This window comes from Caloenas nicobarica, chromosome 5 (assembly GCF_036013445.1).
Source record: "Caloenas nicobarica isolate bCalNic1 chromosome 5, bCalNic1.hap1, whole genome shotgun sequence".
Taxonomy (NCBI): domain Eukaryota; kingdom Metazoa; phylum Chordata; class Aves; order Columbiformes; family Columbidae; genus Caloenas; species Caloenas nicobarica.
The window spans coordinates 10,674,922-10,740,743 of record NC_088249.1 but is presented as its reverse complement, the minus strand read 5'-3'; the positions used below and the strand labels follow the sequence as shown (position 1 = coordinate 10,740,743).

Genomic DNA, 65,822 nt, shown 5'->3' with positions numbered 1-65,822 from the left:
CTTTAATATATATCCAGGCATACAGCAAACATGATATGAAGCAAAGGTCTGCAGAGAATTAATGTTCCAGATAAACACCTGTTTTTTGCCTGATGCAGCACCAGGACGAATGGACTGTTGTTAGGTTGAATTATTTTCTTGTTATCAAGCAGGCCTCCCAGTAGCACTTGCAAAGGTAAGGAGATCAGATCTCCAGATTCAGGGTAAAAGCTGATCACTAGATCACAATGGAAATGATGCTCTTGCTTCATTGGTATCAGGTAGTGACCATTACTGCAAGCTATTGTGTTAGTTTGGAGACATATAAAATACTCTGTTTTCTTCATCCCTAATACTGAGATTGTTGCCATCCCATTAATACGCCCTTCCTATCTTTTCTCCCTTTTCTTAATTTTATATGTAACTTTACACTTTGCTTTGCTTGACACTTTGCTGTGTAACCTATATCCTGAGAAGAACAGAAGGGGCTCGGGGTCATATTTGTTTGGTAGCAGGTTGCAGATGATTGCCTTCCATGTCGTCCATACAGGATACCTAGCTGGTTGGCATATACCGATCTGTACCTTGTAAATCTGAGGTTTCCTCCTTTATCACATTGCTTCACAACAGAGATAAGTGTGTCCTGCAACCACATTTCTGTTCCTCTGAATCTTTTTATGGATTTGCTTTGACTGTGTTCCTTCCTTTTTCATGTTTGCTTTCGACAGTTATCACAGGGAAAACATTTTCTTGTAGGAATACTCGCCGAGTGTGAATTTAGCGTGAAAACACATTTCAAACTCATAATAACAACCACTCACATCACAAAATGATTCCAGAAAGTTACACTCACCCACTTGGGAACAGAGACATATCACATCATCAGAATATCAACATCTCCCAAGAAACTGGCCATGAATGAGACATAGAGCACAGATTATTCCAATAAATCATTTAGCAAATAAGCCTGAACAATAGGTCCATATGTAAATATTGTGATCTCTTCTCAGATAAACTATGAAGAGAAATTATTTAGTTATGTGTCAGATGAATTATTCAGCTGAATACTTGGAAAATAAGTGGGACACAAAACATTTGCTCTTAGAGAAGTCCTCCTTTTAGTTAGCAAGTTGGCTTCTGACATAGGAAAAATGGAAAGAGAACGATGTAGAACAGTTTCTTCCTGAAGAGCATTGATTATATGTCAACAACATCCTTGTTTTAAATCTGAAGTAGTAGTCTTTGAATGCTACCTTAAGTCTTTCTTCAAGTTTGTAAAGTTATGCCTAGGATCCAGATGCTACATATCAAAACTTCTGCAGAGATGCTCAAGGTCACAGTTAACATGTTTCTCAAAGAGATGCATGAAATTAGCAAAAAAGTTTCTTCATGCAGCTCCATTTGTTTCCTCTGTTGGATCACAAACTGCATTTCCCTCTTCCTGCACCTCTCCTGAGTTATATCACAGCTCCCCACTAAGGAAAAGATTAATACATCTAGTGACTCTCTCTTTCAAAACCACATTGAAATGCTTCTTCGAGAAAAGCAGCCTGCATCCCCCTTGAGCAACAAAGTTTGCCATCTGCTAGGTTTGTTCTTTATAGTCATTTAGAGGATATTAAATCTTCTTTTGTATGCAGAGAATTAGGTGGTGGAGGGGCTTAGTGTTCTGTTTAAGAAAAAAAAAATATAAGAAAATCCAGTTCAGAAACTCATTGTGTCCAGAGAAGAATATTAGAGAGGCATTAAGCAGAAAGACAAAACACAAGCTAGCATCAGCACCTTTGAAAGCTGTAAATCATTCTGACTCCTCGGGTGGTTGGTTAAGTTCATTGTTAGTTGGGTAATTGTTGTCCTTCATTAGAACCTGAGCTTCTAAACAGATTTTGAAACAAAATCATCCAAAACGAGCAGCCACGAAGACCCAAAGGTGTCAAGGGAGAGTCACGGAAAAAATATGTTCAAACAGAGCCTTTAAAGGAACCCATAACTTTCCATTTACATAGTTGAATTGCTTTTCTTTGGAAAATTAGGGCTTTTTCAAGCTGTTTTTCTTAGATCACCGAGGAAGTATTGAAGGTCTCTGGTTCCTAAGGGAGAAAAAGCCTCCAGAAAAGGTTTTTGGTTTATCTTGGGGACTTAAAATGACCCTCTCACCTGGAGACTAATGGAGCAGGCTAGTGCTTCCAAATCTGTTGTTTTAGCAGATGCCAGGAGCATTCACCTGAGGTGGAATGCCCCTTCCATGGAGACGGTTTGCAGACTCTTCCAAATGGAGGGATCAGGTAAATCCAAACAGAGAGCAAGGAACTAGCAAGTCTATGGGCATGCTAGAAATTCAGGGGACTTGTGCAAGGTTTGATAATCTAAAGCAAATGAGACAGAGTGATTGATTGCGTGCTATTGATTGATTGTGAAGACATAGACCAGCAGCTTCCAAAACAGGTTTCACAACCCTAGAAGGTTTAAGCAGGGCCATAAACCTAAGTTAGATCCAGGTTAATTTTATTTTAATGCTGATATTTGGGGGTGTTTTAAGCATTCTGTCTCTATGTGAGGATTCAAGAAAAAGAAAAATTGAGAACATTGAGCTAGACAGTGTCACCATGAAATGCAGAAGAGCCCTGAAATTGAAACCCACTGTAGCACCTGCACCAGTAAAGAGTCCAGTGCCACACAGAGCAGCCCTGGGCTAAGTTCTGTAGAAATGTGGGTAACAGTAGCAGCAATCAGGAGTGTCGTTTTGTGCTATCCTATACCCTCACACTGCCAAAACTCATCCAGACTTGCAGGACATGGCTGGCCCAGCTACTCACCTGGGGCTACATAGTCACCTCAGGGCTTGTGTAAGTCCAAAACTCTCAAATGGGAATTCAACTGTTCTTAAATCATGGCAAAAATAAAAGAAGCCCTCAGAAAAATGGTATTCATCCATTTGAAGAGATGACCCAACGTAGGGCAGTACCTACGCCACAAAGTAGGTCCTTGTAAGCCAGCTGGAAGAACCGGATATAAATTGGAGGAGCCCTCCAGCTCACATCACTAGCTGCAGGAAAAATAACTCTGTAACTAGCAGCAGCAGATCTCCAGATCCTTCCACTATTCCTCTGGATTCACAGACAGATTCCTACCAGGCTCATGTGTCAGCGAGTCGTAAAAAGTTTGAAGTCACCTTTTTTTTTTCTGGCGTTCTGAAGAAGTTGTATTAACAATGAGCCATTGCTTGACAGCTCCAAATCCCAAGCTGTTGGGATACAGTGTGACTTCCAACATATTGCTTCCAGCCCCCACCACCCACAGGGAATGGCCTGGCAGGGGGAACAGCACAGCCTGTTTGGAGGAGCCTCGAACAAAGAGATCCCTTATTCCCTGCGCTCAGCTAAAGGGCAGCACCCACATCACTCAATGCAAGGCAGCCAGTTCAGCTGCTTGCAGGTCAAGAGATCAGAAGAGTGGTGATTACTTTATACATTTTTTTTTCTGCATGGCCCAAATTAAAGGATGCGCAATGAAAGATGCCACATCCAGAAAGGATGGAGGGTTGTTTTGTTTTGTTTTGTTTTGTTTTTCACCTTGAACTGCAGCTTCAAACCCATGCAAGAAAGCTAACCCTAGAGGGCTGGAGAAGGAAGAAAACAATTAAACACCACTGACTGCTGTCAATGGACCTGGCTTCACTCCAAGGACTGTCAGAGCTGAGATTGATTAGGATATATGGTATCCTGGAAACAGTTGGTACCTTCAGCTGGTTATAAAGCCATTTTGATTGTCTTGCTACCACCATGGCAACCATACTCCCATACAGCCCTGTGCCTATAGACCACATCTGATGATGCAGTGATTCAGACAGACAAAACCTTGCTCCAATGCCAGAAGGGAACAAATTTGGAGAAGGAAACAAATATGTAGTAACTCATTATCATGGCCAACATTAAGCATAGTAATTTAAAATGAACCTTTGGTATCATACAGTGAGGCCCCTGTTATGGCAATCTCTGCAGGTCTTATCCCATGAACTACCCCTGCAACGTTGCACACCCACGTGTGGGGTTTGCAGGGCTCCAGTACATTTTTGTATGTTTATACATTTAATCAGAAAGCTTTGTGTGATCCCAGCCCAAAGCCCTGGCATCTGAAGCCTCTGTGATTCTCAAGCTCAGTGCACATTAATACACCTTACCTTCTCCGGTTCAAGCAGCACCATGACGTGACTGATTTTCTGACCTTTGTACCAGGCTGGAATTGTTCCCTTTTGCTGCTGCCTGATTTGTGTGAGGGCTAAGCCTGCTGTTGGCCAGTTTGCCCATGGCTGCATGGACCAAGGAGCTATGTTGCCTGGGTTTTTATTCGAGATATGTAGCCATGGGACTTTACATATTACGAGATGTTTCACAAAAACACCTTTTAAAATAATCAAATATCTGCAAATGGATTGGAAACTCTTCTCTCCCGTCTCTGCAAGGATGTTACTCAGTCAAATGCAACTAGAAAATTGAAGGACTGGGAATTTTCAATCAGGACTGGGGTGATTAATTGTCTTGGAGCACTCACAAAGTGACCTACAGAGCAAATAATAAGGCACGACATCACCCAGGTTGAGAATGAGAGGTGTGTCCAGGAGGGTCAGCAGGGATCCACACAGAGGAAAGAGATGGAAAAAGAAAGATCAAATTTGCAACACTAAATTCACAAGGTTAATAATGCCTTAGCATCGTTCATGTTTATCCGATTCCTTTACTTCGTCTGAGCCAGCACGGCTGTTCCTTCTTCTGACTTTACCCTGCAACAGAAGCAAAAGAAATTGGTTTCTTTTAATCTAATCTGTGCAGGGGGGCAGTTGCCACCACTCGGCTGATGCACTGGCTTATTAAGGCAAGTGAAAAAAGCAGCATATACACCCTGAAGAAGCAAGGTGACAGCTGCATCTCTTGCACACAGATCTACAGGCAGGTACAGGAGACAGACACAGACACTTGCAAGCACCGCTGTAGACACCCACCTTGTGGAAAATGCACGTCTAACCTGGGTGCCTTTGGCCATAATAGCAAGTCAGACTTTGGCAGAGGCCAAGAGGCTTCTCTGATGCAGCAGGGCTGGCACCAGGAGCTTGCATGTGGTCTTCTCCTGACAAAACGGAGGTGGCACATGCAGCTGGTGTCACCCAGGGCCTCAGCACCAGCATGTTTCACCGAGCCTCCTGACCATGGGTTTCTGTCTTAACTTCGTGTGCAGGATGAGTGCTCTTCCCACACCAGTGTTCCTCCAGATCTGCAAAGGCAAACTCTTTCTCATGGAGCCAAGAATTATTTTCATTATATTTATATGATAAAGGCATCTAACCTGTACTTGGGGGCTCTTGGCATAATTAATCACAAAATTCAACTCAGTTTTTGCAGTGTTCAAATGCATTCTGCAGCAATAACATTGCCTGACTGGCGCTTACTTTGTTCATCATCTAGAGAGCCTTTGCCATGCAGCCTATTTTAGAAACTGTGGTGGGCTTCAGAAGCCACCAGTATGGGTCTTCCAGGAGCCCATGCAGAGGATATCCCAGAGAGATCCTCTGCTTTCCAAGCTGGTGTCTTATCAACTTGCCAATGGGGGAAGGTGAATTCCCAACTCGGAGACTCAAAGGTTGCAAACACAACTCCAAAGCCCACCTGGGGAGCACCAGGCAGATGCTGGTTGCTTCATCTGAATGTTCTCACTAACTGCCACAGACACATCTGGCAGAGGCATGAGCTGTATCACAAGTGTTTATGTGAGAAAAGAAGGGTCACATTTCCTCACCAGATACATGGTAAACACCCAGTTGAGGTATTGCTACAAGAGGACCATCAAACAACGTCAGAGGATTTCTCATGATTCCAAAGGATGTCAGCCATCTGCTCTGGTTGTCTGCATCGTACCTCACCATCCCTGTTGCCCTGTCCGGGCTGCGTCCCAGCCACCTGCGCTGTCTGAGCTAGCAGTTGCCTGTTGTCCCATGACATCCAAAGAAGGGGAGAGAGCCCTCGACCAGTGCCCAGCCCTCAAAGTCCCCGACATACTAGTGGGGAGGAAGGACAGAGAGGCTCTGAGCTGCATTTGTTACCTGAAAGCCCCTCAGGAAGAAACACAACTGCACACTTCTCTGCCACGATCTCTGAGAGGAGCAGAGCCCCACCGCACTCTGCAGGGCACCCGTGGGGCTGAGCGCAGACAGCACATCCCGCAGCACCCAGAGCGCTGGGTGCAGCACCTCGTGTGCCGCCAAGGCTCGCCTGCCACCCGGGACTATACAGATTCTGTGGTGGAGACAGAAGCTTGTTCTTCTCTTCCTTGTGGCCAACAAAAAAAAAAAACAACCCACAAAAAAACCCCGAAACCAACCAAACACCCCCCTCCCAAAAATAAAAAACCAAAACCACAAACAAAAAATCTGCAAAACTAAAAAAATTTTTTTTTTTTTCTGGACAGCAGTTACCCCCTATCCCTGGTCTCCACCTTGTCTTTTGCAACTCCTGGTGATGCAAGTCAGGAAAAAGTGCACGCAGGAACCTGCTCATGGGGAGTGGAGAGGAGAAATGGCAGCAGAGGGAAAGGTCCTGCAGTGGCACCACACTGTCCCCACCAAACTCCCTGCAAGATTTTGGTGCCATTACATACAGAGAGCAGCAGCAGCATTTTCTCTGTTTGACCCAGGAGAGCAGCTTGCCCAGCCCCTTGGCTGGACCCTGGCACATCCCAGTCATCACCTGCACTGCATAAGGGCCTGATAGGGCACAGGCTCCCTAATATCACCTTGGGTTCTACAGGGACACCCTCCTAAAGACTTCCTGCAACTCCCAATGTCACTGCGAAGTCAGTTTTAATACCCACTCTATAAATCTACCCTTACAGCTGTTCTGTCCTCAGACAAGAATAACTCTCTATTATGACTCTGGAAACAAAACTGCCATGAACAAATGGCCAGCCCATTGCCACAGCAGAGTTCATTCTCATCACACCATGTCTTTATACACCAAAGCTATATATTGCCCATATAGGTTTAAACACATAGTTACATTTTATATACACTTGCAAAAGGAGCATGTAAAAGCCACACAATGTGTAAAAGCTCACAGGTCAGGAGCGGCTCCTGAAGGAGAACTGATACAATCCGTTCTTGGATGGCTGTTGCATGGAAGTCCATATCCATAACCTTGGCACTGGAAAACATCCTGGTAGATACACTCTCTTTATAGAGACTGTACATGTATTTATATATATCCTTTGGGAAGGAGCTGCCTTCACTCTCAAGTGGTTTCACTGGGCATGGACACAGATCCTTCCCATCCACCGTCCTGGGTGCATGAGCAGCTGAAGGCAGCTGTTCCAGCACTGTCCCACTGCTGTAATTCAGTTACCTTTCAGCATTGCACATAGAAACAGGCAGGTGTTTTCCCTTCAATCATCTGCAGCTGACATTAATCTCCCCACCAGCCCAGCACAAATCGCTCTGAAATGGGGGCTGAGCTCCTTGTTTCCTGAAAACTCAATGTTAGTCTGAGCAGGGGCAATTGAAGTGGAGGCTACACTTTGTGTCCTCTTCCCCTGCGTGCTGCTGGCTGGGCAGAGACTGCAGCTGTGACATCCCTGGGGGCTCCACATGCTCAGTGCCATCCGTGCACATGTCCCCAGCCCTGCTCCTGGTTACATGACCCAAATGCTGAAATGGCCCTTCCCTGGTCTGCGCCCATCTCAGTGCTCGTGCTGCTCCATCATGCTCTTGTGTGCTTGTGCTGGAAGCACTGCTCTTGGAAAAGGCGTGGAAGGAAAGGCCTGTTCTGGCAGCCACAGTGCAGTCCCTCCACGGAGCCCCCCTGCCCCTGGGGCCAAGTGAAGAGGGGACCCCAGGGGCTGCATCTCCGCAGGCTGAACCCACAGCTCCAACTGCTGGATGTGCAGAGGGAGAAAGGGAGGTCTCAGCCCACCCCGCACCACTCAGTGTGTGCACTTGAGCTGCTTCCCGGAGGGACAGGCAAGAGCGGGGAGGACCATGCTCCTTTTTACAGCCCTCCAGGACCACATTCCCCTGCCATTGCTCCCCAGCCTCCTGCCACGACACTGCCTCACCCCACTGTGGGTGTTTTCTGCCTCTCTCCCCAGTGTCACAAATAGGAGCAGAGCAGCAAATACTCCCCTGACAGCCTCCCTCCTGTGGGTTTGAGGCAGTGGCAGCCCTCTGATACAGTCTCCCTGCCAGCCCCAGCTCCGTGGCCCCTCTGGACAGGGCAGTGATGGGATGCTGCCCACAGGAGAACGTGTCCCAGCTGTGGGCTGAGCATGCAGCTGGGAAACTCACTCTGGGGGGAATACCCCCTCCCCAAGAAACCCACCAAAAGAGCAAAAAAAGTTTATGCCTCCTAAACTTAGCGTTTTCTCAGCAGGGACTGCTGCAAGGAGAGCTCGGGAGCCCTATGTCAGCTCCACAACCCTGAGCAGGTCAAAGGTGGGGACCGTTCCCCTCCCGGGCCCCTCTGTCCCGCGCGTGGGGCGCTGCGTGGGCCGGGCCCGTGCTGTTCCACGCGTGTCCACGGAAAGCGCCGGGACCACGACGGCTGCCCCTCCTCCCTCCCCCGCGGGGCGGCCCGGGGCGCGGCGAGGGGCCGTGCCGTGCCGTGCCGTGCCGTGCCGGGGGGCCGTGGCTGCGCGCCGCCCCGCTGGCGCTGCCGGGGGAGTGGTTTCCCCGCGCCGGCAGCGGCGGGGCCGGTCTGCGGGCGGGGAGGTACCGCGGCGGCGGCGGTGCCAGCGCTCGGCCCGGGAGGATGCGGACGCGCTGACGGAGCTGCCGGCTCCCCTCTGCCGCCGTGCATGGGCGGCGGGCGGCTGCCGCCTCGCCTCGCCTGCCCCGCCGGTGAGCCGGGCCGGGAGTCGGGGGTGTCTCCGCCGGCCTCGGGGGAGGTGCGGGTGGCGGGGTGCGGGGGGCAGCCGCCCCTGGGTCGCCTGAGTCCGGCGGCAGCCTAGGAAGGAGCCGCCACCTGTAAGTCCTGCGCTTGCAGCCCCGCGGCGGCAGCCCGGGCACCGGGAAGCTGCTGCCGGTCTCCGTGGGGCAGCGGGGCCGGCGGCCCGAGCCGGGCGGTGCGGCGGGTCGGAGCGGAGCGGGGCGGGCGGCGGGAGGGACCCGGGCGCTGGGGCGGTCGAGCGCGGTTCGGGGAAAAGTGTCTCAAATTCCACGCCTGGCTGCGGGGAGTTGCGGGGAAAGGAAAGGCAGAAGGTGCACCACTGCGTCGCCTTGTTTCTCCAGAGGCTTTTGTTGTTGTTGTTAAGGGGAATTCACTGAAGAACAGGTTCTCCTTTGGAAAAAAACCCAACAACTTGTGCGGCAGCCGAAAGGGCTCTGTGAAGGAATCCTGATGAATGAGCGTAGCGCTGAGGGAGTTGGTGGTTTGTGGTCTGCGATCGCCTCAGCTGTTCGTTTATTCCAGGTTTTTTTTTTTTTTTCAAGGTAACTTTTGAGGCGAGGAAGCAGGTGACAAAGCACAAGTTTAAGACAATAATGCTTTTTCTTGCAGCCTAGCTGAACTGGGTAAAAGAACACTGAAATCCTGCTTTTCCCATCGGGTAGCAAATAGCATAAATACGATCACTTGAAGAGAAATAAAGAACCTACTTTGCTCTGTAAATGAGGACTATGTTTCACTCTGAGCAAAGGGTGTGAATATTTTCCTACTGCCAAATGAACATACCACAAAAATTTTCTTTTCATCTGGGACAGAGCCGTGTTTGTAGATCTCTGAATGTAGCTACAGTCGCGGAGGGGAGTTGGGTTCGGCTGGATGTAGCATTAACCCCTCAAGCCACAATAAGCAATATACAGAGAGAAATTTGTTTCCATGAGTCTTTTCCTGACTGAGTCTTTACTGGAGTCGTATAGTCAGTGGTACAGCAATGGAAGCTGTCCTGGCTATAGGTTCAAATCTTAATGAAGGACCCAGAAGCTGGTCTTCATGCCCGTCCTGTAGCCTGTCTCTCTGCACAATGTGTCCTTATGAGTAGTCTGAAAATGAAGGTGAAGCGGGGAAATCTGCCTACACACAACCAGGCTCAAGCCAGTGTTTTCCATCTCTTAGATTTAATGAGCAACAAATTTTGTGCCCAGAAAAGAATCCAACTCAGGATTTCAATAATTAATATTCCATTTAAAAAACATGTTTTTGGAGTCAACATTATGATTACAGTGAGAAAACAAGCAAACAGGGAATGACTTGACCTGCTTTCCTTGCTTTCCCCATCTAGCTTGACAATTTGTCAATCAAGTGGAATTTCTTCTAACATCTCTGGTACATTACTTTAGCAGAAGAAATGAATGTGCAAATACAGTCACTACATTCCCTCCCTTCTCACAATGATCTCTTTGTATTAAGCAACAGGCTTTTGCATAGATCTGATACCAACCCCACAGTGTCACAGGCTGAAATTGCTCCTTCTCTCATTTCTGAAAATATGTCCCTGTGTTTGAGCCTATTTAACCACATCTGTCTATTTTGGAGGAGCCAGCCAGAGAAGCCTTGATCTGGGGTGGATCCTATGTCTTGTAAGGCAGGAGAAGCCCTGCTGTGCCTTCAAGGAGACCAGCATCTGCCTCTCAGCAACAGCCCTTCCCTTTGCTCATCAGACGGGTACCTTCTCTGGAAAAATCTGTAAATTAATCAATTTCCTGAATTTAGTGTCATCAAAGGAAGGCTCTATTACAAACCCCAGGAAAACTGCAAACCAATAACAATGAGGTAGAATGAAAAAGACTGATAGATACCAACAGGTCCTTAAAACCTCATCTCAGCCCTCTGTTTCAGCCTTTGTCCCTCTTTGATCACAAGTCCTTAGGGGTGGGATCACCTTTGCTTTATGGCTCAGAGAGCATGACCAGTGCCGTCCCCTGCAGAGCAGATACCAGTGCTGGAAGAAGCTGTGGTCCAGCAGGACAAGCCCCTGCTCTTGTCAGGGTGCACTGACTTATCCTGCAGCGTTTTGCCCCATAGTGCCCATGTCTCCATAGGCCTGGGAGAGAATAGTCCAAGTCCAGCTCTTCTATTGAGACCACTGCAACTTCTGTAAAATACAACCTGAATTTTCAGCTGAGTTTTTTCTCTGACATGCACACATGTAAATGGCCTGTGTGCAAATATTTAGGAGACCTCTAGATCTGGAAGGTGCTTGTTAATTGCTTGGCAGACTCAAAGCCCTGTTAGTCCATATCCGCTTTCAGTGTTAATGACTTATTCCAAAAAAAAAGTACTGCATTTTTTAAAAAAATAATTTATTTTTAGCTGTGTGTTGTCCTCACCCTCCATCATGCCCATCCCTACTGTGATAGCACACCGTGTTCTCATATCCTCCATCTCAGTCTGGGGAAACTTCCCATACTTGGAAATTCAATTAGAGTGATGGAGTTTTAATTCCTAGAGAAGACCAGCTGCATCTCTGTTGTTAGGTTGTGCTGCTGTGACACCTGTGGTTATGCTTTTAATTACCAATAGGGAACATTAAAAGTCTCTTCGTTGTCTTTTTTTAAATTATTTTTTAAAAAATTTTTATTAGGAGTGTCTGGTGGGTTTTTGTTTGCTTGTTTTTAAAATCTAACACTTCTGCTGCTTTGGCTTTACTAAATTCTCTACTAAATGCTCAATATTGCATCATATTACAGCATGGATAGCACTGTATTCCAATTTCCCCAAAGTTACAGGGAAATAATTAGTTTATCTTTCCAGTTTATCTTTCTTATCTAACTGTACCTACCTCTTATTCTATTCTGTTACCTAGAAATAAGCCCAGTGTGACAGACTATCCCGAGTATTCTTTCATGGTGCCAGAAAGACATCAGACATTTTGCAATCCATTTCTCATGGCATTTCCATCTAACAATCACCGACTCTGTGTTGATGTTCTAAGATACCCCACTCATCTCCTGCTCATGGGACTGTGGCCTGAATTCAGGACCACCCAGAAATACCCAGGGAATAGTAGAAAGAAACACAGGGAGCCAATTTTCATCTGTCACGAGTTCCCATGGGTGCTGTAAGGTGAGGGAAAATTGTGGCTTGAAATCTGAGGGATGAAAGAATCGTCATCTTCCAGGGAATATCCCAGAAAAAAACCCATGTCTTTCTGAGACCCTTTAGCAACAGTTGCTCTGAATTAGAAGGAAAGATATACTTCTTTGTAAGGTACTCGCTTCATAAGGTTTTTTTGGGAAACTGAAGTCAGTGCGAGGTTCACTGCATGAGCAGAGCTCAGAAACGCTCAGCACAAGCATTTCCGATCCCAACAGCAAGTTCTTGGTTGAGAGTATTTGCACGGTGAGTACCAGAAGCCATACCTCCAAAAACATTTAACAGCTTGTTGAGGCTTATCTCTAATTTTGATGGGGCTGTTTTCATAATGAGGTCCTTCCACATCAATTAGCTACTGAATCCGATGTTAAAAAAAAATAAATCCAGACTTTCTCTTGGCACATGGTTCCATGAGGACTCTGTGGAGATTTCCATGATACTGAGGTCTACCAGCATTCAGAGAAGCTGGCTTAGTCACGCTTCCCATATGCTCTGCTTCTTCCTCTCTCCACTGCTCTGCACAGGCTTCCTGGCTGTCTGCTCCTCATCCCTATCTCCGAGCATCCTGGCTGGCTGCCCCCTCTCCTCCCTTGCTGCACCCATCCCTTGTGGCATCTTCTGCAAGGAAGTTCAGGTAGTTTAGTGCTAAGATCAAAGAACTGGAAAATTGAGCTTCTCTAAAGCAGCAAGGAAAAAGAAAAAGACGAAAACCCGCCAAGGAATCACCCGTAGCAAGCAGCACTTCGAACATCATTTGTGAAAAACTTCCAGTTAAATCACCCTCAAATCATGGGATTGCTTTAAAAATTGTGATAGTTAATCACAGGCACATTTTAGTTATTTTTTCTTCTTCTTTGACCATTTATAAGTCAAGTTTCTAGCTCCTTTTTGCAAACAGGGCCAGCAGGAATTTGGACAACTACAACGAAGTGGAAGTTGAGGTTTGTGTGTGGTCAGGGTGCTCCAGGAGCTGGGCTCCCCAGTGCCTTGCTGCGCAGCACCAGGAGTCAAGGACGCTGGCTTAGAGCAATCTGCCAGTACCGTGCCCTGTGCAAGCCTGTATCTTCTGGTGTTGGTAGTCCATAGATGAGTGTTTGATAAATTCCCCAGGATGATATTTACCCCAGTAGCTTCGCTGGAGCAGGAACAGTAAAAACTGCAGCTTGCCGCGAAGTTAGCGGCGAGAGGCAGCACGGTCTGGAAATAGCAGCCTCCTACCCCTTTTCGCTCTCCCAAACTATGTGCTGTGTCTCATGCTGAAATGCCTGCTCCTCCACATCGAGAATCATTTCGTCTCACTGCTTCCTGAGAGAGACCGACATCTTCTGCAGAGCACACGCCGCTGAGGAGGGGAAGGCAGCTTTGGCCTGCGGAGAGCAGAACTCAAGTACTGCGTGGGTGGCCGAAGACAAGAGCTTCTGAAATGCGGGAACAGAACAGATCTCTAATCTCCAGACTCTGACACATATCGCACTTTTCTCAGTTGCTTAGGAAAGAGATTTGCATCCAAAAAGAAGTGGGAGGTTTAAATAGGAGTTCATACACACGCGCATTTATCCTCTGTGGTCCCTGTGGTAGTCCCATGGAACCCACAACACTTCATAAAACGCATCCAGTACAAATGGCAACCAGGGGAAACAAAGAAGCTCTCCAAGTTCCTATCCATAGTGTCCAAAAGCTGAGCTCAGCAGGCAGTTATGGACATGGGAGGCTGCAGAGTGTCACTGAGGTAAGCCTTTGTTTTGTGTTGTGCCAAGATGCCGAAGCTCGTGTCCCACCCTCAGTAGAGCTGTACCAGGCATGGTCCTATTTCTGGATGGCCCAGGCCACCTCTGTGGCCTGCAGCACTGCAGGGCATAAGCTGTAGCTCCAGCCTCCTAGGACACTGACATAAGACCAAGGCATAGAAGATTTGGATCCACAGAGGCACATGGCCATAGAAGACACTGACTGGCATGTTTCTTTGCAGGGATATGCACCTTCTGGTACTGTGTGAGCAGCCCCTTCATGACTTCATCTACCACAGCAACGATAGCTCTGTCCTAGATCGCCCACACACCTGCCCTGGCTGAACTGACAGCCTGATCTGCTGCAGAAATGTGGCCCAAGTCAGTCACCCTTTCTTCTTCTGGGTGGAAAAAACACCTATTTATTGGGAATTGCTGAACAGGGTTCACTGTGGCTCATCAAATTTTCTCCTTTGCAAAAATGAAGCAGTAGACCATTGCTTCTCCTGCCTAACACCATTCTTATGCATGCCCTGTCCCAGTTTTCCTTGTAATCAATAGCAGGGGTTTCTTTTTGTAGCACACAAAAAGACCGGACTCCCTGAATGAAGAAAAGTTTGCATTTACCCAGAGGCTTTAGTGGGGTGAAGCACGGGGAGCGGATGCCCAAGGCTGAACTCCTGGTTTGTTTGAGGTGCTATCTGCCATCAGTGGGAACTGTGTGTGCGCTGTGATTGCAGGGGCAAGCTCCTGGAGCTTGGTGTTTACAGTCTGAGGCTGAGCTTGCACAGCTGTGCAGGGCACGTCTCTCCAGCACAATTTAAATATGGGGCTGGTAAAGCCCCTGGGATTATCCCATTGAAATAAGAAAGGGAGGGCTCCTGTTTCTGCAGTGCCAGAAAAATGATAAATTTGCAGGCAGAGCAGTGGTTCAAGGCCAATTTTTGCTGCCTATATTTGTTACAAGGTGCACCTTCAATGTGGCATTGTTAGGCTGTTATCATAGTATTTCCATGAGTGTTCAGTGGCAGAATGATTAACTCAGAAAGCCCAGGAGAGCTGGGTTTGTCCCACAGCCCCTGCTAACCTAGCGGCAGCCCTGGCGCCTTGAGGTCAGGTCTCCTTCTGCCAGCCAGTTGTGTCCAACACTGGGGCAGCTGGAAGAGGAAGGCCGATGCTTTCAGGTTGGAATGCATCTTGAAATAAAAAGTGACCTGATGTTGGAGGTGCTGCTGCATCTGGGGGAAGCGTTTGGGGCCTGGTGCCTCTGAAACACAGGGCTCCTTTATCAAGAGGCCGATCTGCAGGCCGCTAGGGTTGCAACCTGTGGCCAGTTCCTATTTCTGTTTTGCTGATGAAGTGTGCTCACCTTAAAAACATGTACTTTGCAATTCACGGTGGATTTATTCTAAGGAAAGGTCTCCACTCCTGTGCATGGTGGAGTTGTCCCTCCCCATGGCAAGGCCAGGCACAACGCAGGAGAGACAGGCAGGCTGGGCTTCCCACACACCCATCTGGCCAGAACTGTTGCACAACATCCTGCTTCTGCTCCCTGCCACTGGTTGTCCTCCCATGGGAGGTGAGATCACCCCACCGGGATAGGCCATGTCCTTGTGGTGTAGAAACTCCAGGCACACAGTGTGTCCGAGATGCTTTCCAAAGTGGAACAGAAGCCTGGAGAGCACCTTTTAGTGCCTGGGCTTTTGGCCCGTGCCAGGCAGCACAGGTGGAAATCCATCCCTTTGTCTGGGGTGGGAGGCGGAGGGCCCTTGATCTGGGGAAAGACACCACCACTGAGGCGTTGCTTGATCTCACTAGTGGAACCAGCTGTCTTGTCATTCACTTGGTTGTATCTCCTGACACTTCACTTGGTGCTGCGGCTCCTGAAGAGGCAGGACATGACCAGCTCATTTGAGTAGTGCCTAAATCAACTGTTCTTTACTAGGAGGTATAGAAGGGCTCCCCAAACCCAGGTGAGGGGTGGCCAGGCAGTGTTACCGGTCTCTGAGACTTGAGACTTCTTTGTCACTGTTAACAGCAGCACATGCACACACCATTGGATGGGTCTGCTTGGCAATGCCTCAGGGGCTGTGTGAAAATGGCTGTTACTTCAGTTGTGGTCAGGCACAAACACTCCTAGATCCCAGCCCCAACATGCAACACATCGCGGTGTGCTTTCCTCAAAGAGGTCCTGCATCAGCCCAGGCTGAGGACTTGTGACAAATGAGAGGAGAAGGAGGATACAGTGACAGCGTGGTGCCCAGCTGACCCATTTCAGGTGATTTAAGGGGTTTTGGGCTCCTCTCAGAGAAATCATGCAAGAGGGCCTGTACAGTTGTGTTGGCACTCCTGAAGCCAGAGAAGAGGTTGGTTATCAAGCTGAGGCAAAGAAGGGCCAGTTAATTTGGGGGGTACAAGAGTGGTAGGTTGGGAGAGAGTGCGTGAAGCAAGTGGGCTCCAGGCTAGACTAATCAGCAAAGCAGCAAGGGTGGGTAAAAGTAAGAAGTGACAAGAAGAGAAAGGCTTTACTCAAGTGATTTCCAGACTGTTTCCATGGCAGTAATGGTTTGTTGCATGATCTCAGTAGCCATGCCTTGTTTTCAAAAGACTAAGCAGTACTGTGGAAGGAAGGTTATTAGTTTATGTTTCCTCTAGTGTCAGCCAAAGAAGATAATCACATCTATTAGGTAGATAAAGTGAGTGTTTCCTCTTCTGAGAATAAATGCATTCTGGTGGTTTTATACACTGGAAACACTCAACTCTGCAACAATCTTGACTGGGAAGAAGTTTTTCTGGTTTTAAATACAGCTGTGTGGAGCTGGGAGAAGGGACTTGTTCCACACTGCAGTCCTCAAGTGATTTTCTTTTTATTACAGCTTACAAGTAGCTCAGCCCCAGGGGCTGACATCCCCTCTCAGGCATTGCACACAACATAGGACAGAGTTTCTCAAAAGTTTGTAGAGGAGATTGCTCTTGGGTCAGTTCAGTTCAGAATCAGAGGGGTGGACGCATCTTCTTGCAGGACATCAAGAAGCCAGATCGTGATGACTGGGAGAATGGCCTCACTGCAATGGAGTGCACCCTGCACCTGGAGAAGAATGTGAACCAGTCACTGCTGGAGCTGCACAAACTGGCAACTGAAAAGAATGATCCACACTTGTGCGACTTCATTGAGTCCTTTTCTGAGACTGAAAAATGCTACGGATGTGGGTTTAATTCATTCAGTACTGTGTGGATCCTTATATACCACTAACCCAGCATCTGAAGATCCCTCTAAGTAACAACTGGCCTGGCTTGGATTCCAACCAGTGGCCATGTGGTGTCCAGTTTGTTATTTCTTGCACCATTTTGTCTCTCCTTGAGACATGACTCAGTGTAATAACTGTTCTTATTACACCCAGTCTTTTCTAAAGGAGAGGCTGGAGGTATGTGAGTTCTCAATGAATTTTCATGGGGTTAATAGCAGCGATTTTGTAATGGGTAGTGGGATAAAAATCTTCTTCCCAGAGTATTAGATGACGCAGTATCGGTTGCTCTCTGGTTTCCATACAAGAGACAAGCACTGAGTATAGCAATGAATTTTTAAGGGATAAAACATTAGCCTCTCTGAAGTCAGTTTGATCATTGGTTAGGAAGGAAAATTGCCAGACAAGAATTAAACCTTCTGAATTGAATCCTGGGGATGGAGATGTGAGTTCCTGCTTCCCTAATTTGCAATAAGTGTGGCCTGTGGCATGAGAAGAAGCTCCAGAATGCAATGCACAATTTTTCCACTGTCACTGTTTCTGAATAAAATCAGTGTGTAGTCAATCCAGTGTTATAAATCTTGGTAGGAAGGCCTTCAGAGCAGGTAGAGTCGTTTACTCACTTGGGCTGGAATCCAAACCACTGGAGGATAAAAAACATACACTAGTGCCATTCACTTCACTGAAAACACCTTTTTCCTATGCAAGGAAATAGCTGTGGCTGGCATGAATGTATATTTGGCAAGCTGTAGGGCTAAACAAATTTCTCAGAAAATAATCTTTGGCCAAGATACTGACTACATTTCAGCACTGCAACTCCTCAAGCTCTTCAGCTAAGACTCGCTTGGCAGAGAAGTCATAAGAAATCGGTGATTCACACTTTGAAATGATGGGATCCTCACCTTTGCTCACCAGGCTCCCTGTCCTGATACCAGGCAAAATAATACCTTCACTTTGGAGTAGACCTTTTCAAAAATAACTTCTTCTTTGATATCTGTAAGAAATGTGCAGTAATGCAATCCTAAGGTATGCTTCTTTCAGCATATTCTGTCTTCTTTGTATCTTGACTGGTAGCTTCTTGAGCAGGCATCTTGTTCTTTGATGTTTTGAACCATGTCTCACTAAGCACACAGATCCTGCCAAATAAGGTATACATTTTTATTTTCTGATTTTCCAACTATCATCAAAGTTCCTGTATGGAAGAATTTCAGTGTCCAATTTTCAGCAGTTTTTATGTAGCTTACGCTAAGGAATAAGGTCAGATTGCAAGGTATTTCAGCTAAGAGCTTTGGGTGGTTTTGGAACGTTAATTGCCTCTGGAATTCACAAGGTATGCTACAAGCTGCATCCTTAGTGAGATCAAATTCTATCTGGTGTAGAAAATTATATAGACCTTCACAATACGAGTTTCTGCAGCAAGGTTTTGGGAGTACTCTTTCACACTGGTTGCTGCCAGCATTGTCATTTTGGTTGCACACTCCGAATCTTGTATTGTCTCTTTCAGGCACTTTTAGGATTTGACAGAGTTTGTACGATACTTCATCAACAACGTGAACACCTGCAGCAAGGACGGTTTTTGGAAGTGACATCCATTGACGTGATTGAAGGTAAGGCACTCTCTTCTGTTGTTGATAGAGACAGACTTTTTAGAAGGACATGTTACGACAGGACAAGAGGTAATGGCTTTAAACTAGAAGAGGGGACATTTAGGTTAGACATGAGGAAGAAATCTTTTACAGTGAGGGTGGTGAAACACTGGCACAGGTTGCCCAGAGGGGTGGTAGATGCCCCATCCCTGGAAACACTCAAGGCCAGGCTGGACGGGGCTCTGAGCAACCTGATCTGGTTGGAGATGTCCCTGCTCATTGCAGGGGGGTTGGACTAGATGAGCTTTGAAGGTCCCTTCCAACCCAAACTGTTCTATGATTCTATGATTGCCCTGTGCTCACTGTTTGTCCCCCATGGAGCCTCATGCTCTGGCCGGGCATCTCCTCTGCTGCCCATCCTGGTTGGTGAGGTGAGAGCAGGACCAGGCCTCAGCTTGGGGCATGTCTGAACATCCTCCAGGCTGATCCTTGCTTCAGGTAATGGCTGTTCCCAATCATGGCTCAGCCTGTCCCATAAAATGTGCTTTTGCCCCTTTTCTTAAGGAAATCTCTGCTTGTGTGGTGCAACCTGCCCGTTTTCCAGAGCCACAGAAGTGCTTCACATTTTCGAATCCTGAAGGTGGTCCGTATTCAAATACTGTTTTACCACCAGGAACTTCACAGGTCCTTTTTGCCCTCTGTTCCAAAACTGAAATAAAAATGCATGCATTGTTTCTGAGCACTTTCTCATGGTAGTTTAGCACTTGTCAACCTATATATTGCTCTGTATGTTACTGGCCTTGTTAACGCCATCACAAGCAGCAGAAAGTGGGCTGTGCATTTGTTCCATGCCCCTGGAAAAAGATCAACGTAGTGTGGTCCTGCAACTGTAACAGTTGCATTTAAGATAATCTTCTCTAGATGTAGTATTCGCACAGAAAAGCCAGAAGCAATCTTTCTTTTCTTTTTTTTCCCTAATTGGTATATTTGAGCTTAATTAAACCAAGGGGAAGTAAATGCATCTCTTAATTCACTGCTACAAGAATTTTAAGGTTCAGAATAGGTGACTCATCTACCAGAACAGAATTTATTTGTTTGTAAATGCTATTTATTGCCTTGTTTTGCATCACTATGGCTACTGTATGTCATTGGTGATATCATCACTTACTGTACATAAAATGAATGCAAGACCCAATTTAAAAGAGATATAATTCTTACAATAATTTGCTTGTATCAGCCACTTTTCTGTTGTATGTAAGTACTTCTCACATAAAAGCAGGAGTAAAATTGACTCAATATTTTTCCATCAAAACTGGCTGAAAAGTAAAAAATTCTCCTGCGCATAAATCATATCAAAGTAAAAAATCCCTAAGCAGCAACCAAACCCCCTTTTCAGGTTCTGTGCCTTTTTAAACAATTCAGTGATGTCCTACAAGTGTTTTTAAGTTTCAGATTAACTGATTTGCAGTGGCATTCTCAGTTTTTTTACTTCTAGATTTTGTTAGTGTTAAATACCTAGTTAAGCTTGTTAGAAGCACCACTGCTTTCACAACCCATATAGATTCTTCTATTTGCCTTTATTGTTTTTAAGTGGTGACTGAGAACAATTAATCTATTCCAGTTAAAGCCTAATTCTTTTGCCAATTGCATGGTCCCATGTTCTTTTCTGAAACACAGCAAGTACAATCACTTCTGCCATCCTATTCAATCAAACCCTTAAGTTGCACAGATTTTGTGAAACGGCCTGGGCTTCAACAGCTTGGGAACTGATTCACTGAGGCATCTGCTGTAACACTAACAGGACTGTCACCATTTTCGTAGCCAGAATCATGTCTTTGTCATTTAGAAATAATCTGCGGGGTGTAATGTGGTCTTAGGGAAGCACGGAGTCTGTTATTGCTCAATAATAGAATTTCATGAGGTCTTAACAACATGTTTGAGCTCATATGACACATTTGACAGTGCATGTTTGGACGCATCTCTCTAATGTCCTGTGGAACAAGGACAGAGGAGTGTTTTAAACACTTGGTATGTATTGAAAAGCTGCTAAAATAAACCAACCAGCTGTGGGCAGCTGCAGAGATCTCCTGCTGGCTAGTGGGTACCAGCCCCCAGGACACACAGCACTGGGACATGTCTTCTTCGTGGTAGCAAAGCCCAAGACTACATAAATCCCGGCCCCACACAAAGCCACCAAGATTATTTTCAGCCAGACACAAGCTTTCTCATTTCCCTCTCCCTGCAATCCAGGACATCTGGGGATGGAGCACTGAACCTCAAAATGGATCTGAACAAAGGATGTTCATCTTGGACATGGTCAGAGAGTGGGGTCCAGCTGTGGCCTGGTGTGGTGGCTCACAGAGGTAGTGCTGGGGGCAGCAGGAGGGACACAAAAGGGTCCCTCTGGCACCAAGGCCAGGACAGGGAAAAAAGGCAAGAACTGCATGAGCATCAGGGGTGATCAAAAGGAGGAGGCAACGGAGGGAGTTCTGCTTTCCTTTTGGGCAGGGAGGGGTCCAGGGGCACAGCTCTGTTCTTTTAAGTGCTGCCTTGGAGTGTAGGAACAGCTGGCACAGCTGGGCCCACAGTCACCACTCCAGGAAAGAGTCTCCCCTTTCCAGGTAATCAGTCCCGCAGTGTTGTTGTCCATGGGTGCCCAATGGTATGGTCCACTGGATGCTGCAGGAATCCAAGCATGTGTCCAGAAAATAAATGCATTTTACTGATAAGGTGGATTGTGGTGTCCTGCTCCTTCCTGCTAGGGAAGGATATGGGGCCAAGTGAAGGCAAGGAGCTCAAAACTCTCTTCCTAGCAGGCAGAATCTGTTCCTCTTCTACTGTGCTGTGGCTCTGCAAGGATTCAGGCTGGGATCAGGGGTTTGGTTCAGCCTCTTGCTGAGTTTCAGAGCCTGAAACACAACAGCCTCTCCTGTTGTGTGAGTGTGTACCAGGAACATGCAGTTTAATTCAGCATTGGTTGGGTCCAGGGCTGGTGCTTCAGGGCTTTTCCCTAAGATGATGAATGCTTGTGGGGTTGGGTCCTGTCCCACAGCTGAGCTCAAGTGTCTCCTGGGTCTGCCATGCTCTTTTTTAAATATGAGGCAGTGGGAGTGAAAGTCTCTGCGATATCACGCTGCTCTGTGCTACAGCTAATTAAAGTCATTGTGAAGGGTTTCGTAGTAATTGCAGATATTGTAAAATTTAGTTTTGTGGGGTAATTGGTAATGTAAAGCCTGAAACAAGTTATCCTTAAGATGTTTTAGTTTGCATTTCTTAGTAGGAGCAGCCTTTACAAAGGAGGCTTTTGTGTGTGAAGCAGGGCCAGAATTAATGGCATCATTTAGTCGTGTCTAAAGGGGTGCTTGCTGTGGCAGGGTGGTGGAGTTGGTGATGCCTACATGCTGCAGGAGGCTGCAGCAGCCAGAAGCTGCTGTACCTGATGAATGCCAGCTAGGGAGAGTGAAATGCCTGGGGCCAAACCCATCCAGGGCTGATGTGTTCCCATCCAAAATGAACGAGGCTCCTTCAGTCAGACAGAGTGGTTCAGGCTCTGTTTGCTCCTACGCGCTTAATACGCATTATGAAGTTTTCAGGCATCCTCAATTTTTTCAGCAGAATGCTGTATCTATAAATCTCAAACATGAGGCAAATCCTTGCACTAGAGATGTGCAGCTGCCCTGCCACGGGCTGGGCTGAGGCTCTCGACCCTCTGCCCCGGGCTGCCAAAGTGCCCTGTGGAACAAGGAGATGTCAAGGGCCAGTGCTGTAGTGCTTCAGGTGCCAAACAGCACAGAGGATGGTTAATGGACACATAAGCTGCTTAGGTTCCTCAGTCTCTGATTTAAATGAGATTTAGGTGCCAAACCTTCCCCGATGCATTTGAAAATCCTACTCAACACCTCTCTGAACACTCAGGCAAGTAAAGACTACTGAAAATCTGGCTTTTAGACATCAATACAGCTGGTGTGTCTGAAATTAACCGTTTAAAAAGAAGTGCTGGCTCATGACTAAATGGAAGAGACATCTGGGAAGAGCAAATATTGAAGATGTTATGGAGAATCAGAATCGGAATATAATTCAAGGCTTATATTTCCATGAGTAACTTTTTTGGTCAACAGACGCAATTTCTGAGCTCATATATTAGTAATGAACTGGTTGCTGATAACATGGGAGGGCTCGTATTTTCCTGCTGATGACTCTGGGACTCTGCGGGGGTCCTCTCTGCTGTCCTGAGGGGGCAGGTGGGGTTGATGCCCTGCTCGGCATCACAGCATGCAGTGGTAGTGGTTGGCTTGGAGAGTGAAGGAAACATGTATTGGGGGGCTGTTTGGAAAGGACAGTCTGTAACACAATTATTTTAGCAAATGTGAAAAGCCAATGTCTTTTGTTAAATTAACTACGGGGCCAAAGCTCGGAGCTGAGTTTTCCGATTCCGATTTAATATTCACAGCATGACAGAGGTGATGAACACACGGGAACCAGTGATGGAGGAATTTGCACTCAGCCAGACTCCTGAAGAAGAAGGAGGCCCTTCAAGCCAGGTAACTTCAGAAAAGCTAGAAAGTATCCTGAGCTGCTTTTCAAAAGTGATGTAATGCAACCAATACCTTTCATGCACGTAGATGTAGAATTTTAGAGCGCAGCTGCCAGAAGAACAAGCCCTGAAATAGATGTTTGGTCCTACTTAGGTTTTATTTTTGAAAGGCAGGAGTTTTGGCAGGAGGGTTTTGCTGGATGCCAGGCTTTGGGGCACAGTGACAGTCATGTTCAGCCCCTGCAGGGATGCAGGCAGATAGGGTGTTTGTCACCAAGAGTTCAGATCTGAGCAACCATGATGAAGACATCCAGCCAGTACTGCACCACAGCTTCTATACAACCACCCTTGTAATGAGCTAAGTTTCCTCAGGCTCAAAGGGAGCTTCCATTTTAGCAGAGAGACCATTTGAAACCATTGTGTAATTCACATAAACAGCTGTGGCTTTGTATAAGCAGTGCTGGCCAGGGCCATTTGCTGGCAGGTGCAAGAGCATTTTCTGTCCCCAGGCGGTCTCAGACACCCACTTGCACACCCGCCTGTGGTGCTGTTGCCAGCAGGAGGGATCACGATGTCCCAATTTCCCCCTGTGACAACCCCCACGCCCCGGTTTGTGCTCTGTGGTTTTGCTCATGACTCTCGGTGTCACTGCCAGTAGGGACAAACCACCTGAACGTGTCCTGGTGGACTTGAGTTGCTTCTCAACACAGAGTGTTTTATTGCAAGCTGACTCAGAAAACTGCTGTTGCAGGTTAAAGTCAAGCATTTGGAAGCCTGAGAAGTCAGAGATGAAATTTTGCAAATTCCTTTCAGATCATTTGTGCGTATAATGAAAGGCTGTATGCAATTAAAGAGCATACCATAGGCCTTCCTGTGCCTCCTCAGCCACGCAGGATAGCTGCTGCTCATACAAAGAGCACATTTTCAATATTGTCTTTCCTCTTTTTCACTGAGTTTTCATTTTGTGTTAGTGTATACTGCCCGAACTCTCTGCCAGCTCTGACTCCACGTATGTCTTGAGGGCTTTTCTATGATGTCTATGATCATATGCTCCAGAGGTTTTCCCCCAGCTCCTTTACCCTACGCCTCTAGGGAAAGGTGATACCATCCATATTTTAGTGATGGCCAACTGAGGCGAAAAAGCAAAAAGAAACGAGAGGCAGCACAAAGTTGGTGACTCAGCAGGAAAGCTAGGTTTCTTCCAGCAACTTCCAAGCACTCTGTCCAAGAGACCAGTCCTTCTCTTCCTGCAGTCTCCTGCCCACTCGTCACACGCTCCCGCTTCCGCGGAAAAACACAGCGAGACCCGACAGGCAGCTCTGCTTCCTGCCAGTCCTGACTCATTCCTGGAGGGACGTGGTAAATACTGGGCTCCGGTGGAAAGAAACGTTATGTGACTGGTGTGAGAAATGGCCAGATGAGAATGACACAAACAAAAATAGCCAAGCTGAGGCTGCACAGGTGCCTTTCCTAAGTTTTTTTGCAGCTGTAATAATCTGTCTTTAGCACATTTTTAGATCAGTGTGTGTCATTTCCTAGGGCTTCAGAAAGCAGACGGAAAAAGCAGAAATTCTGTTGCATTGGATCCCCCTGCCAAGGTTTGCCGGCAGGCCTGGGGACGGGGTGGCTGTCACGCAGCCCTCTGCCACCCGAGCAGGCTGAGCAGCCGAGGGAACAGGTCACTGGGACCTGTGCACGCTGCCCTGGGAGGAAATAAGGCATTTTGCCCACAATTTTATGGCTATTTTCTGCCAGCCGAGCTATGGGGCTCAGGAAACTGGGCTCCACCATGGGTCTGAAGAGCGTTCACTGCTGCTCAGGGGTGTCTCTGGACCTGTCCTGGCCAAGGAGATTTTACCTTGTCTCATATTTGGAAACAGCAGAATCATATTAGCAACTTCTTAAAAATTCCTCCCAGTCAAGACAGCTGCCACGGAAATTTCTTTCCAAATTATAAACAGCTCAGGAGGAGGCTGTGTAATGGGAAGTTGGGGGAAACTTTTCTGACAGGCAGCACAAGCAGCGTTACTTGATCAGGACAAGTTATGCCCATGTGGGTGCAGCTCAGGGAGGCATTAGGAAGGTTTACCTTCAGTGAGTCACTTGGTCTAGCTGCACTGAAGGGGCTTTCTCACTTAGAAAATTCCTTCTTAATTGTGTCTCACTTTGCAACAATAACAACAATATACGTTTTTTACCTTCATATTGGTTCGCAAAGAGTAACGGATTCCTGCAACAATACTATGGAGAGTGAGGGCATGAAGATGAGAATTATGGTCCTTCCCCATCTCCAGAAGTCAGATACAGGCATCACAGCAATGATAAATATGTGCTTGTTGCTTCCCAGACGTGTAGGAAGAGAATTACCCCTTCCCGAGGGTTTGCCTCCCCATGCCAGCTCTGATGCCAAGTGGGACAACTAAACCCTAAGCTCTTAGAGAAAGCAGCTAATGGGATGAAGCAAGGTTGCAAAAGCCATGGAGCAAACACTTCCAGTGGGTTATGACACCGCCAGGTCCCTGGCAACATCCTGGGGCTATGCCTGCTTTTTTGGTGTTTAGGGAATATATGAGTGTTTCTGCCTGTACTCATAGCAGGAGCTGTGCTGAGACTGGATCACGTAACAGCAGTGTTCAGTCTCACCAGAGACGCCAGATCAGTGGTGAACGTATTGCAGATCTGCAGGAGGTTCTCACCAGCACACAGCAAACCTGCGGCAGCACCTGGAATTAAACTGGGATGGTTCTTGCTCTCAACCCCTAGTTCAGTCCCCTAGTCTGTACCTTGCTTTTATTGTTACATATAAAATAAAATAACTCATGTAGCATGGAGAAATTTAGAGCTCGTTAGTGCAGGTATGCAGATGTTTAAGGAGCCAACAGGTATGGTTTCAGCAAAGCAGCAACAGAGTTTGTCTTGTGTTAACATCCTGGAGGAGCTGGAATGATTTTTCCTCAAAAAAAAAAACAACCCACCAGTCCAAAACAAAGTACCCTGAGAGATTTAAATGAACCAGTTTTGTTGAAAACAAGAAAGCACTTTCATGTGTTACAGTATCCTTCACTAAAAAGATGTAGTTCAGCTTCAAGCTCTAATCGCTGTGTACTGTTTGACCTGCAGTTTCAATGCAACAAATGAAAATAATAGCTGGCACCATCCTCCGTGTAAAGATGAACCCCATCTCTGGGGCTACCTGTTTTGCATGAATGCATCATAAAATACAGTGTTTCACATTACAGGAAGTAAGTCTGCAGAATGGTGGCTTCTTAATAAACTGTCACTGCAAGAAAATAAATATATCAGAGTGAAAGGACAGCAGCTAGGAGGGCTGCAGCAGCCATTTAGCTTAGCATTGCAGCAATGACCTTTGCGTCCTAAAAACCCACCAGAACCGAAACATGAGTGTTTGGCAACATAATGAATTTTGTCGCCTGAGTTTCCATTTTACTAGGCGTGTCATATCACACAAGTCAACACAATTGTCTGCCTGACACACTGGCAAGAAAAGGCAGTTCTTTGCCCAGTGAGGGACAGCAAGTGCAGAGGAGGCTGTGCTGAGGCATCTTAGCCCCTCTGCGTCCATGTTTGGCTGGCAAGGAGCTGGATGTAGCAGCTTTTGAGATCCTACCTGTGCAGGACTTCTTGCCCTGCACCGGTTTGAAGGGTTTTTTTGGTGGACATGGGAACACATGTCAGATGTAGAAAGGATGCTGAGATAGAGCATGTACTCTGCTTGCTCTGAATATGTGGCCCTGGGCAAGGCTTTGACCGGCATGTCCCCACATGTCTCACCAGGCCTTCCCAGACTCACGTGAGAAGTACCCCAAGCTGTCCAAAAGACTGCCGTCGATTGTGGTGGAGCCGACCGAGTCCGGGGAGGTGGAGAGCGGGGAGCTGCGCTGGCCTCCTGAGGACCTGAAATCAGCCGAAGACAAAGGTCTTCATGGTGACCAAAGAGTCTGTGTCCAGCAGCAGCAGCAGCAGATGGATCTGGAAGGTACGAAAGAGTAATTTTCGTCCTTGTTCCCCATAGGAAAATCACAGTTTCAGCCATGCCATGCACTGAAGTTAACAGGATACCAAAGAGCAGTAGGTGCTTGAAGATGCCCAGAAACACCTGCACCGGAGAGGGAGTCCCGTGGACTAAAAATTTCCTTCTAGCTTCTCAGCACATGGTGCTTTCATCTGCATGAGGCTCAGTCCTAGCCACTCCATGGCGCACAGGCAGTTTACTGCACATTAGCAGTTCACTCTAGCAAACAGTGATCCTGTTCAATAGCTTGTGTCTGCCTCCCTGTCTCCTAGCCTAGAAGTGAAGTGTTTTAACAGCTGCACATTTTCAAAGCATCCTGGTGTCCTAGGAGTGCATTAGTATAGCAGGAGCTCACAAATATATAGATACAACTAGTAGTGTCACTATGGGGTAAATATGGCTAAAGATAAGAGCTTGTTGGAGTGTAGCTTACACAGGGAATGCTCCAGTATGGAACTGGTCTATTTATTTGTTTGTTTGTTTTTCATCTCAGTGCTCTCTTTAAGAGCACTACAGTTCCCATTTCAGTGCACCAACATTTGCCACGCAAATACCCAGAGACAGCAGCCAGGATGGGGCGCAAGCTGCACCTTCCCTTATCTTAAAAGGGGTGATGACAAATGGTCTGCTCTTGAAGTGTCAAATCACCTGCTATTCCAATTGGTATTTCTGGGTGGTGGCAACCACGGAGTTTGATCGTTCAAGAGGGAATATGAGCCACCCAATCTATGGCTTGACCACCAGGCTGCACATTTTGGCCTAACGTATCAGCAAGGAATCAAATGAAGGCTGTTGTACCTGTATAGGGAAATAAATACTGATGAACATTTCCTTGCAGATACCTTAGTGCACCCAGCTCAAGAAGTGGAAGACAGTACAGATACTCTGGAAAGCAGAACTGAAGAGGACGAGTAGGGACTCCATGGCCTCCGAAGTGAAACTTCATTGTGAATGTTGTTGGAAAGCTAACACACTCTGAAGACATGTCAAAGTAATCTGTATTTAAATCCGCAAGGTTTTTATTTAGTTAGTACCTGGTAAGAAGTGTCTGGGCTTTAGAACTGTTCTTTTCAACATTTTGATTTTCAGGCTGGGATTCATGTTATTGGTTTAATTTTTCCTTGGGAAACAGTGGGACGTGTTAGGAAATATGAGATTATCAAGGAAAAAATGCTCCTAATTTCAATTAGCACATTTCATTGAATTTACCTTTTTCAAGCAAGGCTGCTTTCAGGTATCAACAGCAGGACAAAGGGGTTACATTTCTACAGGAGGGACGTCTTAAATCTAAAACCTTTCTTGTTTTTAGCCATTTAAAACTAGCACTGTGATATTATGGACAATAGATGTAATATAATGTCACCATTTGATTTTGTAACTTTTGTATAGAGACACAAGTGTAAGATTTGCCTCCAGGCTGCTGCCCTGGGGTGGCCCGGAGCAGTTCTCTCCCTTTGGCTTAACCTGTGCAAATTTGAATGAACCAGCCTTTTCTTAGCTGCCTTTTCAATAAGGCTAACGCTTGGGAAACGCTTTCTTGCTGTACATTGACAAAGCAGATTAGCTAGTTGCCGGTGTTTGTGGAGTGAGGCTGTCTGTTTGCAGGCTCGGTGGGGTGGGTCGTGCTGTTCGTGCGCTCCTGGGGCCCAGGTCCAGCCATGGCGTGGAGTGTGCTCCTCTCCCTTGAAGCCAACGAGATGGCTCCCGCTTCTGCCAGGGCTGGATTTGTCCTGCCTTGTTAACAGAAATTGTTGTGACAATTCTTCTTTTGGTATGTTTTGTGTATAATGTAGGTGCAGAGGCTCAGCTGTTCCTCCCTCAACCTGAGCTGGGCAGTGCTTGAGGGTGGGTGACGGGCACTCCATAGCATGGTCCAAACCTGCTCTCCATTTTGCCTGATGCCAGGTCCTCCCCATGCCACCCACAGTAGGAGGGGGTGGAGAAGGGTCCAGGTGGTGGGACACACACCTGCCTCCCTCGTGCCTGACTGGCGATGCCGGTGGGAGCACAGGTGCCGGGGTGACCTCACCCACAGCATGTCCCCCTCGGCTTTGGTTGCATGGCCACCTTGGCTTTGGTTGCAGGGCCACCTCCTGGAGACCAGAGCTCATGGTGGGACAAGCTGTCTCTGGACACCTCGGGCCTCCCGTGGATTTTCCTTGGGGATTTGGGGGCCATTTTGACAGAGGTGAATCCGTTCCTGCACAGGGACCTCCCAGAGACTCCCTCCCACTGTCCCAGGAGAAGCACCGGTCTAATCCCAAAACACTACCTTTTGGACAGTGTTGGTGGAGACAGATAATGCATGTACTCAAAGGGTTTGACTGTGTCAGTGACAAGTGTGCTGTAAGCTATGAAGTTGGCTTTCTCCATCTCTGCAGGGCTGGATGGGGTCTGTACTTTCAATTAATGTTGCAGCCAGAAGAAGCCTCTCGCTGTAGGTGGAATGAAATAACAGGATTTCTTCCAGCATTAACTCCTAAGTTGGCTTCCAAGTGCTTTCTTTTCTCCAGTAATAATTTCCTCTAATGGCAACTTTTAATTGTGTGATGGTGGTAAAATTTACTGGCCAGATGTATTAATAAGTTTATACCTTCTTAGCAACCAAATTTAATATATTTACTTACGAATAATTCTGTGCAATGAATGTTTAATACAAAGGAAAGAGACTATTTTACTTCAAAGCAACATTAATTTATGTACAAAACTATAGCTCATTATTTGGGGTGTTTGGGATCTAAACCCCTTTTTATAAGCAGTGTAGTATAGTATAATGTGATACTTAAGTTAAACTTTGCTCTCTCAACCTGTATAACAATCTGTTTTGCCTTCTTGGTGTAGACTCTCTTCCCTATGCTGTCACAGATTTATTTTGTTGATGAGTGGGATTCTGGTCAGAGCACCGAATTTCACCAGAACACTAAAGGTTTCAGAGCACCTCCTAAATCTGGCTGCCCTCTCAGTCACCCCCTTCACTGGTGACAGTTTTCTGGTAAAGCCAATGCAACAAGAACAGGCTCAAGCTACGTTTTTGGGCAGCACCTGAGCAGCGAGAGGAGGTCCTCTGCTCAGACCTGTCTGCAGCTGGTCGTGGTGGGAGGAAAGCTGCACTGGCGAGGCGACCGGGCGGATGTGAGGTGCTCTTTAAACGCTGGTTTTGCATCGACCGTCAAGAAGTTTCACAAAACTCTGGGGGAAAAAACAACGGTGACGACATATTTTTAGCTATGTGATTTCCTTTCAATCCGCGTCTGCCCAGCTTTGTGAGGAATGACGTTAGACATATCACTTAACTTGCTTTTCACTTTGTAAAAGGAAAAACAGTTGTTTGGAACACTTCCCCCAATTTTATGTGCTCTCTATCTGCTTTCAGACACTCCCTCCCTTCCTGCTCTGGATGGCTCTTATCCTATTTCCACCTGAGGTCAATGGCACTTCCCTAAATAAGTTTCCCAAAGAAACAACAAAATTCTACATAAACCCTGAGAAAAACACCAAGCAGCAGTACTTTTTTCATCCTAGTATGTAAAGTTACACCCGTATAGGAATGCCAGATTTCCTCCTTCCAGCCTAATTACTCCTCTGTTTTCCTTTTGCTCTTAATGCTGCTCCCTTGAAGTATTTTACCTGAAGCAAATGGATACTTCAAACTAAAGCTTTCTCCTAAAGCCGTGTGGCCTCAGCTTAACCACGCAAAGCCAAACTCCTCCTCCCATTTTTATTTTTATCAACATGGGCCAAAGGCCCTAAAATAGGAGAGCAAGATAGAGAAAAAATGGTTTTATACAAACAAGACCTATTTATTCAACTTGCAGACCTATGAATGTCCACTTAATTTGTCTGTGTGCAAGTGTTGTCTCTCTAATAAACTCAATAGTTGTTTTGTATTTTTTTTCTGGATTAAAAGCTTTGTAGAAACTAAAAAGAAAAAAAAAAGACATTCAGTCATATTTTTCTAGTCTGGCTTGTAGAATATTTCATGTAGTGCAGAAAGGAAGTTTTATGGAGTAAGTTGTTGGATTTTGCTCTATTTCAGTTCTTTCTAATTTTGTAAAATGCCACCTGTACATAATACTCTACTAATGTATGTCCTGTAGATGTATTACACCATTTAGCCTATTAAATGCCTATACTGGACCGACTGGAAAAAGTGATGCATCCACAGTGTCTTGGTTTAAAAATGCAAAGGGTTGTTTGTGGTGGTGTGCAGCTCCCGTCCTATCACTAATACCCACGTCCTCCTACTCAGACGAATTGAGATTTATATTAATGGCAGTTGCCGTTTCCATCTCTTTCCTTCAAGCCCTTCCTAGACCAGGCAGCTCAACATCGCTACTTCTGTCTTGGGATTTCCTTGCTGCCCTGCTTGATGCGGCCCCTTCCCCCCGGGTGGGACCCTGCCCTGTGCCTGCAGTGAGTCAGCTGGCTCGTCTGCATTCACCTTTTAATGCAATGCACATTTTGAACATTTTCTGGAAGGGCTATTGTGGAGCCCAGCAGGAACTCACATTACTGGAAACCTATACGCTGTGCAAGGAGAGCAGCGTCACGTGGCAGAGAAGATGAGAGACAGAGATAATCTGCCACTGAACAAGCAATTTTTTCCCGAAAAGTCGAGTTACCAAAAAGCAAAGGATCAGATTACTGGAGGCTGAAACTCCCACTTACTTTCCCAGTTCAAAAGCAGCTGCTGCATTCCAAGATGGGTATATCAGCGTGGCAAAAAGCTTTGCTTGGGGTCAAAGCCAGTTTCTCCACAGCATGATTAGGGAAATTTTCTGTGTCCAGGCTGGAGGCAATGACCCCAGCTTTGGGACTTGGCAGTGCTTGCAAACCTGATGCTTAATGTCAGTCAGTACTGGAGTTTCCATGCACCGTGCATGGAAAATCTCACGTCCAGGCATATATTACCCTGGGGGTGGGGTGGCAAAGCGACCAACACTGCCTCCTTCTCACGTCCCTAGGAGCCATCCCTTCCTTCTAGGGTTTTCCTGTGTGGTGTGTGGTGTTCGGGCACATAAGAATGCAACAGGTGCTACCTGATGGCTCCAGGGGATGCAGTTTAAACTGGTACTGGTTTTATGTCGCCGTGAGATCTGTGCTGAGTCCTGGCTGTTCTCTTTCCTTGAGGCTGAAGGCAGGGGGAGTTTTTCTGTAATTAACTATATAGGATGAGCATCAGAACACTGTTTTCTTGCTCCTAACATTTATATTTTAAACTTAAATCCACTGGATCCTCAGGTTTATTTACTGTTATCCCATCTACATATTATGAGATATTTTCATTTGTCTTTGATTAGACATCTGCTTAGTAGTTCTTTCTTTTAGATGTTTTCTGTTTGACTCACCTGTCTAAAGGAGCAAATACCATTTTCAGTAGAATTAGCCTTTATTTATACCACTAATAAGAGATGGAAATTGTCTTTTATGATGTGAAACTGAAAAATGTCATGTCTAAATCAAATCAATTCTAATTAGTATTTGTACGTTTGTTGTTTTGTTTTTTTTTTTCCCCCCGCAATACAATATTTGTGTGAATTCTTTTGTGGAGAAAAGTGATCCCTGGCAGCTACAGGGAGCCATGACTCTCATAACAAACATCACAGCCCTCACATTTACGTTATAAAAGCTGTTACTCATATGCACTGCTTCCATCACAAATTAGAGCAGGGCACCCTTCTTCCCATTGTCTTTGAAAAGATGTTGTGGCTTTCATTTCAGAGACAGTAACTATCCAAAGTTTATATTCACTCAGTTCTGGAAAACTAGGATTTTAACAAAGTTTCTGGTTTTCTCTCTTTAAAAACAAAAAAAAACCCCAAACAACAAACAACTTGAAATATTAAAAAGTTGCGATTTTCCTCTAAGAATGCTGATGAAATATTTTCCTCCATTTGCTCCAATATTTCTGCCATGAAGAGTCCAAAAACTCGACATCTAACCTTAGCAGACTTCCCTTCTGGAGACCCTCCCTGAGCCCACCTGGGAGCTGGGCAGGAGTGGGGCCTCCAGGGAGGTGGACACATAGACCAGGAACTGTTCTCATGTTCAGCTTTCAGACCCCAGACCTTACTCTACGAAGGACAAGGATCTTTTCATCCTGCCTGACAATTCATGCCCACATACCAAAGGAAATATTTTTAAAATGCCCATGATTGCGGTGAGTCCAGCCATTATATGGATGTTTGCAATCAAGCCAGCATTCAGCGTCGGCATGGCTCCCGGAGTGTGACAAATTCTCTTTATGAATTAGTCATTTAATTTATGAAACATAGGCTGGATGTTGTCACACACCCACGTGTCCTCCATACCCCTGACAACTGTACCCCCACGCATTACTAGCCATGAAAACCCCTGGGACTGGGGTGCTGCTGGGGTGTACAGCCAGACCCAGGAGCTGGGGAAAGCTCCAGATCCCACAGTGCTGGAAACCTAAGAATAATTTATTGCTGCTGTTAACTATTCCCTGATGATGATTTGAGCAGGAAGAAATAGCACAGGCACCTATCTGGTCAACCCAGCCTTCATTTGGCAGCCCCGTATGTCCTCCTGGATTAGCTCTTCAGGCTGGTGAGGTCTTGCAGATACAGAACTGCGACTGAAGACACAGAGGCAGAACAAAACAAACTCAACATCGGATGAAAACCAGCAATTCAGGTGCTATGTCACTGGTACTGGTCTTTAACTCCCAGCTTGGGTGTATAGAGGGAAGCAACTAGCTTTTTTCCCCCAAATTTAGGGTGGAGGCAGAACAAAGTGAATTGGACACAAAAATGGCCTCCACATAGCTGAGAAGTGCACGGGCTCTGGAAGCAGCATGAATGGTTTTTTTCATTCTTAATGGCCATGTCCAGCCACCAGCAGGACACACATGCAGCTGGGGCAGCTCATCCCCCCGCTCCTCATGGCCCCAAGGTCTGGGACCCCCTGCAGAAGAGGTTTCTATAAATCTCAGGTGTTCTTGTCCATCCTGGCTTTGGTAATTTGGCCCAGAGGGGCAGGAACAGTGTCCCGTGTGGGGACAGGAGCTAGCCCCACTCCTGCAAAGGATTTCTGCAGAGAGGGAAGAGCACCTCCCTGTGCCTTTTCCACCACGAGGCCCTTCAGGTACCACAGGGATGAGCAATCACCCCCATTGTGCTGAAACCAATTTTGCTCCTGCAGAAACAAAACAAAACTAAACAAAAAAAAGATGGGATTTGGGACACTAAACGCCAGGAGAACTCGGTGCTTGAAGCACAACCAGAAAACACAAGCAAAGGAAAAGCAGCTGTTTGGCTCCTGCTGGTCCCAGCACCTTCCTTCTAAGTCAAGGTCTCTCTTCTTTGGACCAAACCCAGAGTACTTGGTTACCTTTAATGACCCTTTAGTGTGGGAATACATCTCAAATTGAAGCTGTGCCTCTCAAGTGTATTGTAACTGAAGAGACACATCTGAATTCCCTAGTTCACGTAGAGGCTAAGGTGCTGCTTCCTATTCATAGCCAGGCTGGGTTAAATAAAGTGCCTTATTCATCCCTGAGGTTTTCAACAAATTCTGGAGAGGACAAAGGGCGTTGTGTCTTTTTCTCCACCCCCTTTTTTTTTTTTTTGGCCTAGTTAGTACATGCAGAGCTAGGACTTGCCCCAAGAGCGATTCAAAATAAGACTAGAAAATTATTCGCTGGCTCAGCATGAACGACTGTCCTGCTAGAAATCATCTGTATGATTTTCGTATGCATTCTGAGAAAAAGAAGCTATTAAAATACTAGAGTTTTGGCGTGTGAGTACAAACCCTGCTTGCAGATCCACTGACAGAAATCTTCTAAATTTACTGTCATTGCTTTGGGTCCACTGCAGCTGAGTGATGAGTTTGTGTACCAAAGGGGATAAGGAAAAAAAGTAATAAAATGAGGGTATTTTAAGTCCTTGCTTTATGGAAATGCTCAGTAATATATTGAAATAAGCAGAGCAAGAGATGATGCTTATCATGCTCAGTCACTGTCCCAAGCAAGGCCAACTCTGAGTCAGTACAGATTTTATTGTATTTTTCAAAGGTTTTCTGGTTTCTAACAGTGAAGTGAGCCCTTCTACCCATGCAGAGCCACAGAGTGCTTGGGCAGCAGTGCTGCTGGAGGTGCTTCACTGTTTGAACAATGCAGCAGAATGCATTGCTTATGTGCTTGCATTTCAATTCAGCAAACAGGAAAGAACTCATTCAACTCACAAATAAGCCAGATGTGTAATTACCTTGTTTTCACAATATAGGATTTTGTCATAACCTAGCATCTGGCTCTGGTTGTGATAACCACTAATGCAATCAAGCCGCAGCTTGCCTTCCAAGTGATTCGATTCTAAGCTTTTAAGGGTTGCAACTACCTTTTGGTTGCTTTGCACTGGAAATAACTGTACAATGTCTTTGGCAGCGGGCTCTGGTCTGCATGCAGGAGGGTCGCCTGTGGTGGGACGAAGCCAGCAGGAGATGCCTGAGGTGCCTGTACCCATGCAGAGGTGCCTGCTCCATACCCTGCCCGAGGCTTGAGCTGTGCCTGCCCTGTTTTGGGGTAGCTTTTGGTATATCATCCCTCTCCCTGCTGCTACCAGCCCTGCTCCCCACTGCAGCCTGCCTGGACAAAACCAGCAGGTTTTTGCTGCATTCCTCACTGCAGGTGCCAGAGGCCAGACTGAGAGTGGGCTGAGACCAAAGGAGGCAGGTGAAATGGTCCAAGATCTGCCCAGCATGTTTACCTAAAAGCAGAGTAAAAGCAACAGCTCTGAGTCTCTCCAGTTGTCTTTCCTGGTTACTCTTGAGTTGCCAGGAAAACCGTTGACAAATTAACTAATTTGCTCTCTTTTTCTTTTTCTTTTTTTTTTTTTTTCCCTCCAGTAAAGCTCACATGCATTTATATGAAGACATAAAATGTTTCTGCCATACAGAACTCTGCCAAGAGCTGTGCTTGTTATTCCACATTTACAATAAAAATTGTTGTGCAAATGACCTAGATACATAAAGTACATCACTTAAGTGGGGATTTGGCTTAATCCAGCATACATATCTAATCAGAAGATATATCCAGGCTTGGGAAAACACCATGATATGATCTTACAGAGTTTTAATATATGAGTGTGCATAGGTTACAGGAGAAGAGACAGGCAATACTGCATTAATGCTGGAAACTCTTCTCTATCAGTTTGTAACATCTGCTGGCCAAAGGAGAGAACTGAGAGCACCTTGAGATGTAAATCAACCTGATCCACCAACTCGGTGCCTGGACTGAAGTCATTTGACATCTTCTGTCTCAGTCTTGGAAAACTGGATAAATGACTGATTACTTAAATGAGAACCAGATGCTCCTACATTTTAGCAAAATCTCCCTGATAGTGGAACTTTTCTTACTTAGAAGGAAAATTCCACAGGCAACACTTTTTGTGCCTTGAACACAAGAGAATGCGAGCTCTTAGCATGGCTGAGGATGGCAGGATGTGGCCCATGCTTTACACCAGAACAGCATACAGCTATCGCTCTAATGCAATCACGCCTGGGGTGTTCATAAACAACAGAGCTTCTGTAGCAACATATGCTATAGGCGATGCATCGCAGTAGGTAGGTTTGTAAGTACTGTACCACTGCAGAGTAGTTAATTTACACAAGTTAAACACACACAAACCAAATGAGGCGTAATAGTACAGAGCATATGATGCCAAAAATTAAAGTATTAAATCTTGCTAGAGTGACCATCAGCTCTGCTCCAGAGAGAAATTTCAGAAGAAACTGGAAGAGCTCATTTCCACTCCAAATTTATTGTGATTAGCACTGCACTCAAGATACTCATGTGGACGTTTCAGGGTTTACAAGGCACCACTATTTATTCTGTTTTATTATGTCACCTTCCTTTTCAGTGCATTTTAATAAACTTTAAGATCATGACTAGAATTTACAGGACTGTATATGCCAACACTAACTCAGAAAACTTGCGTATGCCAGGCTTTCTACAGGCTACTAGGAACACATAACACTCTGTACACTGAGTTATCCCATAGTTAAGCTAGATCTTCTCTTTGCAGATTTTTTTTTTTAACCTAGAATGATACCATTACCCTCTGGATAATGGTTTGCCTCCAACTCAAAGCAAAACACTAGACACAAAATACATGAAAGAGCAGGAATCTCTGACATGTAATGTGAAAACGGCTAATGCAGATACTCAACTTTTATCACAAAAGCATAAACCAACCCCAGCAGTATCCATGCTTCTAGGCTAGGTCTGGTGAAGTTGTGCTCATGAACCTCCAATCCCAGGTTCCTCTGAGATCACATATGTGCAGAGGTAATTCCTTTGACTTTGTGGACCTGCTTCTAGATGGGTAGCACACTGAATTTGGGCATTTGGACTGTTATGAGAGTTTACTTTTGAAGTGGCTGTGGCCTTGTTCATCTGGTGTGCATTTCTTGGCAGCTTTGCTGGACCTCCACTGAGAACTTTCCTCATGTGTCTTCTTGGAGAGATCAGGCAGCTCAAAGAAAGGAAGGATTAAAAAACACAGGATGGGATCCCTTACAGTGCTGATGTGTTTGTCTCTTCTTATTTTAAAAAAATTGCAAAAGGGCATATCAGCTGCGCTGGTCTCTTCTGCACTAGAGGCTGGTGGATTTGGCCCGCAGCCTGGAATATAAGTCAGCTAATATGCCCCATCTTTGCTAAGCAGCTTATTTTCTGTCTTTGAATTCCTACATGACAAGCACACAAAGAGTATATTAAAGATTAATGCAAAAGGCCCTGAAGATCGGAGCTTCCTGAAAAGCATCACGCAGCAGGTCCTCGTTAGCGCATGAGAGCAGATGGACACACCGCCGGGGGGCTGACAGCACGCACAACACCTCTCCACACTTTCTTATCCAGACTAATGCCTCGGAACTTTGCGAGCAGCCTCAAAACATCCATAAATGATTCAGAGGATGGATTAACCAGAGGGGAAAAGTGTTGCTTGCTGGGTTGTAGCAGTCTCTAGACCTCTGTTCTGGTTCTTATTTCACCACAAACCTCGGTGAAGCCACTTCATCTATTTAAGATGAAGTCACACAAGGAGATTTATATGTCCCCAAATTTTCAACCTTTCCACCTTTACTCTCCTAGAAATTTCTACCTTTCTTCAGTAAAGTGTTCTGCATTTTTACATCTGACATCAATAGTCACGTACGCCTGTGAGATTCACAAACTTTCTCATTGGCGGGGTCTGGTCCAGGAGACAGTGTCCCCACAGGACAGATTTTGGTTGCTTCTTCTCAGGGCAGGAGGAAGGTTGCTGAGCAGTGAAGTGTTCCCCTCTAAGAGCATGGCCTTGAGATGATACATCCATTAAAAACAGTGATACTCTTCTCGTTTTTTCCCCTTTTCACCTCAGACTTAAAAGCAGTAAATTATATGCCTAGCATTTCAGAAATTATTAAAATTAAAAAAGACTACCAAATAATACTTCTAATGCCCACACAATGTGACACTGAACACTGCTGCTTAGCAAATTGGACAAGAATCATTACACGTGATATAAAAGCATAACTACAGTGTTTTACTTGCAGCTCCTGGAGACAGTAACGGTTTGCATAAAACATACTGGTGAGGTTGACATGATTTAGGGATTACGTCTTCAAATTAATGGGTGGAAACACGCATGTAGTTACTAGAAGATGTTGCTCTTAACTTCTTGACTCTTCTCCTGTTTGACATTTACTTTCATGTTGCATTTTGGGTGCTGACACTGAGCTTTATACACAAAAAGGAAAATAGCTCAAATTTTCTACATTCCTATCAGCAGTCGCCTGATGTTGCTACACACCCATCTCTCCTCTCCAGGACGCAGCTGCCTCTGTTGGACACAAACAGCCAAGAGAGAGCTGAGGAGCCAAATCTGCAGCTGGAGCGATGGTTGGTGGCCAAACCCTGCTGCTGCCAGTAACACCACTGCCTGTCCCGAGCAGGTGCTGGTCCCCAAGTGCCGCCAAAAAAACACCCACAAACCAAACTGTTGCTCTTTTTGCAGCCCACATGTACCTAACACCTTTCTGCTCTGCCTTCTTTCCATCTTCATCTGCTGGAAGAGCTGATACAAGGGCGGTCACCCACCACCAGAGTCACTGCAGATGCTTGCGACCCCTGGGAATCCCTGGGGCCGGCTTGAGCCATTGCTCCAAATTACAGAGCGGAGGGACAAGCAGCAAACTTTTGTCAGAGCTCTCAATGGGACCTGCCTCAGCTTTGTCTCCTGTGCTCTAATGCTGAGATTTGCTTTGTTTAGCCCGAGCACTGCCCATCACTCAGGAGTGATGCCACGAGCTCTCCATCCCTCTGCTCTGTGACAATCCACTGGCGCTGAAAACCCAGACAATTCCTAGTTGTTTTCTGAGCTTACATCTAGTTTTGTGGCAACTCCATACCTTGCTAAATAATCACCAAGCCACACAATTTAGCCTCCAGCCTGTAGCATCATACAAATACTTTTTTAATTGTCAAATATTCAAAATAAAACTTTATTTGTGGAAGAACATGTTTCAAAACATCTAGCAATCTCCACTTTCTTCAGCATAACCTTTCCAAGTGGTGGAAAAAGAAAGACGTAGTCCAGCTTCCAGAAACACACTGCTCACCATAGAAACTACAAATTAAAACAACCCTACCAGTGATTGCAGCTCAATGGAGCATTTTAGTAGATAGGTTATTTGAGTAAGAGGGATATTTGCAAAATATCGCTGCTAATCCTGCCATTTGCTGTATGCGGAAAGGCTCCAGCCAATTTCAGTGAAACTCCACCCATGCAGAACAGGCAGCAGAATGAGGGATACAATGAGCTCCTGCCTTTTTTACCAAAATAACCTGTCAGCAGTCATGTTTCAATGTAAACTAATAACGAATAAACATGGGATTGTTTCTCCATAGCAGTTTAACTTTTTTTTGTTCTCTGTCTCAGCAGAGCAGTTCAGGATTTGCTTTCAGATCAGCTACGCTGGATGACCATTACTGGCTGTGGGTTAGCAAAGGCTGGGTGTGAATCATGGAGTAATCAGCCTCTTACGCTTCCCCAAACCCACTTATCCTGGTCTTTCCCCTGTTCAGCACTGGGAAAACCTCTCTGACTTTCTTGGGACAGGTGGAAAATTATAGGAGTGCTCCAAGCAGGGGTTTTTACCCTGCATCTTCCCTGCAAGCTGACACTGCTCCTATTCACAGCAGCTCCCTTGGCTGGAAGTGCCATCAAACTCGTGCCAGGGGGTCTTGTGTGCACAGATGAGTGAAATAATAACACTGGGTTTCAACTCAGCCTAACTCCACAACAAAGAGCACGTCCTTTGGACCAGATTTCTCTTTCTGAAGTCCTAGCCATTCCATTTAGCTCAGGTTGATTTATACCTACCTGTCCTCTGTTTCCCATGAGAAGTCACAAGTTGAGTTTTAAAGGCAAACCTCTAAGTAAATTTATAGCCTACATCAGGTTTTTCATCTTGGAAGAAGCAAAGCCATAAATTTCCCATACGAGTACTTCAAAAATCATCCCCTTTTTGATTCATTGTGCTTGAAAGTCTTTCTGAGCCAGAAAATGCAGACCTCTCTGGGATATTCATTTTGAAAGTGGAACAAAGGACTGAGGCATCATTTAGGAATTCTGTTCAACACTCCAGAAGATGAGCAACCCAAATATACAACTGCATGTATTACCTTCCTTCTGACCGAGTGACAGCAGCCTCTCCATCACACAGACAAAAGGCACATGAATACTCCAAAAGAGGCCAGTACTAAGGAATGTGAACGTTCAAGGTTTTAAGTGTCTGTTTCAAGAAATGGAAACAGCTTTTGCAAAATACATTACAAATTGAAGACAAATGTATCTGTGCAGATATTTGCAAAGGCTGGGTGGTCTAGGCACAAGGACCTCTGGACTGTAGGATTGTCAGCTCCAGGTGTTCAGAAGTTGTGTGGCAGGCTTAAAATTACAAGGTTTAAAAAGAGTGGACCTGGGCTCCCTAATTGCTTTTTGCAGCAAGGGAAGAGGAGCAGCACTGCTGAGAACATCCTTTAGAAAATCCCCAGAGATTCTCTGAGAGTCTCATGACTCCAAGTACTGAATTTCCAGAGAGAGAATGAGTAAACGTGATCTAGTGACCAGTAAACCCTAAGTCAATGATACTGCCTTGGAAGCTGACGTTTCCCCCACCATTTCAAGCCTAGTCTGTGATGCTGGACCAGTTGCTGGGTCCCTCTGTGCTGAACCCACACAAGGACATCAGCCCCAGAGCCAGACTCCTGGGCACTCTGCAAACCTGTAGACTCACCAAAGGAGACACTGAGGCTCCCTAGGAGGCACATGGCAAGGTGTAGCACCTGGAAAACAGGACTCATTACAGCCAGACTGATACTTATGGGGAAGCCCAAGTTATGCTGCAGGAAATCCTGAGGAAGGAGGTGGTTCAAGTTCCACCTCTCCCAGAGACTTACACACCAGTAGCAAGGGGTGTTTGTCTCTGCTCAACGCCTGCAGCCAGGAGGCTTCTTGGGGCCACCTCAGCCTTCTCCTCCTCCTAGCACGACAGAGGGGCAGCCCCACTGGCAGGGAAAGGCATTTGGGGGCCTCCCTTCCACCAGCTCAGCTGGAAAGAGCACAGCTCAGGGGCTGGTATCCGCAGAGATTTAGGGACAAGGGAAAGTGAGACTCCCGGATTTCAGTACTTGCTCTAGCAAATAATCACTCCAAAATATTCTTTAATTGATACTTATCTTCCAGCTGGGTGCCCTAAGAGCAGCCTGCAGGGTCTTTGTCTTCTCAGACCAATGACTGTTTGATGTTGTATGCAAAGTGCAGTAGGTTTTTAGTTTTGTCAGGGGTTGAAAATGACCTGCAGCCTCACAGCTCCCTAGTCCTTTACAGAACAATCACCTTTTAGGCAGGAAACACAGACAAAGCCTCCAAGCAGAAGTAAAACTCCTGAGGCTTCCTCACATCCTGCTGTGTGCACTGAGCCACCAGGTCTGTAAGTGATGGCTTCATCTCAATGCTGCCTGCTGGGGAAAACACCGAGCCTCTCAGATAGGATGGGGAACATGCCAGTGACATTTTCAACTCAGAAAAATTGTGCAGTAATTTAGACTGGGAGGGATCTATGAACTTTATTTGGTCCAACCCCTGCTCAAAGCATGGCTATATCTGATGGTAAAGCAGGCTGCTCATGGCCATGTCCCATTGAATCTTGAACACCTTCAAGGATGGAATCACCACATCCTCTCTGGGATCCTGCTCTCCTGCTTAATCATCCTCTTGAAGAAGATTTTTTTTCCTTGTGTCCTATTCCCTGCTGCAATATGTGACTGTCACTTTCTGTCCTTTCACTGTGCACACCTGAGAAGAGTTTGCCTCTTCTCCATAACCACCCGCTGGTGGTTAGACAAGACAAGACAAGACAAGACAAGGCAAGACAAGACAGAAGGGAAATCTCAGCCTTCTGGGGAACAGAAAGGTGGGCTTAATAAAAAGATCAACTCTTGACCCAGGCCTGCTTAAGATATCTTGGTTCAGTGTCTCACTCCAATACCAGCCTCACCGACATCGTTGGCAGGTAGTCGGAGGAATGTAGCTCCAAAGTGTCCAGCTGTGAGTCCAGCTGTGAGCAGGAACAGATCCTCTGTGTTCCTAGGAGAGGTCAGTTCCTCACCTTTACCAGCTGCATACCTTGAAGCAGATTTTTCCATAAGGCCATCACCCGCCATAAAGACCATGTTTGAAAATACAGGTGTTTCTTTGTCACCCAAATAGCAAGTTTTAAAAAATACACTGGATGTGATAGGTGCAGAGCAGATGGTCTGTGAGGTGTCTGTGCTTAACTTCTCCAATCGTAAATTGGGTGTTATAAGACAGCCTTTCTCTTACCTTTATCTGTCTTCTCCAGTGACATTTTCAAGGTCTTTGGGAAAGAGCTGTCTTTCCTGAGTCCCTACAGTGTTTAGCAAAAGGAAATGTTGGTCCCATTTAGGTCCTATGTAACATAAACCATAGAGCATCAGAAATTGGGACTTTCTCTTCATTGTTGCTGTAGCAGTGCTACCAGTGACTCACGAATCAGTACGCTCCGCTTCCACCGGAGTTTTCATGGGCACAGGCAGTGTTTCCACAACACAGATGTGGAGGAAGCTGTGGTGACAGTGTGTGTAGGAGTGGGACTCTGCAGGCGCCTCAGCTCCTCCTTGTCACACCAGCCACATTGTGCACTGCCTTTGCTAAAAAGCGGTGGAGGACAATATTTTCTCCTGTTGGGACAAGTACCCCCTTGTTTAAAAATCCACACCTCTATGCACACCTACACAATACTCCAAATCATTGCAATATGTGGACTCAGATGATATGAATAATATAAATATTCTTTTGTATTCATTAAGAGATTTAAGCTCTCCCCTCCACACACACCCCACTGTGTGCCTCTATGTATCTGATAATATGGGATTATAAAACAGTGCTGTTATTCCTGTGGGGTTTGATTATTTAACATTGTACTGAGCAAAGTTATCAGGGCGATCCTGATGGACAAAAATAACTCTTTGTTTCTGATGTGTTTTTTGCAAAATAAGAGCCAAAAATAGCTATTGGTTGCTTGACCTGAAATACTGCTGACCTTTCAGCACACCCAGCAGAAACAGCCAACAGAAATCCCTCAGCTCTGGGTGTGCAGAGCAAACCACCCTCTGCTCATCTCTTCCATTTGACTCCTACTAAACCTGGGTCTGGTCCCATTTGTTTTCAGTCCCTTTGGGTCGCATGCTGAAGAGGGGAGAGTTGTGAGGCCCACTATCTGGTCTTCCAGGAGAAGAGAGGTCTGTAAGAGCATGCCACGACCTGCCCCATTTCTGTGACCATTTTAGGTGACCCAAAGCCAGTCACAGCTGTAAATGTCTTTTGAGCTGTTTCCTCCTCCGTGCATAGAGGCAGACCTGGACTTGGATGCCAGATGGGATCCAGGAGACAAATTCCTGGTTCTGCTAGGGCAAGGTGTCCAGCTTTCTGATGTGTGTGCCCCCTCTTCCTCCCTGGTTTGCACTTCTCCATCCTTCTCAGGGTTTTACTGGCCAACGCACTGACAAACACCCAATGGCCCTGAGGAGGCAAAGCATATCAGGTCTTTGTCAAAGCTTAGGCCCATGAAGCCCCAATCCCTGCAGATAGTTTCTCCCTGTATAACCAACCCTCCAACTCTTCTTTTACCCCTGTGGTTTAATAGCCTCCCTGGATGAGGGACCATTTTATCCTGACTCACAATGAACCTACAGTCCCACACCAAAGGGCAAGGGCTTAACAAACTCCTACACAGGTGTCATGCCCGCTTCTCCGCAGCCATGCAGATGACTGTGAGAGAAGTGCCTCCTGCTCGTCACTGCTACTTCTCACAGTGTGTCCTGTGCATCATTACTCCTTCTCTTATGCCCTTAGCTGAGAGAAAAAACCCAGGGCACACAGGGATGAAGGCACCTCATAAATCAAGGAGCCAACTGACCATACAGAGACATCAGAAAGTGCAGGCAATAGTCAGAGAAAAGGGGAGATGTGCTCATTGTCCAGGGGTCTGTTCCTTTTTCGACCCATGGAACCACCAGTGGTCAAGCCCAGGAGGCAGGTGAGACCCTGCCAGGCTGAGTCACACCAGGATATGAGGTCTCAGAGAAGAAGCCATGTAAGAAGCAGCTCCAGATTTCCCTAACCACCTAACCACCCTTCCTCGACTTGCTGCAAAGGACGCTGCTTGGTTTGCAGGATACAAAGGACAGAAATCTCTCTTATCTGGCCATGTTTGAAGAAAACATCTGGTTATGCTGGATCTTGAGGGAAACTCAAGCCGACACAGACTGGACCCAGAGCTCTGGCATTGTGCTGTGGGGAATCGAGAGGGCAAGGCTGCTTTGACAGTTCCAAGGCAGCCTCCCTTGCAGTGCACAGAGCTCCTGGAAAGGAAAGACTCACGGGGAATTCAGCTGTGAAATTCCTGCGAGCCTTTCCTGTGCAAACTGTGATCGTTTGAAGGTTCACACTTTTAGTTCCATTTAGGGGAATTTTCACAGAGAAAGGTGACTCTGATACAACGCACCTGTCAAATTTGAAAACACTCTTTCAATCATTTTATTAAATATGCAAACCAATACGCTTTTTTATGCTTTATTCTCAGAAACTGCTGCTTTAGGTTCACATTTTTACATAGATAGTAAATATCAAATTACCTGGCTCAGTCAGAATGCTCTTAAAGTTACATTTCAGCCCAAACAGGAAAAGACTGCAAACTGAACAAAAGGGAAAAAAGGGCCGTACGGTTGGGAGCATCAGGTAAGCAGCTTGAGTAACAGGTAGTGTTAGCAAAGCAGAACACTGATGGACCTTTCAAAAGATGATGCGGTCAGGAAAAGTATTCCTAAACGTGTTACAGGAGTAAAAGAGAAACAGCAGAATGGAGGAACCTGATAATATTAATAAATTCTACTAATTTAGATAATACTTACTCCTCCTGTAATACTGCAAGAAATGCACAGGTACTGGTCAGACACTGCAAAAAATGCCTTACCATGAACCTGCTGGGAAGGATCTGGTTCTGCTTTTTAATTATTTTCTAACAGTGTTGGGATCAGACTGGTTGTTTAAGGGATGATCTTTACCAGCAAGAACCCCGCTACTCTACCTCAAATTTGCATTTATGTAAAAGAAACAAAACTTGGGAGAAGAGAGAGTGAAAGGATAAAGGTACCAGCATCTAACCTTTGAAACTCAGCCAGTTTTAAACCTGGTTTGAGTCACATCGGTGATGCGGATCACCATGGCAAAGTCGTTACTCCCTGCCTGACACCCCTGCTGACACCAGTAGGTATTTCGCTTGCTGAATATGAGCAGGAATTTGCAGCAGATAGATCATTACAGAGAGGATCTTTCATTAACCCTTTCAGTGGTTATGGCAAATTCTTGCTTTGCTGCTTTGATCAGAAGTTATCCTCAGGAATTATCCGCAGCAGAATTTGCTCAGACAGAATCAATCTCAGATTTGACCTGATTGTCTTTTGTTGCTTCACATCCTTATTTTATCATTCTTCAAAGACAAGTGTTTTTTGTCAGTAACGAGACCATCTTGTTGAGGGTTAGCATACAAAGGCTAGATTACTGGAGAATCAAGAGCAAAGCCCTTTGGGACACTTGTGCAAATTGCAGCTAAAGCAGATGGTATTTAAACAGAAAGTCTGGGCACAATTGAGGGGGAAGAGGGAAGCCACAGAGGACCTGGAAAGCAGACTGACAAGATCTCGTAGCCTTGGCAACACTTTCTCCTGATTGCCCACATCAAATGAAGAGAATAGGGCATGAAGGAGGTCACTAATCAAGTGCCATCTCTGACAATCTTTGTTTCTGCCATTCTGCTCTGAAGGACTCCTGCCTTTCTCCCTGCCCATAGAGAGATGGTGTGGATTTGCCCAGAGGAGCAGTGAGCAGCTTAACTACCAGAATAAATAACTCAGGACCTCCAAGGAGCTGCATGAAATCATGCTGCTGGCAGGACAGAACTACAAAGGACACACAAAACGAAGTTTTCAAATCTAATCGTGATCAGGGAGAGATTTCTCTCTCCACACCTTGTTTGCTCACCCACTGACCCACGGTGCCGTGCCTTGGCAGCACACCAGTCCCTGGCCACCAGCGGAACTGGAACCAGCAGCGATCACGGGCAGCCGTGCCGTGCACCAGCAGCCGGGAAGAGAAGCTGCTGCCAGACCTGCTGCTCAGGCACCGATGGGCTGGAAAGCTGGAAATAACAAACCAGAGTGATCTTTGCCTTTCGGCAACTGCCTGGGGAGGAACAGAAATAGGAGGTCTCAGGTCTTATTATCCCTAAGCACATTCAAACAAAGTGATTTCTCAAGAGAGATGGCCCCAAAACACACACACGGCAAAGCAGACTCACCCCCCACTTTAGTGCCTTTGGCAAAGTTGATGGCTGAGGTACGGAACAAGCTTCTGGAAAGCAGGTAAAGAGGAGCCCAGAGAGGGCAGGCAGGTCCCCTGCATTAACTTCAATGATCTGCACACACTAAGCTGTTCCCTTTGTAGTCAATGGGAAAAAACAGACTTTTCTAGGGAAAGATCAATCTCATAATTGAGTAGATGTTTAAAATGACAGAAAACAGGCTCATTACATAAGATACAAAGAAAACTACATGCAAAACTTACGACATTGTGGATCTTTAAAGATTTCCAAGAAAACTGAAAAGAACACAGAAATATTTTCTCTCTACCCTCTCTGGCATAATCACCTTTGGCATTACATGGAAAAACATTCATTTAGATGACAGAGAGATGCCATTTTTAATTTGACATCTCTAAATTTCAGAATAAAACTTTCTGCGTTATCTGACAACTTACCTAAAATGTGCAGCTTCAGCATTTTACCTATAAGAGTGTATCTAAGGCTTTGTCTGCTAAAGAAAACAGAGGATAAACAACCTGAACTCTAACGTAAGCAGTTCTTACTACTCTGGGATTGTAGAAGGAGTAAATAAACAAGGAAGATCCACTGCAAGGATAAGCGCTCAGGGGGAAAAATGGGTAAACAAGGAGCTGAAAAATCTGAAAAAGAAAAAAAATTTGGTTCTTTTCAAAATCCTCCTCAGCTTACATGAATCAGTTGAAGGGGATGTGGATTCAGGTCCCTTTTGCAGGCTGCAGTCCCTGCAAGACCGAGCAGCTGATGTTCTTCACCTCTGCTCTGGTACATATGGTCCACAACCTTCTGGCCAGCACAAGGATGAATCTCTTGCCTGAAGATTCCCCATACATTTGTCTTTCCTCAGTCCTTCCTTCAGTGACATCTGCCCTGATCTGTTCCCCTTCCCCCATAAGCAGCACTTCAGCAGCAGCATGGACGAGCATTTTGCATTCCACAACAAATCCCAAATGAGGAATCTTGGTTAGCAACTGAGCTCTGATCTTCACTGGTACTTTGTCCTAATTTTTTAGGACTCTCCTGCTGTTCAGTTTACATGTGCCTTACAGTGGCTGGGGGGTGCTCTGAGCACACCTGCGACTTCCCCCCACTCCCAATACTTTCATGCTGGAGCGATGCATAGCTTCAAACAAAGCCTTTAAACCTTTTCTAAGGGCCGATTTGGTTGTAAACAATTCTTTTCCCCTCCAATTATTGACTACTGACACAGCTGTTCTCTTGCATTGCTCAGCCTATGGACCAGAAGTATAATTTCAACATGAAAAGAACATTAATAAAATTTTCTCTGCTCCTCACTGAACTGCTCTCCCATGTTAATGCCCTGCAGCGTTAGATTTGAACAAGTGTTGGCGCTTACAGCATCTAGAGATTGGAAGATGTGAGGATCCCTCCACAGACAGCAAGGAAAATGATGGGCAGAATGGCATGGGAGCAGGGGCAGAGGAAAGGCTCGGAACACCTCAGGGCCTGGCTATACACCATTTTGTGTGATTTAAAACCTAGAGGGGAACGGGGGAGATGTGCCAGCAGTCACGCAGAGTCCCTGTGTCCAGCTTGACTTGGGAGGTCAGCTTCCTCCCTCACAGCAGTGATCTGTGACCATCTACATGGGAAGACGATCAGGACGTGAGAAATACAGAAAAAAGATGCTTTGTTAACAAGAGGACTTGCACTCAGGCTTTTGCCAAAGCAGTGAGGCAGCTTGCAGCTGCGAGGCCGAGCCACAGCTCTGTTTCTGCAGATGGAGGATCCTGAAGGCCCTGTGCATCCCCTCTGGCAGAGAGCATCCCTTCATTCCCTGGGCACCCGCACTGCCATATCCAGCACAGCATCTGTGTCCCTGTCTCCAAAGCAGGGTGGCACCCTGGGTGCCCTGGGAGCAGGAGCAGCACTGAGCCAGAACGGTTTTCTGGATATCTTATCAGACTTTTTATTTTTAAAACAAGAGAATAATATTTCTCTTTGCTTGTGTCTGGAGTGTTCTGGGTGGGTTTGCAGCACTGCTTCTGGGACAGCATCCAACGTCCTCCTCCGTGTTTGGAAAGGGTGGCTCCCACAAGGCCTGTTGCTGATGACATTGGCAGCTGTGGCCGATTTGGCCCATGAACCTTGCTCTCCTGGTTGGTTTTCATCCCATCTCTTGTGGTTTTTTTCCAACGCTGCCTCCTCCCTCCAAGACAAAGACAAATGTCTTTCTGGCTGTTCTTTGTGGTTTCCCTCACTGTTTCCCCCAGGACCTGGTGCCACACATTTGTCCCTGGGTGCTAGCAGAGCCACCAGAGCCACCACAGCCCCTGTTTTCCAGCATGGCAGCAAGATGTGGGACACAATCTGAAACCCTGCAGGAGGCTCACGCCTGTTCCCATCCCTCTCTTGCCAGGAGTCACCTGTTTTTGGCAGCTTTCTGCACCAGGGTGCTGCGAAGGTAAAGAACAGCTTCTCCCAGCCCAGGACTGGCCCAGGATCTCACATCTCTCTGGTTATAATAATGTGAAAATACTGGTTAATCAGAGGTTCACAGTAGCAAGAGCAGCCCCATCCAGGCAGCGGTAAGGCAGGGGCAGAGCATCCCTACGTCTCTGGGAGGAGGCGGAGGGCAAATACCAGTAAAGCAACCTGCAGCCTGCCCAGGGCAAGGAGCAGTGGGGAAGGATGGAGACGCACTCCCTGCAGATACACAGCACTGAGGAAAAACAGAAAAAGTGGGTTAACTCCTACATTGGTGGCTCTGCAAGAGCCCAGTGAGAGCATGAACATCCTCCCTCCCTGAGGGACAAGCATGCACAGGATGTCTGAGCAAGCCCTGAGCACATTTGCGCTGGTGGCAGAAGCGCCTTTACAGTCTGGCTGCTCACGGGGCTCCCGGCCACCGGGAGCAGAACAGTCCCCACTGGTGCTGGTGCCTCTCGTGGCAGCCCCGCCTCAAGTCAGATGAATCTTCAAGGGACCATCCCGGCCCTTTTCGCCACCCTGAGCTCTCCAAATAAACCAAAATTCAAGGCCCAGGTTTTGTGAGCAGAAGAGAACAAGGAACCCTTTGGTGTAGAGAAGAGCCCAGATGAGTCAGAATAAAAGTAAATGGTATTTGCAATTCAGATTGCTGCTGCAAAGATGGTTTTCCTCCCTGGGTTTCCCCAGCCCAGCAGCTGTCTTTTCCTGCATGGAGACCAGCCCTTTCTGGGGACCATCTCTGTCTCTCTCTATCACCTCCAGGGCTGGGCTGTGTGCCATCCCTCCTCATACTAAGCAAACAGAAAGCCTTCTGCTCTGTGTCATCCCTCATAGGCTTTATAGGAATATAACATAGGAATAGACAACTCCCTGTGAAAAGAACATAAATCATCTGTCACATCTTTGCTGTATCTCAGCACAGATTTAGCCTGATACCTGCTGATGGCTGAGCCTCCTCACCAGCATAAGCAGTTACCTGTGTTAGCTGCTGCTTTGAAACCACATAATTCTCGGACACTTGCATTTCTCAAGATAGCAAACCCGGCTCCCCTCCTCCTTCTGTTTGGCACTCAAACCTGCACTGATAGATATGTTGTCCAAAGATGTGATATCAGCATTTCTGTCCCCCACTTTTAGGTAGCCGCTTCTTGGCATCTTCCAGATGATGCACTGTTGGTGTGACCACGACTGCTCAGAGCAGCTCAGCACCTCCAGGCTCATTCCCATCTGATGTGCAATATCAGCAACACCGACAGTCCCAAATCTGTCCTTCAGAATCATGGAGGTGGCTTAAAAAACTGGAGGTATGATACACTGGGTGTGATTCGTAAAATGCATTTAAGTTGGTTTTGATATCATGGTTTGGTTTCTGTGCAGTTAGGAACAGTGCTTTATATTTTATACATCTCTGATAGCAGGAAACTTCTTTTTCATTTAAACAGAAGTGAAGCATCTGCATGTAGGAACTGAGGTTCTAAGAAAACAATAAATATGAAAATCACAAGACATAGCAACACTTCCATTAGTAATAGCCATTTTCTGAGAACATCAAATGGTTGGGTAGCCAAAGGCCAGGTTATGAGATCTGTGTAATGAAAGCATCACCCCGCTCACAAAAAAACCACACGTCTTTCATAATTCCTTTTTGTGTGCCAGCTGGAAGGATGCTCTTGTAAGGAAGATGCTTACCTGAATTGCTCAACAGCTCAGGATTTGATTCCCAGCTCCGTTGCAGATTTTCTCCTTGAGCTCAGGAAACTGATGTGCAAACCCTCTCTGCTTCAGTTTCCTCATTTGAAAACTAAGGAAACTGGTGATCTTTCAAAATGGCCAAGACTCTAAAACTATGTCTTGTTTTATTCATGTTTCCAAAGAACTTACAAAATTGTATGGGGCTTTGAACAACCCGGTCTAGTGGAAGGTGACCCTGCTCATGGCAGGGGGGTTAGAACTAGATGATCTTTAAGGTTCCTTCCAACCCAAACCATTCTGTGATTCTATGAAAATGTCACATAGACAGAATTATGAATTACAAAGCACTATTTTTCATTTGAACTTTGTCTTGAACAAAACTCTCATCTTTGACTCACTGTCCTTAATTGACCCTACATGTTCCATCCTTCATGCCTTTAATTGTTTCAGTATTTCATAACTACTAGACTTATAAAAATTAATTAAAATGTAAATTAAATGATAACTCACGGGAAGATTGCAATTACCATGATTTCATCTTTCATTGTTTCATCCCATGGTACCAACAGGTCTGTGCAACAGGTGTGTCAATTAATAGCAGGAGATAGAGATGTCTGCAGTCGCTTACCTCTCCCTGCTTCAGGTTATTCAGTAAATGTTGTTTTGTGCAATTACTATACAAGCACCTATCCCGAGTCTCCAGCTCCATCAGATTGAGAGGTGAGAGAATGAGATCTTCATTCAGCAAGAAAAGAAAGACAAACATGCCCAAAACAATGGAGAAACCCTTAAGAAACCTTACAAATTATTTTCCACATGGTAAACAGATGGCTGCCGAGACGGTTAAATGAAGCAGTATATTTAAAGTTTTATTTTGTCACCATGCCCCCAACTCAGCATAGCTGAGAATGGATCGGCCTTTCCATTATATCTGTGTATTTAGAGCTGTCAAGTTCAACATGTCTTTAGGCTAAAATTACCAAGTATCAAAAAGAATGTCAGTAATTAACTTGATTATACCAAATCTGAAAACAAAGTCAGGGGAGTCATGTTTTTTCTTGCTTACCTAGAAATGGAAAATAAAAGACTTCTAACAGAGACATGAAAAAAGTCATCAGGGTGTTTCCAATGAAATAAGTGCAGTTTATTGACAGTCATCATGAAACCCATCAGTCTTTTTGAAAAAAGGTGGTGGAAACTCAAGTTGTTTAGTGTCAGAAAATGCCAGAGCTTGTGATCTTCACTGTCTGACAAGCCAGAGGAACTGCAGCAGGGCTGACAACACACCTTCAGCAGGGTGATAACTGCAGCAAAAGGGAGTGTTTTCAAACAGAGCTGAGTTGGACAGTGCATGGGGTTTCTGGAGCCACTCACAGAATGGATGAGGCTGACAGGGACCTCTGGAGACCACCTGTCCCGCCCCCTGTGCCGGGCAGAGTGACCAAAAGTTGCTCAGGTCCATGCCTAGTTAGGTTTTGAATATCTCCAAGGATGGAGACACCACAACCTCCCTGAGCAACTTTTTCTGGTGTTCAATCATGGTCAAGGCTAAGCTTAGGAGAGAGTGGGAAGAAACAGATGCCTTGTGTGCAAGCCATCTTTTGATAGAAATGTATGAATACAGAGTTAAAATTTCCCGCTTGCGTGGCATGGAGAAATGGAGGTTCTGAATGCAACACGGGCACTGAAGGAAACATACTATCCTGGAGATGCAGCGGTGAAACTACAGAAGGTGAAGGTGTAGCTTCTGGTCATGCTGGGAAAGACTGTGGAGAAACAAGGAGGCAAAATATGCAGCAGAATAAAAACTAGTTGAGTTGTATTATTTTAGGGAATGATGGTCTACTGGGACTGTGTTGAGCCACTACTGCAAACTCACCTGGTCATGGACAAATATTGCTGTAATGATACCAGGCAGAGACATACTGGAAGAGTCATATCACTATGGGAGGCTCTACTGCCCCAGCAGCAGCCTGGAAATTAAGTGCAACTGGTGATGATATTTCTGACTGTCATGGCTCAGAAACCAATGAGGACTGCCAAGAATCAGACTGAGTTGAACTTTGCACAGGAAATAATAATATAGAGGTTGTTCAGGTACATAAATAAAGGGAGAATAAGGAGATAGCTGTTCTGTTATGTGGTGAGAGCGTGGTAGATTAAAGGTAACTGCAATATCTTCCCAAAACCAAGCGAATGCTTTGCTTGAGTGAGAACATTGTCACTGAAAATATCAGAGAAGGTGGGCCCAGTAATAGGAATAAAGACAACAAAATGTAAATCATACCTAAAGTAAAAGCATAAATCCAAGATGCTGTTGTATTAGAGTCAGCAAATGTAGTGGGAAGAACTAACAGAGAATAAGAGCAAATAATCTCCACTGGAGCCTTCTGGCATGTGAAATCATTGTCCCAGTAGCAAGTCATTTCAAGTGGCCTCTGGCTGGACTGTGATTTATGCCAGTGTAATAACAGCAACATTTGGCCAAGTAGGGCTAGGTACTATAGTCTTTTATCTGCCTCTGTTAGAATATTTTTGCTGTGAATTGTGAAACCTTTGGTGCAATAAGCTTTCCTTGATTTCTTTATTTGGAACTGGGGAAGAGGCTGAAGACGAGAGTGCAAATAGGCTCATAAAATGCAGTAGCCAGTCTAAAACAAACCTCTTGCTCAATCATCATGAAACCTGGCGTGCCTTCTGCTGTAGCATGGAGCCACTGGAGCGGTGCCATGGCTCTCTGGAACCATTTACTCCCATGCCACCACTGCACAGAAGAGCTCCATGTGAGAGCACTGAAGACTTCAACGGGACCTACAACCAGGTGTTAATGTGTAAAGAGTCAACATTAGGACAAATAGTGGTTGAGAAATGAGACTGAAAACTTAGGGAGCACCTATCACAGGTGTACGGGGTCAAAATGAAGGATGATGGACCACAGCGGCTACCAACAGAGCTCACCTGGGGACCAGCTTCAGGGGCTGTGGGCTGTGTCAGAAGGTGGTTCTGTGCAAAACACCATTCACACAGCCAAGCATGGCAGCTCTGCGCCCTGTCACATCTAGGGCACAAAGAGAAAAGCAGCCATGTTTATGCACTCCCATCTGGGCAAAATGAGGCCTTCAAAGAAGCTGACAGTGAGTCAGGATAAAATCCACAAGATGTTCCCTTCCCTCTTCCATCCTCACCCCCGCATGTGAGGAGCTGCCTCCTTGCTTTCCGTTTTGCAAAGCAAGGAAGGTATTTCCATTCGTCAGGAGGATGGGGCTCCTTGGTTTGCTTTTTTTAAAGAGCATAGACAAGCCTTGATACAAACTGGCACAGATTTCTGGGAAGCTTGGGATGTCAATTCTCAGTTCACATCTATCTTATATTTTTAACCAGAAAATGTTTCTACTGAAGATATCCTTTAGACAGCAAGCAAGGAAGGAAAAGGAAGAAAAATAACCCATGAAGAGCCTCTACCTGAGCCCATGGAAGGGTAGAGTGCATGGAGACATGGGGAAACACTCCTCAGAGACACTACCCTCAGAAATTGGGACCGACCGCAGTGCAGCCCACCCCACCGTGCTGACATGGTGCTAAAAGGGACTTTGCAAAGTCTAACTTCTGTTTCAAGGTGGCAAGGAGGGCCCTGAAATCCTGCTACCCCTACAGTCATCCTTGCAGCTTGGGCAGCATGGTAGGAGCTCCCTGCAGGTGTGTGGGTTGTTTGTACAGCTGCAACCTCTAGTGCAGGCAGCTCTGGCCACAGTTCCAGCAGGTCTCCCAGGATGAATCCTCTGTTCCTATGGGTGAATGTGTTTGCAAGTGGAAAATGTGCCATGGTGCTATCTATGTATGCTGCAATTTGCCCAGTTCCTGCAGTCAAACAAGCCTGTTTTTGTAGGACTGCTGAAAACATGGCCCTTAATTTCCACCTTCAGCAGGGAGTGGGATTATCTAGCGGATGAGATTAGCAGCCTCGTTGCTCTTGAGGATGATGTGTTGGCCGGCTGAACTCCAGTCAGCAGTCATGCTCTGAGCTATGTTTTGTGCCCTCTCCAAAAGTAATAGTGCTGCTTTTTTAAATTTACAGAAGAGTTTATCCCTTGTACTTTTGTAATAAGTTCTTTCCTGGCTCTTTGCATAAAATATTTAAAAAAAAAAAAAAAAAATACTTAAAATTGGCTTTTATACTCCGCTAAGGTCATTGAAAACCCTTAGTGCTGCTATGGTATGAAAATGATGTATTTAGTCCTACAGAGATGGGAGAGTATGTCTGAGACTTGTCTCTCCATCACAGGCATCCCTATGGGAGGCAGAAACAGACTGAGGAGATATAGCCCATCGGAGGAGCCTGGTCAGGGCAAAGAAAGGAGGAGAGGTGAATATCAACCCTTTTCAAATTGTGAATGTTTTTATGCATTGCCATGTCAGAGCAGAACACCTTTTAATGCGTTTTGGTTTTGCATTACGTTCCCTTCTTTCCTGACACTTCCTCTTTGCCACTGAATGACATTAGTGTAATTTTTTCTTAACTAGGACTCTTGTACTTTTGGCCCTGCACAAGAATGGCTCCACACACATCCTAGAAAAATCAACATTTTTGTTTTCACAGTTCTGGTTTTTTTCCATTGTCTAACTTCTGTGAATTGAAGTTTTGAAAGGTTAGGCAGTGGAAAAAGGAAGATTTGGAAAGAATATCTGAACATTGTACTGTCCCTGCAAGCAGATGGAGGAAAAGTTGAGGGAAGGTGGTGATGAGAGTAGGGAGTTGAAAAGAAAAACCCCACTGAAAGGAAAAAAATATTATTTTGAAAATTGACAAGTGGAGACAAAATCAATATTTTCTCGTTTCCTGAAATTTCTCACAAAATTGCTGTTTTTCCAAAAATGAAACTTCCCCATGACTTCCCTCCCTCTTGTCAAAGCAAAGGATATTGCCATTGGAAAATATATATGTAGTGAGTCCAGGATGAAGACTAAAACAATGCCGGAGTGCTGTGCGCAGGGAAGGGGCTGGGTGCAGGGGTGAGCTGGGTGGCTGCCATGCCCATAGGAGAGCTGGCCGGCACAGCAGACGTGCTGCTCGCCAGCGCTGGTGAGTTCACAGCTTCCCCAGCCAGGTCGGTGGTGCTGGGGTTCAGGAGATCCCCTATGTTAGGGAACTGTCTGCAGTAATGAGACAGCTACAATTAAGAGTTACAACAACACTCAGTCACTGCACTCAACAGTACTCAGTGTTCAGTTGCTCACTGTGAGACTGGAGGTATTTACAGACCAGAAGAGATCTTTGCAGGGTCCTGCATCCTTCAGTGTCTTCATCACTAATGTTAATAATGGGATAGAAAAGATGCTTATTATATCCACAAATAGCTTCATCATGGGGCAGGCTGCTCTGTGCTGCATCACAAGTGAATGTAAAGTAACCTCAAAAAATCAGAGATAAATTCTGAAAAAAGGTAGGATGAAATTCAGTAAGGACAAATTCAAAGTCTCAACTGTAGGGAAGAACAGGCATTCATGTTTATGGGAGATAAGAGGCTAGTTTGGTACCAATTGGGCAGTAAAGGATCTGAAGAGTTTAGTGGGTCACAATTTGACCACAAATCAACATAGCTGTTGCAAAAAAGTCAAATACCGTACTGTGACATACAAACAGGATTGCTGCTGCTAAGACACACAAAGTAATTCTAGTCTGTTCAGCACTGGTAATGTTTAGTTTGAGTTACTGCATCCCGTTTGGAGGCAATTTAAGAAGGTCATGAGCTCACTGTAGGGAGTTCAGGGGAGACAACAGCTGGGTGAGCAAGGACCCAAACCCACAACTTGTGTGGGAAGCTCAGAAGAAGTGGGTCTGTTCTGCCTGGAGAAGAGAGGGTGAATTCAAAGGACATCAAGAAAAAAAAGAAATACATTTTTCCGCATTTCTACTGTCAGTAGGACAAAAATAATGTGCATAAGTTACAGAAAGTGAGATTCAGGCAAAACCCAGCAGAGTTTTGCGTTGGTGGGAGCAGTGAAGCACTGGAGCTGCTGAGCTGAGGCACCTGTGTCTCTGTCTCTGGACATTTAAGAAGAAATTGGACAAGTACCTTGAGAAATAGTACAAGCATGTCACCTGAGATAACACGTTGTCAGTGTCCTTCCACCCAGTTTCCTGTGATTTTTATAACAGGTGTCATAACAGTTCATTCAGCAATTGGTGATTTTTAAAAATAGCTCCTGAAAGGCTTGGAGCTTCCTGAAGACGCCCAAACCTTCTCTCTTCCTGCAAGCATTTCCCACTGCCTCATATTTCCACCGGCATCTGTGAAACGAGGACTTGTCGGCTGCGGCTCTTGGGCCACATCTATGATTGCTCACAGTCAAACATTTAATTTACCTCCCAGCCACACTTGGGGGCTCTGGAGTGAACAGCTATTTTTAAAGCTACCATCCTGCCACGTTGGAACATTTGCTCAGCAGTAGAGAGCATACTCGAAGAAATAATGACTGCCTTTTTATCCAAAGACTATTATAGCTAATGTTTAAAGTTCACTAAAAAACATGTTTCTGTATATTTGTATGGAAGGTATATTTAAGGCAAGCCTCCCTCAAACTCTACTCAATAAGCAACAAGCACACAGCAATACTCCACTCTTGACATTTTAAAAGCCCTCTGATGTTCTTTTCTTCCTTTAACAATGGGGCCCATTTTCCCTTTCCTGGCTGCCAGCCTGCCCTCACTTTTTCTTTTAGCACCTCTTGAAATTACCTTGACCTCACCTTTAAGCATACTCTTCTCCAGGACACTGAGCTCAGATGGGGTGGGAGTGTTGCTGATGGAGGAATGAAAGATCAGACATTAAGGTAAGGGTGAGAATATTATCAGCACTCACCCAGCAGCGCCCTGGGGCCACCATTAATATTGACCGTGGGCCTCAGGTCTGCCCTGCCACTTCCAGGGCTGCAAATCTCTGAGGCTTTCTGACCATCATTCTCCATAAAGATCTCGTGGCTGCTGTATGGGCACCTGTGTCTGGGAGGACAAGGTTCAGTCTAAGCCCCTTCCCAGCCATCATCTTCATGACACAACTTGGTCTCTTGCTGTTTTACTGCTAACGTGACAGAGACAGATGTTGACAGCTACTGCCACACACTCATCTTCACCAAACCAGAGGTAGCTGCCTCTCAAAGCTGGAAAATAAGCAGTCATCTCACTTAGAACTTTAAATACAACCAGTGAAAAAAAAAATCCTTCTCTTTCTGATAAAAAAAGTCATCTACTCAGAGGAGCCCAAAGCTGTGAGTGTGTCTGTGCTGGAGGAGCTGTGCCCAGGGGCACCTGGGAGATGGACCAGGTGAAGTGCTTTGAGATCAGGAGTAAGCAGCCATGCTCTACCCATAACGGCTTCAGTAAGGCATTGCCATGAGGTCATCAGCTCATCAGTAAGCCCTGCTGTGCCTAAACAAACAAACAAAAAAATTGCTTCTAAAAAAAATGGCACAGCCCTGAAACCGGTGAAAGACTTCTTCACTATCATTATTAATGAAACTGTCTATTTTTCTTTCTGACACTGAGCACCACTAGTCCAACCCCATCAACACAGCTCAGTCCTGCTCCAGCAAAGGCTTCTCTCTGGGGCAACCGTCTCTGCTGGCTCCATAGCTCCTGTCCTGACTTTTGGGTCATGCCTGTACTTGAAAGGCAAGTCAGATTCAAGTAGAGTGTTAACTGTAAGTGCAATCCCCATTCTTAAATACCTCAACTCATTAAAGTGTGTTATGCTAAAACAGAAAAGGGCATCCAACCTAGAATAAAAGGATCATACATAAAAACAGATCACTGCTATGGAAAAAACTAGCCCTGAGTAACTCCAAACAGAGAAGGTCTGAGCACGCCAGCAAGCTTGGAAAATGGCGTATTTGTGAGGTGCTGCCCAGAAAGGAGATCCAGCCCATATTCAGTAGACTGAAGAAACTCTGTAGGCCTGGAGGAAGGAGGCAAGCAACCTGTCAGCAAGCAACCAGCACACTTCTGAGGGCACTCTCCTGAAGCCAATTAGCAACTCCTACCTTGCCAAGACTTGGACAAATGAGTTATCCAGTTTTTTTAACACCCTGGCCCTTCTGAAGAATAACCTAGGGACATTGCCTACAGACAAGTCCTACAGCTGTTTCACAGTGAGGTGCTTCCTCACCACCAAACACAGTAAAACATTAATTGAACATGCTAACGAAGCTCTACATGCACCTTTTACCATAGGTGACTTGCTTTCCATAGCAAGCCCCACGTGTGTCCCCAGGGCCTGGCAGCTTCTCCTTCCCACTCCCTGCAGCACCAGCCAAGCCATGGCTCCAAGCCCCAGTCCTACCCTTGCAGTATGTTCCTACACAAATTTTTCACATGCCACAACTGATTCTCACTGAGCGGTGGGATGAGCAGCCCCAGGGAAAGATGCTCATCCTTACAGCTCCTCCTGTGCCCCAGGGCTGTGGGCCAGGCTCCCATTCCTCCAAATCCCCACCACTTTGGCTGCAAGGTTGTTCACATCAGCATCCCAGGCTCATGAAACCCAATGGTCTGTGTGTGCTGCTGTGCTCCTCCCACGGTGTTGTAGATCCCTCTGTCCTTGTCACTGCTTTCTCACCCAACGCTACCATTTTTTTTTTTCTTCTAAATTTTCTGATGCAGTCACAAGCCTGTTATTTAGTTTGTGGCTGTGGGCTACTTGCTTTATAAAAGGAAGCAGGAGGAAAGTCCAGACTGAGTGTGACAGAGGGACAAAGAGTTCATAGTAACTGCAAGGAAGAGACGTGAATGTGCCTGCTTGTCACCTTCCAACTGATTCAAACGAGCAAGGAGAGCTGGAAAAGCAGCAAAGCACACTGCTTCTGCTGGTCCTGCAACAGTGGTGCGCCAGCAGTGGGACCAAGGAATAAACATCTCCTTTGTAGGAAGAACCAGCTGCACACATCTGGTGCTGTTTCTGGGCAACCCTTATTGAGTCAAGTCAGCTCCTGAGAGTCTGTATTTTTGCTCCCGGGAGATAATTGCCACCAGCAGTGCGTTCTGAGCTGGGCCATGAAACTGCAGAAGATGATAGTAAGAGGTGAGGAGAGAGAACAGACCTAGAAATCCAGACATGATTTTCACAGCTGCACAGTCATTTTACCAAGCCCTCAGCTCTCATGAGGTGCCCTATATGGAAACATCAACAAAGTCCAACTTGTTTAGAGTTAGTAGTCTCACAAACGTGGAGAAGGCAGAAGACTTAGAGAGACCTGGCAGATCCACATATAATGTGTGGCATAAGGTAATGTCACACTGTGAGTGACAGCAGAGACATGTTATGGGATATTTGAGCAATGAGACCTCTGTGGCTTGATGAATTGTCTCACTTTCCAGTAGACAGAGGCAACACCCTGCTCCAGAGAGCTCAGATTAGGGCTGTGCAAAATAGCTGAGGTTTTTTGGCTTTAATCCCAAATAAAAATATTTTAAGAAATCAGAATCAGAGCAACCTGAAAAAAAATTGTTATTCTTTTGGGCTAAGTAGACTGGTTTAAGCCACCCATCCCATCCCATCCCTCTCTTTCTCTCCCGTGATACTGCAGAAATATTTGTGTATGGATGCATTTATTTTGGGACAATCTAAGGAAAAGGAAAACAGAAAAAAAAAATAGGAAGAGGAATATTTTCCTCCTTGCTGCAAATTACTGGGGTAGCCTTCCCTCCGTGAGCTCTCCATGGCAAATGGCTGGTGTCTTGGGGCTCTTGGCCCTATCAAGGTTTTATCACCATGCAGATCAGGGTCAGGAACACCAGAGCCAAGGCTAAATTCACAAGCACATAGAAGGTAATTGTAACCTTATAGAGAGTCCTGAGGAATGGAGAAATTGAGACTGAGCCCATGCTTAAAAGGAGGCCCTAGTCTCACTAATCCAAAGGCTTATGTGGTTTATACTGACTTGACCCGCGAGCTGGAATACTGGTGTGAAGAGGTCAGAACTGGGCCACCTGAGGAAGACAGCTTGTCAGTACTGGGTAGGAAACCAAAATTCTGCTTTGTAACAAATGTCCTATTTAATAACCACAATAATAGGTTTCATTTCGATCAAATATTTGAGTCAAATATTTAAGAAATCATTTCAGTGTATTCATTTTGATATTAAAAACAAATTTGAGAACAAAGCTTCTCTGAGCCATTCTCCATCCTCAGTTATTCCATTCCAGTAGTATTGGTTAGATTATCAAAATACTGTCGCTAAAAAAAAAAAAAAAGATGGTTAAGACTAGGGGAACAAAATGGGGTTTTTTTCCAAAAAACTTCATATTCTAGGGCAGGAGAATGGTGTGGGGAGCACAAATATCTGCATGCCTTCTCCTAAAGCAGTATTTATGGTCCCTTTGTATTGGTCCCATTTATGGACCCCTTGAGGCCCTTTTTAATTGCACAACCATCATCTTCTCCCAGGCATTGCCATTCCCCTCGGACAGCTTGAATGGTCTGTATGCTTTCTCCCTGAGCACCAAAACTCCTTCTTGGCCCCAACTTGCCTCACCTGGGACCCACACCCTGCCCAGAGCTGGCTGATCACTTGCTGTGTTTGGGACCGTTGACGGACCCCACAACCAGCCCCACTGTGTCTGTGACTTCGTTCCCCAGGGGACTGTGCTGTTGAGGAGGACACATTCCACCTGTGGCCATCTCAGCTCCTGAATCCGCTCCCCTGGCAGGCAGCCTGGCTCCGGCTGCTCCCTGGCACAGGAAGCAGCACATAATGAATGCCTTTATGTCGGAAGACTACCATACACAGCACCAGCACTGTCTGAATTACAGATAATTTTTGCAGAGGAAAGAAAAATATTTAGCAAAATTATGTAACCAAAGTCCAAAAATAGCCTGTTGCCATCTGGTTGTGCTATTTTGAAGACCAAAAAACCCTCAAGTCTTTTTAAAGCTAGCTATACTGTTTGCAAACTCAGCCAAGTTTTTTATAAAATCTTGAAATTCACATGCTTGAATTACCTCTGGAGTTTTTTTGAATCAGCTTTGCCTGTGCATAAGCTGTACCTGGTCATACAGCTCTGTTCCATGTCTGCCATGCATATTTTAAAAGACCTGTCGCAATCCTGTAAAAGCAGAGGCATGACATCAGGAAACTGCAGAAAAAAATCTAAAATAAAATATAAAATAAAATAAAATTCAAGCCCCTCAAACACTATGGGTTAATCCCCAACCTGCTTTTCCTGCTTCCATCGGGCATCAGGAGACAGCTATTTTAACAGCCTGAGCTGCAATGAAAACATCATCCCCTAACTGTTATGTTTACTAAAGCGACTGGGAACAGCAGAAAGCCTGAAACAATGCCCAGACATGATTTTTCCCATTAAACAGAGGATAACTTCATGCCATTTGCACCCAGTTGAAATGTCAGCATGGAAGGGAGCATCACCCTGAAACCCCTTCAGGCCAGCACAGAGTCAAGCGCCTGGCAGTGTAACAATGTGCCAGGAGTTGAAGTTATCCAGCCTGTCCTAGATCAGCCACACATCACCACTTCTTAGGTCTAGTATTCCAATATCCCTACTGACTACTAACCTTACCAACAAATCCCAAGAAATCACCTTCCTACAATTGCAATTGAATCTCGAAAGTTGTGCATCAGTGAGACCAACTTGTATGGAAACCTTTAGCATTTAATATTGATTATGTATCATTCTCCAGTATATAGAAAAAAAGCAATGCCTTCAAATGGATTCTAACATCACCTAGCCTGAACCTGACCCCCACAGCAGGGATGAGGGGCAAAACCTACCTGCTCTGCTCTCCAGTTTCCCACCACAGCACTGAGATAATGACTTCCCTGGCCAACGTACCAGGGAAAGACTGCTTCCCTTCAGCAGTTTTATGTGTATTGCCTTTCGGCCTCATTACATAAGGTTAATTATTTCTGACTTGCTTCCTCTGTACAGGTTGGCATTATGTGCCTATTGCCTACCTTGATGCTTTGCAGTCCTGACCCCTTTTCACACTTGCCTTCTGAGATAGGGACATGGGGTAGTGTCCAGTATAGACCTTCATCATCTCTGGAAACATCATCTGTCTCCATTCATGCTTACAGGTGCCCAAACTTGGAGGGAAATCTGGCCTGAAGCAAAGCCTAGAGTCACCCCATTTACCTCCAGGACCCTGTTTGAGGTGCTCCTGCAGGAAACGTGGTCATGGACTGGCACACCCGGTTGTAGGTAAATCCTGAAAGCAAGTTATTTAATAGCATTATTATAGTCTTACCCTCTTGGAGTCAACTATTAGCTAATAGTCAAGACTTCACAGGGTTGTTTCTCCACTGGAAAAATTGAGAATCCAATTAAGATGTGTCCCAGGTGCAATTCTGTTTATTCATGGTGACTAAGTACAAAGCCTAGTTTTGTCAAGTGTGGAAGAACAAAAAAATACAATAACAACAAGAGCAGTTTTCTTGTTCCTATTTGCTAAAGGTGCCATTTTCCACGGCAGCTTATAGAATTCTAAATGGAGGCTGAGGCCACCTCACATCCCCACATCCTTGGTCCCTGGCTATGCAGAACTGCCCCCCTTGTCTAGAATATGTAGGATCCGATCAAACTGCCAACGGGGTCATGAAGGAGGTGAAAAGGATGCCAGGATGGATGCCAGGATTCCATAGGAGTATCAGCTTCCGGTGTCTGAAGCTGCATTCCATTAGCAAATCTTGGTTTCCAATGAGCTCTGTCCCTGATGGACAGCATGATTATTTCTCCTGCTTGCTTTCTTTAACCGCATGAAGCTATGACTAATTAATCCCTCTGACCTTGTGATTACAATCCCAAAGAAAAGCCCACTGTTCCCCTGGACAGGGTTGCTGCTGGCCTGGCCTTGACCTGCAAGGCCATACTTGCTGGTCATGTTGGCCATCAGATGACAGCACCTGGCATGCCAGGCTCTTGGAGGGGAAAGAGGTACTCAGCACATCTGTCACTCCTACCAGCCCGTGGATAAAGACCAAAGACCCGCTTGATCATAGCCGTTATAAGTCCTGCAGTCTTTTCAGCCTCATTTTCCACCTCTCCTCAGCACCTAACACCCTGCTCGCTGTGCCCACCTCACTGCTGATCAGGGAGCCTGAGCTGGCTGTCCTCAGCAACAGGCTGGTTTGTTTTCTCCTTGGGCTGTCACAGTTAATTGGGAAACCCAGTAAAGTATAGGCACTTCAAATGAATCTTCTAAAGAGCTGTTAGTTAGCCTATATCAATGCTGAATTTTACCTGAGTCTTATTTGATCCCTTGCTAACCCAGACGCGGAGCTTTGCCAGCACCATCCTTGCCCTCCCTGGGAGGTCACTCATCAAGGTGATGAACATGAGCCTGTGTGATACCCGCTCTCACCCCACATCACCCCGAGCACCAGCTGCTTGTCCTGGCAGTGTGCTGTGCCTTGCCGTGTCCTCATCCTGGCCGTCCCAGGGGCCGGGCTGCTCAACTGCCTTGTTAGCCTCTGAGAAAGAGGCTCTTTAGTCAGAATGGGTCAGAAAAACATTATCCAGTGAACTGCAAGTTTGAAATATTGTGCTGCTCCAAACAAAAACATGATGAATTCAAGTTGACATCTCGAGCTGAAAAAAAAAAAAAGGTACTTTTAAAAAAAATAATGCTTTATATCAGCATTTCTGACAAAAATTGTCTAAATGGCATTTTTAGTTTGAAACTAACTTTTTTTTTCTTTAAAAGGGAAAGTCAACAGGAGAAGAACCACATGGTCAAACAGAAGTTTCCCTCTCTCCGTCTGTCTCCATATCAAGCAGTTTTGGCAGCACATCACCCTACAGGATGGAGAGGGGAGAATCTGAGTTACTTATTAAAAAAAATTAATTAAAAATCAAAAACTGACAAGGCACTTAAATGTGCTCATGAAACACCATCTTAACAGCAAGTACTGCAGTACCAGTTGTGGCTATTAAAGTTCTTAATGAAATTTCTCCTTCAGACTAGACAAACCTTCATTCAGGACTCCGTCCCCGCATGGAGATGGAAAATCCCACTGTAACCAGGGTATTCCTTGCTCCTTTTGGAGCTTTCCAGTCCCCTCTGTCTTTAAAGGGCTTGATTTCATTTCAGAAGGGAATCGCATTTTCATTCTGGTTTCTAGTTAGATCCAGTGCACATCAGCTCCATGCTCTGTAACCACAACGTGCATTGCTTCCCCTTCTGTAAGGCACCGTCACCTCTTCAATTTGTAAGAAAGACAGATGAGCAGCAATTAACAGTGCAGAGTTTAATGGCAATTCAATTCACAGCACAACATGGGCAGTGAAATGGCAAGTGGATGGATGTAGCCTCACATTCATCTGTCAACCTCACCACCAAGCAGCCCGCTGCCCATGAGGGTGCGTGTGTAGTGTGATGCCATCTCCCCTTAACCGCTCTGAGAGCTCTGGGTCATGCACCAAGCGGGGTGCCCCAGCCAGAGCTGTGCCCTACTTGTAGCTCTCAAGGGCTGAGCAGGAAGAGGAACCCTCTCTCTCTTAACCAAC

General features: G+C 45.8%; 1 protein-coding gene across 2 annotated transcripts; it reads left to right on the top strand.

The window, feature by feature from the left end:
• Positions 1–8,710: 8,710 nt before the first annotated feature.
• On the top strand, positions 8,711–32,564 carry LBHD2 (LBH domain containing 2). Of its 2 annotated transcripts, none has more exons than XM_065636788.1 (5): positions 8,711–8,857; positions 18,530–18,632; positions 23,062–23,152; positions 26,941–27,142; positions 28,017–32,564. In XM_065636788.1, exons 3-5 carry the CDS (start codon positions 23,063–23,065, stop codon positions 28,091–28,093), a joined length of 369 nt encoding a protein of 122 aa, XP_065492860.1. In that variant the 5' UTR covers positions 8,711–8,857; positions 18,530–18,632; position 23,062; the 3' UTR covers positions 28,094–32,564. The 2 variants fall into 2 exon arrangements, with proteins under 2 accessions (XP_065492860.1, XP_065492861.1); XM_065636789.1 differs by lacking the exon at positions 8,711–8,857 and adding an exon at positions 8,878–8,983.
• Positions 32,565–65,822: the final 33,258 nt, after the last annotated feature.

Bases quoted from the DNA above. Each gene is read 5' to 3' on its own strand.
- LBHD2 (XM_065636788.1), top strand. From the start codon at position 23,063: ATGACAGAGGTGATGAACACACGGGAACCAGTGATGGAGGAATTTGCA. The intron at 23,153-26,940 runs GTAACTTCAGAA...ATGTCTCACCAG, and splicing joins AAGGAGGCCCTTCAAGCCAG to GCCTTCCCAGACTCACGTGA. The intron at 27,143-28,016 runs GTACGAAAGAGT...ATTTCCTTGCAG, and splicing joins GCAGCAGATGGATCTGGAAG to ATACCTTAGTGCACCCAGCT.